Source organism: Eucyclogobius newberryi, unplaced genomic scaffold (genome assembly GCF_026437365.1).
Source record: "Eucyclogobius newberryi isolate DKJ021-1_F unplaced genomic scaffold, fEucNew1.0.hap1 SCAF_3, whole genome shotgun sequence".
Taxonomy (NCBI): domain Eukaryota; kingdom Metazoa; phylum Chordata; class Actinopteri; order Gobiiformes; family Gobiidae; genus Eucyclogobius; species Eucyclogobius newberryi.
This window is the reverse complement of record NW_027315945.1, coordinates 21,356,570-21,428,658: the sequence shown is the minus strand read 5'-3', so window position 1 is coordinate 21,428,658 and position 72,089 is coordinate 21,356,570. Positions and strand designations below refer to the sequence as shown.

The window sequence follows — 72,089 nt, the reverse complement described above, 5'->3', positions numbered from 1 at the left end:
GATCGATCCACATTGCTGTTATCAAAGGACAAAATGTAAACGTATCAACTTATGTTATACTGTAGTTTAATACCAAGTACCTGAAAAGCATAATATGTCTCCTTTAATAAAACGTTTCTTACTTTATCTTTTTGTGGCAGTGGCCCTCATAACCCCTGACAGCCTATGGCCTGTGACCTGGGCCTTTAAAAGGAGGCTTCCTCACCTGCGCTGGCCCTTCTCGCCTCTGACGTCACCCTCCACCTGGGAGCAATGCAAGCGGCACGAGAACCGGAGCATTCGTTCTGATCGCCCCAAAAACACCCCAAAGTTTAGGCTTAAAGCCAGCGATCACACCAGCGTGTTAACCAGGTTGGTTTGCGCATCGTGCGCTCACCAAACCCTGCTCAAACCTTGTATGACTCGTGCCGCACGCTCCCCAGGTTTAACGCCCCGGTAAGCTGTCTCTTCCATAGATTTCTATTGTAATCAAACTCGCTCTAATTTAGCACTGTTTGTAGTGCGTGACGTCACGTGCAGGCTTTGTGCGCCGGGATTCCTCCCAGCCGCGGCGCGCATAGTGCACAGATTCGAGCACCGGTATGTATCTCTTTTCCTCTCTCCCTCGCTTGTTGCGCACGGTTCTGGACATCCATCTGAGAGTTAATTTCCCAAACTATTGTACCTTTATAGGATTGGTAACCCCGCGGGTCTCTCCTCCGACCCCAAACCCAGAACTTCCCTCCAAGTGCCCTTGGTGGGTTTGGGCACGTTCGCACCGGCCCCATTCTACACTGTAACATACCAACGTTTGGAGTTTTTGAGTGTCGGCTCTGGCCCCCAGCTGGACTGTGGGACTGTACCGGGTCTCAGGCCTGCTGCTAAGGACCAGCGCCACCTCCTGGTAGGGTAATTGGGCTAAGGGACTTTTACTTTTGTTATTTCGGTGAATTGTTTAAATGTGTCTACTGTTTTAGAGGTGTGAATGTGTGAATGAGAGTAGTAGTAGTTTTATTATTAAAAATACAAATGTTTTATTTATTCTGTCTTTAGATTTAATAAATTGTGAACTGTTTTCCTATATCTGAGTCTCCTGGTCCACTCAAAGAATTTGCGCTTGCCTTACTTGTGTATGTGTCCCTGGCACCAATCCAGGGTGGCGTTGTTGGAAACTAATACAGTCAATAATTATTCATTTAACCCATAAATTGGAATTCATGTGGAAGACATCCACCTAAACATCATATCCCTATCGTAGCCACGACATTTTCAAAATATTTTCAATGATGCCTGTGTGTCTATTTTTATCTATGAGGGGTAAAGTCTTTGCTTTAACCTCAAATGTACTAGAGACATAAATTGCATACACTTTTTGTTCCTAAAAAGTTCTACAAGACATCTCATTTTCATGACATTGCATCTAACAGTTTCCATAAAGCGGTGCAAGTGAGCACATCAGTCAGGCATATGGAGTGACAGTCAGTGCAACTTATACTTTTTCTTTGGCCTGACTTGATCTCAAATAACTAGGCTGGAAGCAATGAGGTGATGCCTTCAGGTGCCACTCCTCTGTACACATAACCTGTAGAAGGCGTCATTGCCCTGCTCTCTCCTGGATATGTCTCTGTCTCACCCTGACACCTACCTCTCATTAATTCAGCCTTGTCACACGGAGACACGTTGGCATGTCTTGCCGCGTGGTGGCAGCTTGCCCTGACTGACAGTGTCTGCTGCAGGGAGATCTTCTGCTGCCAACAGTTTTGTAAAGTAACCAGGAGAGATAGGAGGGGTCAGCCACACAGACTGACGTAAATAGCTTGCATTTATAATTAATGGCTTTTGAATGAATAATCTTATGTGTGTGGATGTGCTGTGTGCTAATCCAGTCAGGATATACATGGAGGTCGACATGTGCCAGCCCCAGGCCCAGATAAATAGAGGCACTGTGTATACAATAATCAAAATATAAAAATGGGCAACTGTACTATTGGTGTCTGAAAGATAAACACAAGAAAACTCAAAGAAATAATAATATAAAGTTTTGAAAGTAAAAGAGTATTTTTCCAAATATGACCACCACCTCTACTATTGGCAAATATTACCAAATGTACTAAAACAGGGCATTACTTTTGCTGGCTTTTGGCCTGACTCAATCTTTAGCAGTTCATTTGAAGATGTTTGTTTCAGATGTAACTTAGAAAATTTAACAAACTTGTTGCACTGGCCAATATGTCAAAGGCAAAAAAATCTTATAAAATGTCTTGTTTAAAGCTGTCAAAATATCTGGAAGAAAGGTCTCCTTTCCATTATGCCCATTTTCAGCATTAAGTGTAATATCCACCAATGAAAATATCAACTAAGAACACTAATATGTTTTGTATCACTTGGATTGTCCATAGAGAAGGCAAACTGACAATTATTTTTAGGTATGCTTGTTCTTTTAAATATGCACTTTCTTTATTCTGTGACCTGCACATTTGGGGAGTAGAATTGGACTGGCTCCAGTATGAAATGTTGGGACAGTGAATGCAAGTCAGAAGAATAAAAATGTTGTTTGTGGACAGAAGTTGTGCCAAAGAAGCCTATCGCTAGAGGGCTCGGAGCTCAAGACCGACATGAGCATACGGCACACAAACGTCAAAAAACACATCGTTTTTTTGATCCTCTGTGCATCAGTCAAAGAGAAGAAGAAATAATTGGCTGTTTAGAAGCACAAAAAAGAAAGTTGTCCTTTGTTGTGAATCTGCATAAGAGTGACTACCATACATTATCATGAATAATACATCCATATCTCTATAGCTGCGGGAGGTAGGGATTAGATAAAGCGCCATAAATAAGCTTCAAAGGCTGCCGGTTGCCATTTTGTTACACCTCGCCATAGAAGTCGCTCCCTTTAATCACAACCTTAGCCTCCGCTCGCTCGTGGGGCCCTTTTGTTGCGACTGTGCTGCAGTTGCTATTAGTCCAGGGCGTCCCTGTCTGCACACACATATTCATTTACCTAATTAACAAGGAACTCACACTGGGAGTCAAATGAAAGCTAGCGAAGGGGTACACACACAACAAAGCCTGGAGAGGAACAGTAGCTTCCTACAGATGCCCACCACTGGAGGCACCACAGTGAGCCCATGGACACGACTGTGTTCTGACTAGTCTAATGTGCTTAGAATAGAGAGTAAATAACATGACAAATAGGATGACCATAGCTGGTTGTTTTGGTCAATCATCTGTCTCTCAGTTTGAAATAAGTTGGCTCAAAGAAGTTTTAGTTTTTTGTTTACAGTTTTATCCGGTGCATGTCTATGAAAAGTGTAGAGGTTATCAGCACTCTGGCCTAAAGCATACGCCAGGGCCCAGGTCCAGTTAGGAAACCAAGATTTTGGACCTGCAGAGGCCCTTTTGTGCTAAGTGGCCCCAGTGGATGAATGGAGAAGTGCAGATAAAAATGAACCCCATGGAGACGTTGGAATATATCCTAACCTTGCCATGCTTTTAGGTAAACTATTTTGTTAACTCAATGCTAATGTTCCTAATACAGCATCTGTGAGTCTCATTCTGCAACAGATTTTTACTATTTGTGATGGTCCATCTCTGCAACTTTGCAACAATTATGCCAGTATTAATTCAGTAGAAAACCACATAAATCCTTATCCGTAGTCATCCTGAACTACATTGAAAGACCAAAAATTGACTATTAATAAGTAAGCAAACATTAGTAAAGCACAAAGTATTTGCTAAATGAGCTTGTGGGCATTATCGCTAAAACACCATAAAGCTTTGAAAATAGCTTTCCATATTTGAAATGATCTTTTACCATTTATCTGTAATTTTACAGAAGATAGCATCAATACGCAATAGCATTCTCAATTAAGATGTTAATTTTAGTGACATTTCTAAACTTGAGTTAAAATCTTCCTGACAGTTGGTGAGGCGGCTTAAGAGCGTATCTGTGCTGGTATCTCTGTGTTCTTTGTTCCCGCTCCTTGGAGGGGCTGGACTCACAATTCCAGTCGGACATCTTTAGCTCTGATTAGGTTTAATTAACACAGTCAGATAGATGCTTCATATCTGCTCTTATCTAGGCCTTGGACTGTCAGGTTATTTTCACAGCTTATCGCACATCTGCAGCCTAATAAAATGGTCATCCTTTTTATGTGAGGAGTTCGACTGTTATAATATTCTCTAAAATGGCAGTAATTAACGATGTTGGCGAGCACAGGTTGGCCTCACTTAATTAATTCAACATTTTCTTTGTGGATTTTCCTAAAAAGCTTTTCTAACTAATGTAAGTGTTGTGAAAGACAAACTTGTATATATGTTTTGTGGTGCTTTTTTTTTTTTTTTTTTTTTTTATGCACCGTTCGAAACCCTCAAGGTGCAGAACAGATTAAAAACAGTTCATTAAAAACATTAAAAGGATACAGTGGCTAATAATACAGGGTTAAGAGTTTGGTCGCAGATAACTATGATGGAACAGATGAGTTTTTTTGATGGGATTTAAACAAGGGAAGAGAATCCATGGCACGAACGTCTGCTGGAAGATCGTTCCAGAGATTGGGCGCAGAGCGACCAAAGGCCCTGCCCATGGAGTACACATGGCGGTGTGCAGAGGCGGAGCGCAGTGAGGAGGGAGTATATGGGTGGAGCAGATCTAAGAGGTGGGGCAGTGCGAGATTATGAAGGGCTTTGTGAGTAGGAGTATTTTGAAGTTGAAGTGAAGATGGACGGGGAGCCAGTGGCGGTCTCTGAGAATGGGGGTGATGTGTTCTGTGGAGGAGGTTCTGGTGAGGATGTTGGCAGCAGAGTTCGGAAGTAGTTGAAGTTTGTAATGAGCTTTTTGGGGTAAGGCCGTAGTTATTTTATTACTTGGTTTACAGATTTTTTAATGAAATATATTGCATAGGCGGGCGAAATATAAACAGAATTTCAATTTCAAAAGATGTTTTCTTCCGGGTTTGCCCAAAACGCACCACAGGAGGAGAGGGGGGGGAGACGCGGCGCGCAGGAGCGTGTTTTAGACAGACAGAACTGACGCTTAAGTGTGCACCCTCCCCCACCCACCCACCCAGTCACGGCAAAACGCGCTGAAGAAAATGTGGTAAACGGGTTTAAAATGTGTATTTGCGATATAAAGGCGCGCAGCAGACAGAGAGACGGGTGTGCGCGCTCTCCCCGGGACCGCGCAGGGACAGAGCAGCTCGGAGCAGCCTCGTCAGACTTCCGCAGGAGTTTGGCGAGAAATTGCTTCACGCGCTCTTATCTTTTGACTTAATACTGCTTTTTACATTTAATTTAATGCTATTTTGCATTGTCGGCGGTACTTTATAATTTTTTTTATAAAAATAAATTGTATTTATATTGTAGAAATCAATCATCTAAGTGCGGCGGATCCGTAAACCAAGTAATAAAATAACTAAGGCCTAAGTCGAAGAGAAGAACAGTTACAAAAGTCAATACGGAATGTGAGGAGAGCATGGATGAGGATGGCAGTGGTGAGGCGAGTAAGAGAGGGACGGAGACTGTTGATACTGGGGGTGGAAGTAGTCAGACAGGGTAATGTTGTTGGTAACAACTATTTCTTAGACGACATAAAAGGGGAATTGCAGGTTGGAGATTGGTCGGACGTTATTTGGTTTGGAGGGATTTGATCAAGGTTTTTTGAGACTGGTTGTTTTGAATGATTGTGGGACATTGCCTGTAGAAAGTGAAGTGAAGGATGCGGGTGAGAAGAGACATGAGGTTAGGACAATCAGGCTTTGACAAGGGAAGTTGGCAGAGGGTCAAGTTGACAGGTGGATGCTTTTGAGGTGCAGATGATGGTAGAAAGTAGTAATGGTTACAAGGAGAGTTTAAGACAAAATGAATACCGCTAGTGTTGATTTCCTTATTGAAGAAAATCATTAAACTATTGCAAAGTGCAGGTGAGTACATGTGCAGTGGGAGAGCATCCAGGAGGCTATGGAGAGTACTGGGAGCCCGGGAGGTAATTTCTTCGGTGTAGATTATTGATGTGTATTGGGCGGATTCAGCAGCAAAAATTGCCTCCTTATTGCGGAATAAGTGGGAGAAAACATGTCTTTGTGAAATGTAAATCCAGATGTTCTTTGGAGGCATTCCAGGCGGCAATGAGCTTTAAGTTCACGGAGAGTATACCAGGGAGAAGAGGAGGTGAAGTTCACAGTCTGTTTTGATGGTGCCTGTTTAATTATAAATATGATGATTATGCTTTATGAAAGCAATTATTGTATGTAAAGAGAAAAGTTTGATAGCAAAAGAAGAAAATATATTAGTCAAGGCATGTTTATAGCATAAAATTAGTACTTAAAAAAAACTCAAAGTGCTTTATAATGTGGGAGTAGGTTCTCTCCTTCACAGTGGTTCTCCCCGAGGTTTCTACTTTTCCCCCACTGGATTTTGTAGTTTTTCCTTGTCGAGAAGGAGGGTCTGACGGGGGATGCTGGGACAGTTACCCATGCATCCAGCCACCCATCTTCTTCCGCTTTTCCGGGGCCGGGTTGTGGGCATTGTAGTCTAAGCAGGGACTCACAAACTTCCCCCTCCCCCAGACACTTCCTCCCACTCCGATGTCGCGACCTCATCGCTGCAGACGCTGCACCGATCCGCCTGTCAATCTCAATTTCCATTGTTCCCAAACTCTTGAACAAGACCCTGAGATACTTGAACTCTTCCTCTTGGGGCAAGGACTCCCCACCACCTGGAGAGGGCAAGCCACCTTTTTCCATTTGAGAACCATAACCACTGATTTGGAGGTGCTGATTCTCATCCCAGCCGCTTCACACTCGGTGTGTGTGTGTGTGTGTGTGTGTGTGTGTGTGTGTGTGTGTGTGTGTGTGTGTGTGTGTGTGTGTGTGTGTGTGTGTGTGTGTGTGTGTGTGTGTGTGTGTGTGTGTGTGTGTGTGTGTGTGTGTGTGTGTGTGTGTGTGTGTGTGTGTGTGTGTGTGTGTGTGTGTGTGTGTGTGTGTGTGTGTGTGTGTGTGTGTGTGTGTGTGTGTGTGTGTGTGTGTGTGTGTGTGTGTGTGTGTGTGTGTGTGTGTGTGTGTGTGTGTGTGTGTGTGTGTGTGTGTGTGTGTGTGTGTGTGTGTGTGTGTGTGTGTGTGTGTGTGTGTGTGTGTGTGTGTGTGTGTGTGTGTGTGTGTGTGTGTGTGTGTGTGTGTGTGTGTGTGTGTGTGTGTGTGTGTGTGTGTGTGTGTGTGTGTGTGTGTGTGTGTGTGTGTGTGTGTGTGTGTGTGTGTGTGTGTGTGTGTGTGTGTGTGTGTGTGTGTGTGTGTGTGTGTGTGTGTGTGTGTGTGTGTGTGTGTGTGTGTGTGTGTGTGTGTGTCATAAAAACATTTGTCATATCATCTGAATTTATTTAAAAGGCTACACGGCAACATGTTTGTGATCCTGGTGCACTCACAACAGCGCAGATTAATTATAGCAGCCAATTATCACTTGAGGAGAGTCAGTTGGCAGCTCAACATCTCTCTCCTCAGTACTCCCTCAAAATCGGCCGCCCATCAGCCTCCAGCAAATTAGATGAGCCAGAAAACATATCACCACCCAAATGCACAGTGACAACAAATCTGGGATCATGGCCGTAAACTCTATTCTCAAAAGAATAAAGCAGAATGAAGGATGTAGTCTAGTCTAGAAATATGTTACAAAGTGAATTTACATGAGGAGAAGATATTAAAGTTTGATCAGAAACTAACCAGCAGCCAGTATACTTTTTGGTCTCATGGCCTGGATAAATGAAATGCTTTGTGCAGGACATATAAAACCAATGAAAACATTGACATGCGAATACTATACCAGATTAAGTTGTGAATATTTTGTCAAACAATACTGATTTCAAAGCTTATTGAAGATCGAGGGGACAGGGAAAGAGGACATGGAAGCAGTGAAAGAGGACCCCAGGAAGATGGCGGCCAGTTTGGTGACAGCTAATGGGGAGCCAAATAAATAAACAAATAAACATTAAAGGGGGAGCTTGTCTAGCTTGTTCCTAGCGCTCACAAACCTTTTGGCCCATGGTTAATAACATGTATTCATTTTCGGGGTTTTGGCCCCAAGTCACTGGGATAGGCTCCAGCCACCTGCAACCCTTAACGGGAACAAGCGGTAGAAAATTAATTGATTATTTAATTCACGGGAGGAGCTCAGAGTAGAGCCGCTGCTCCTCCACATCGAGAGGCGCCAGCTGAGGTGGCTCGGGCATCTATTCCGGATGTCTCTCGGCTGGCCTGGGAACGCCTCGGGATCCCCCCGGAGGAGTTGGAGGAAGTGTCTTGGGAGAGGAAGATGGATGGATGGACTAATGGATTCGGGGCATGCACAGCCGAGGATCACCAAAGTGCAATCAGAGCACTGCTTTTGGCCCAATCTTGTGGCTTTACAAAGGAATAAAATACTCTGTTATTAGATGGAGACAGTGCACAGCGGTCTGATTAAACAAAACGATGAGTGCCCTGGCTTTAAGTTTGTATACAATATAAGGAGTACTGGCATTGATAGTCTTATTGGCAAGAACTCCTAAAAAGGACACAAGAGAAGCTGAAACTAATCCAATTGCGGAGACTTCTGTGAAGGAGAATGAGTACAAAGAAATCTAAGGGTCTAAGGGCCACACTCTGGAAGACACAGACAGAGAAGCACATAGTAAAGGTTGAAGGGCATTTGATATAATGTTGATTTTGCTGAACTCCCATTCCCCCCTCACTAGCTCCATGACCTCCCATGACTCGGGTGGTCTCCGTTTCCATGACGACTGGCAAAACAAGTGTCGTGCTGCTATGTTTTTTCCCCTGTCTGAGTGAGTAAAATGAATGTGGCCCCGGGATCAACACGGAGCCATATTGGCAAAAAATCAATATTTTTTCCTCTCTGTCCTGCATCGGTCCACTAAGCTGTAACATATCAATCCATACGCGTGCACACTTTACACTGATCTTGCTTGTGCGAGTTGTGTGAAAGAGAGAGAAAAAGCGAACAAGCCTGGCCAATGCGTTTGAACCAGTGCATTAAAACAATCTTTGCTTTTGATACGAAGGAGCAAGCTGACAGAACACAGATGAGATGTCAGTCCAAGATGGAGGGGTTTTGTTGTGTTGTTTTTGCTTTCTTTAAATCCTGTTTCTCATTACTGTGCTGAGCCTCAAGCGGTAAGGAGAGAAAAAGCAGGCAGAGCAACTGTGCTTGAGCCCAGGGGCCCCCAGGAGCCACGGGGGGTCCCTGCTTTGATGGAGGCCTGAGCATCATTAGAACAGATAGCATGATGGGGTCAGAAACACACTGCTACCGCCACACTGCATCAGCAGAGTTACTCATAGCATCGACAAAGAAAGATGAAGCCGACCAGAGTGTTCTATGAGACTCATGTATCTATGGGATGGAGGGTTAGGAAAATAGCTCACAAATAGTTTTGACTGGTGAATTTGCAGCGTCGATAGCAGGGGTGGGCAATTATTTTCCTCCGAGGGCTATATTCAAATTCAGGCAAGTAGCGGAGGGCCGGCCCGCGATCATTGGTGTGAAAAAACAAAATCTAAAAAATTAAATATCAAATAAAATATCACTTTTCTGTCAAATAGGCTATTGAATCTATTATTTAATTCATTTCACATATTTATTAAGGATACAAGTGCAGACAGATGCATATATGGTCTAGATTAAATAAAGCCTTCTACAGTAGTTTAAATACAGTTTTTCCCCACACAAAACAGGGTTAAAACAAGTCCAAAAGTGGGATAAATGGCCTCAGTTTGACAAGAATGCAGAAATTAATTATGTAACCTACCGCCGCTCATTTTGGAAGTTAAGTGTTCATGAAAAAAATAATATGAGCTAGCAGTTCCTTTATGGGTGTCATAAAAATTATACCGTTGTACTTAAATCCTTTAATAAAGTGGATGAGAACATTTAGGCAGACTGGCATATGTTAATAAGGCTGGGAGGAGAGTGCTGTCCAAACACCTCAGAGGAGGAACTGTCCCGTGCTCAAACCTCCACTCCAAAAAGGTCAACCATATTTTTATAATAGCAGCCCGATGGCCAACCACAAATCTGTCCTCTCCATATAGACCACCACCAATGAGGCTCCGTGAAATATCAAGTCTAATACCTGCACCAGGCACTGTTACGACACCTTTTATAGAAGCGAGAACAGACAGAGGATTATAGTACTTTATGGTTTATAGGCCAGACAAGGTGTAATGTAAGGACTAATTTAATGTGTGAATGTATTTGGTCCCTTCAAAAAAATACAAATAAAATAAAGTTAACAACACCAGAGAACAGTGAAGTGTAAACAATTATTTTTAAAGGAATGTTGTATTATTAATATACATGTATGTACTACATGAATAACACATGAACAAAATACACCATATTAATCACTGACTTATTTTAAAAATATGTGCGTTTTCCAATTGACATATGACTAATTATATTAAATCTTTTGATCTGTAGTCCACACTGTGTTGTTGGGGTCAAACAAAGCGAGGCATCTTGCGAGTTGATGTATGATAAAAGGCACTGAACTTTTCCGCTTGGTCTGACCCAGTGTATTCCCCCTGTTTGTCTAAAAGTGAATGTTGGCTGATGTCAGATGTTGGGTTTCTGAAGGCTGCTTGTGTGTGCTCTCTCGGTGATGAGCCCCTGCCTCTGACATGGTGCTGCTCTGTTAAGGTCAGGCCCTACAGAATGTCAGGGATGATGACACGCGCTGAAAGGTTTCATCTAATCCCTCCATTTCCCTCTTCCTCCTCTGTGTCCACCCCTCCTCCTCCTCCATCTGCGGCCCACTCACTCACGGGACAAGACAGACATATACCGGCCTTCACCACGGCTCTGCATCAAAAACACACACTCTCCAATACTGCTCGGTCTGTACATCTAAACGGAGACCTGTCCCTCTGGTCTGAAGACAATCAGCATGTGCCTGGGGCCCCGTCTATGGACTGGTCTTTGCAAGTACACTTCAGAGCTTCAGGTGGACATTTACCTCACTCTGTTAAGGACAGTTTGTGCTCGAATAAACTTGAATGTACCATAAATACATAATTAATATCTTTACCCTCTTAAACAAGCTGTGAAGTGTTGAATCAGAGTGTTTCCCATGATTCAACTAATCAAATAGTGCATGGTAAAAAAAGTATTTTATAACGGTAAACTATCCACTACACAATCATCTTCAACCAGTACATGATGTATTTGTGTCTTTGGGCAAGACATTTCACCACGTTGCCCAAATATGACTATGGCAACCACGTCTGCCAGTCCCAGTGCAGCTGTGGCTTACCACCAACAACTGTGGGCAGTGAGTAATACATGATCAACTATCTTTGACTGCACAAGAGGAAACATTCGATTGGAATTCAAGCTCTGCGCTAAAGGATAGGCAAATCATATTTTTTTTCATAATACCCTCAGAAAGTTATGCCATTATTCAACTCCAAAGGCGAGATTGTTGTCAGTGGAAAGGGAGTTTGTGGAGCCAATCCTTAACAAATGCTCAAGAGTTAAATAGGCCCCTGCCTCTATCAGGGATTATGATATCATATTTTTGTTTTCTTGGTGATGATAAAATGATAGTAATTTGTTTGTTTGTTGATATTTCCTTTAGTTTTTTTCCCTAGGCTTTTTGAGTCAAATGAAAATGGATTGCTTTTCAGGTCTGTTGTAAATTAAAGACAATACTGTTTGAAAACTGCTGACATATCTGCCATTATTTATTGCTACATTTATTGAATTCGACCAAATGTCAACAGCTATTTAAGTCAAATTTAGTTATTCTTTTAAAAGCTATTAGCACTATTACATCCAGAGGTGACCTTCAGTGTGCATGGAGGGAGAAGGAGAGGGACAGAGTTTCACACAGTTTGTAGCTGTCACTGAAGCGCTGAAAAAACCCATCCTAACAACTCTGAAAGGGGTTTGAAAGCAAATCTAATTCTGTTATTTCTAAATAGTGTCATTAATTCAATTAAGCGTCCATGAAAAGAAAGTTATTTACACCTTTATGAGATTACCTAGACTTAATTTCCTGGGGTTTTGAATAATTGACAAACAGCATGTACATACTTAACTAAGCCTCATATTATGCGCACAGTTGAACATGTCATCAGTTAATCTTAATGCATTTTACTCCTGCATTTTCCTTCATTCTTCTTCCTCTACCCGCACTTGGCTGCACCACACTTAACACTTATTAAATTAGCAGTCATCCAGTGATCAAACAACAAACCCTCTCCATCTCGCCAGCTGAATGACGGTAGAGGTCTCCTCAGCATCTGCTCGTGCCGAGTCTGCTCCAGAAACCCTGCTAATTATCATACAACAAGAACGGCAAGGCATTTTGTGTGAAGGCAGCACAATTTGTTTTAAGAAGAGAAACAATGCTGGCTTCAAGATGCTCGGCTTCCCATGCACCTTCTCAGACTGTCATTTATCCTCTCACCTCTGCGGATTGGGTCGTGAACACCAGAAGAATGGCAGCAATGGAGAGAGAGACAGAGACACAGAGAGAGAGAGAGAGAAGGGGGAATGAAGGATTATATAAAGAATTCGCTGCTCTTGATGGTAACTGGTTGAGATTAGTGCCTTAGGGGTACAGCAGTGGCTCTGATTTTGATAGTGCGCCCCCAGCTAAACGCTGAAGGCCGCCTTGCCTAGAGGAGTGTGCCTTCACCCACAGGCAGTCAGGGATTGTTTTCTTACCAACATCTCCGCCTCCTCCTCCACCCCACCGACACCTGTCATCTCCAATGTCAAAACTCCGTACTGAGAGGAAAAGACAACGCAAAGAATAAACAAAAGAAACATGCTTTTTTTAAAGGCACACTCTGCATACAGATACACAGAGGTGAGGCCTGGGTTTCACCTGGAGCAGCCACACTCAAATCCAATATAACCTTTCTACAAACAAGGCGCTGTGCTGGACTGTATGTAAAATAAAAATGTTTCAGATGAATATTATTTCTGAACGCAATTGGGCTCATGCAGTTGTGTGCCGACTCTCACTGACATCAAAGTGATCAACAAAGCTGACTTACTGTCAGTAAGTCGACTTCAAAGGTCAAAATAATCAATAAAATATGTCCATATGTATACTTAATCTTAATAATAATAATAATCAGAAAGTTCAGTCAGAAAGCAAAATAATCAAATATATATTGCATTGAGACATACACAGAGAACTTTAAGTGAAACTACCAAAATGCTTTGTACTAGGGCCCAAAATGATGTGCCACACCCTGAATGGACACCATTGTCTCATATATTGTATTGTGTGTAATCGCATTCCGTCTTTGTAAACAGCAGAAAAGTAAACCACTGTTTAGAGTCTTTTATACTTTTGATGAGGTCACACCGTGTGGGAAAACATGGTGTCCTCCGCAGCCAAAGCCCAGGGATCTTGGCGTGAAGCACCTCCTGTCATGTGAAGAGTTAAGCAGGAGTGTGAGATGATGTGACACTCGCGGCCCTGCCAAGAGCGTGTTGTTTTGGCCAATGGGGGGCAGAGGACACCAGCGGAGAGTAATGGCCACTACACGCATCAGCCCCACAGCGATTAAAAACAGAGCACGATGCCATGTTTCATCTGCACCTTTTCCCTCTTTTAATTCTGTTTGTTTGTTTGTTTGTCGACCTTGGTCATGTCAGCTAACCTTCCTTCATCCAGGATCCAGGGGGGGGCAGAGGGGGCGACAACGACGTTTCATGCACAATGAGAACAAACACCACATACTTTCACCTCAAAGAAATTTACTCTAAGAAAAAAATGTCACGGATGTCCAGCCCGCTCTGCCAAAGAAGTGTCAGGTTGTCGTGACAACTTGAGCAACTGCAACGGTGCGTTGTGTGACCCCCAGCCGGCCATGGGGGGTTTGAGCCAGGATCCTGACAGGTGTCATATACCTCCTCCATGGGCACCTTCTGTTTCCCGTTCACCTTTCTCCATCCTGCAGCGTTAGGGCTCCTGTCTTGTCAAAGAACACACACACGCACATGCACACGCACACGCACATGCCATCATATAATATAAACATATACCAAGGAGAAAGACAGAGGAGAGACGTGCACTTGACCGATGGGGCTTTTCACTTTACACCATCGAGGAGTGGAAGTCTGACAATTGGAACCCAAACAAGGTGAAGCAGATCTTTATCAAGTGTTTATAAAACTATACATTTTAGAAATTGAGGTGAATATTACACTTATGTAATATAATTATAGCCAATATTATAGCCTTAGGGGAATGGTTTAGGCCATGTTGCCGTACTCAGTATCATGTCTGTTTCCCTTTCTGACCCTTTCTGTAACCCATGTAGAAGACTATACAGAGAGGTGCTTACCACTCCTGACACTTAAGGAGGTGGTGGGTTTGATTCGTAAGCATCATTTTTGAACCTTATTTAAAAAATGCCATGCTCCAAGCCTGACAACTATATTCGCCTCTCACTTCCAAACTATTTACCAAAGGATTTCTTTGTGCACAGTTGGTATTTTACTGTGAACACAATTTGACTCCAAACCTGTTTGCACAGATTCTCCCTATCATCCTTCAGCCAATAGTTTGACAGAAACACTTCAACAAAATGAGATTCCCTCTCGTTACATTGTCTTATACACTTACATCAACAGTGTCACCAGCCCACTCCGCCAATAACAAGAGGAACAAACCAAAAGCCTGAACATATTAGATTTCCATAACTCCTCTTAGGGATAGTGTATCATCTGCTCTCTTAGATGGAAATGTGTGGACTAAATCTGATCATGGTGCGAGATAATGTTCACTTCTCACTCCAGAAACACAGACTTATGTAGGAAACGGAGAGGATCCTGTGACTAACACATCAATCACACTGACGTTGTGCTGGAGTGATGGATATTCTAATTTCCCTTTTATATACAGGTGCACAGGATGGATGAATGACGATTAATGGACGGGCAAGGTTGTTTCCACAAAACAAAAGCGTTATAGAACAGCCTCAAGCGCAGACGCAGGGTAGGGAGGTATCTTCTCACATTTTCAACATGATGCCTCACAATTGTGACTTGATTTGCCTGTAAACAACTGTTGACAACGTATACGTCCTGCGGTGACAGAGGTGTCGCTAACGCAACAATAGTGTAGCCTCTGTGGGGACCGCATTCACGTCTTTGACAGCCCCCCGTACCCTCACCTCATTTTCACACAACCTGTTTCTCACTTTTGTAATTATTTCTAAACTTTACACAACATGAAGTTGCTTACACTGTTAATTATTGAAAATGCTGTCTCTGAGACAACTATTCTGAAACTGTGTAAACTCTGACCATTGCCAAATTCAAATGTTTAACAAATGTAAGTGTGACAAATGCAAAACAGGAAATAAGCAATAGACAACAAGGAGCAGTGGACTTAAGCAGGCTTTGATAGACATTTTGTTTTTTGTCAAAATTTATCTCACCATACTTAAATCAGATTAAAAAAACAGCTGCTTTTCATACACCTGTAAAAGAGAAGCCAGACTTGGACACTAGTCAAACAGGCTCATAATGGTGCAGACACGTTACCATTAGACGAAATCCTTACATTACTCCACACTCCTGTTCCTCTGAAGCTCCTTCTTTATTGTGACGCTGTTAATACACAGAAGAACTTAATAGAACTTATAGTGGGTGAGATCTCTCTGTCCTTCTCTCTGCACCTCTCCCTCCTTGTCCTCAAAGCCATCTGTCATGTGATGTTTATGGGCCCTTTTGCTTTTGTGTCCTGATGACCACTGTCACAGAGAGCTCCCCATTACCGTTGTGGGCTGATGAACGATGTTAGCCGGACGCGCCGCTGACACCTCTGTTGTCCTTGGCCGCAGTAAAGGATGAGGACGTGTGGACTGCGGGGACACCAGCTCAGGACCTGTCCATCATCCCGTCCACATGAAAACATATTTTGTCCCCCTGACTCCCAGCGCTGTCTTTCCTGCGTTTCAGCTTCCTCTTTATCCAACCAATGGAAATATGTCTCTGGTCAGCGCAGCGTTGATGTTGTCATTAATCCTGTGCTGCTGAATGCTGCCCTTGCCTTTCACCTGAGTGTATATCTACATCTCAACAGACACAGTCAGGGACCCTCGCTCCCCCCGGAGGCCACGCCAGGAGCCCCAAAGGCGATGTACAGAGAATAAGATGATGCTTCCAGTGATTGTGTCTGCCCCTACAGCTTCATCTATTTATTGCTTTTCTATTTATAACATTTTTGTACATTCTATGCTTATTCTATATGCAATCACCCCAGGCTTTGGATGGGACCAATTGTACACTGGAATATGATCCCTTAAATTTGGTTCACTGTTCAGTTTAGAGAGTAATCTGACCAACACAGTCAACATGTAAGTGGATGCCATTTTACAAATAGAGGGACAAATGGACTATTTAAAATGATCACTGTTTAGGCTTTTTCACTGTTTTTCAACCTTTGTATGTAGCAAATATTGTTCGTGCCACAGCCTGGTTCTATAAATATGGCAAGGGTGATTGTTTAGCTTTCGTTTAAAGTACAAAGGTTTGCTGAGGAAACTCCGAAATAGTAAATTATTCAGTTGTGTGTGAATGTTTTAACTCACACTATAGTGTTCCCTGACACTGGTTGAAAATCAAGGGTCTAGTCAGATCATGTCTCATGTGCAGTCTACAGTACCACTCATTCATTTTCTACTGCTTGTTCCCTTTCGGGGTCGCGCGTGACTGGAGCCTATCCCAGTGACTTTGGGCCTTAGGCGGGGTACAACCTGGACAGTGGCCAACTCGTCGCAGCACTACTACTATAGTACTACTAGTACTACTAAATAGAATAAAACACGAAAAGATGTTTCTATGTTCAAAAATACACAATTGGAAAATAATGGCAAAAAAAAAAAAAAATATTCACGCAGCTCTTAGCTGGATTTGTAACCGTTACATTACTTGAATTATATTTTGTCTCATGTGATTTAATAGTTTAATATTTGCTGAATGTCACATGGGCATTTTTTTTTCTATAGCTTGGCATAAATTAACTCCTATTGTGTTCTATTAGAGTTCGGGTCCACAGCGCTCACTACATTCATTCTCTTTTGTTTGGTAAAATGCTGGCACATTCAGTAATTATGATATAGTGACAATGAGGCATTTTACCCATTGCCATTTTCTCTGTGATGTGATTTGAAGCCAAAAACCGGAAGTGTGGAACCAGACATGTCACATGACTTGTGTCTGCTGCTTGTCTAATTAGCGTCTGCATCAAATTAGCTGTCAATTACATGTCCTATTAGTGACTGTGGTTAAGAAGCACATTAAATCATTACCTCAAAGTAAAGTTTCAGTCAATAGCCAAACACTAATGTCTTTTTTCCTTCTCCGTTTTATACAGCAAATTGTGCTCCTCTCACTGTGCAGTAGGCTAATTGCCATTTTAATTAGGTTTACACCAGATGCCCGTCCACAGACAACCTTGTGTCTGAATCTTTATTTTTAATGTCCTCTCCACTGTCATACAGCGTTGTAATGACAGCCAGATTGAGGCAGGGATTTGACGACCTTACCCAGTGTTGCACCAGTAACCATATTAAAATGTATTGTGTGAAAGAAAAACAAGATTGTGGCGTGAAAAACATCTGAAACGATAATAGGCTGACAATAGTGTATCATAATGGGACCAATCTGGACAAAATAAAACCTCATTTATTCCGCTCGGCCTTGGTCTCTCTCCTCCCTATAAACGTCTTTACTGGCTGCTCCGGCTGCTGATGAATTCTTAAGCAGATCACACTGATAATTGTATTTCATAACTGTCAGTTGTACGAAAGCTGCCAGTGTGCCCAGGAGCTATTTGTGTCTCGCTGTGTCCTCCACTCCACTGTCCTCCCCACCACCACCACCACCACCACTACTACCATCACCCTCCCTTTTCCCTCAGACTGACCCCCTCGCACAATCATGGAGGACGTGCCCATACTTACTGTCCCCGGCCTTCGAATTACTCAAACAGAGCGACACGTTTATGGATGACACCTTTATTACAATTAATCAGTTGGAACTTGATTAAGAAAGTTATTCCTCCCCTTCATTGGAGGCTTTTACACAAGAGGCACGGCTGCATATTGTAATTTATGTCCCACTGAGCTGTTGCGCCGGTGACGGACAGAAAAGCTGACAGATTGCCAGCCACACAGAGACACATGTGGACAGGTGCGCGAGCCAGCCCCTCCTCTCTTCCTTCTTCCTCCTGTATCCCAAACATGGACACAAACATCCTATCATTCTGTCACGCACAACTCATAGCAAAAGAGTTTTTATTACGCCGCTTTAATTGGCTTGCTATTCTCCTTGTCTCCTCGCTCGCATTTAACGCACACACATCGCAAATGAAGCCATCTCCTTACCTTTACTCACAGTTGCCGGGTCTGCTGTGGCTAATTAGTTGAGTGGGGTTTTAGGTTTGGTAATTAGGCGGAGGTAGGACTGACGGGGGCTCGGGGAGTTGGGGAGTTGAGAGGGTCTGAATGACTTATACAGGGGGGAGAGAGAGAGAGAGACAGGGAGAGACACACACACAGAGAGAGAGTGGACTGTCTGAATGCTGGCAGCACTGAGAAGCCAGCCAGTGTCCCTTAGGTGCCTAGAGCGACCACACTATGAAGAAGGTGATGTCTTTGTTAAGTGCCACATGTTCCAGCGAGGGGAAAAGAGGAGTTTAGAGGAGAAAAGAGGCCTTGGAGATTTTTTTGGGACTTGAATGTCAACAAATGAAAACTGTAAAGTTGTACTGGAAATGAAATGGAAAGCAGACAATTTGTTGTGTCAATCATACAAATCACAGAGTGGGCAAATGGCGTCTTTGTTGTTAACCGTCGTCGATTTGCAGACCTGGAAAACAGCAACAGTCTAGAAAATAACAAGCATTAAAAGTATTACCTCAGACAGCTTCACAAAGTTACCTTTATCTCTTCTTCGCAAAAGGGGAATGCCATGAACAAAGAAATATGTGGAAATGTACAAAAGTTATACAATTTAGCAAACAAGCAAATACAAATATCAGGCACTCACTTGGTTACAGAAAACAGCCTTTATTTTATGATATAAAGGCTTTTCATACTCTTTTCTAACAAAGTGTGTGCCTGATATTTGTCGTTTTCTAAATGAACTGTACCGAGTTAATGTAGACAAGAAGAAACAAATGACATAAAACCAAAACTATAAAGCCAAACTTATCTTCAGTCTACTACAATAGTCACAGAATGGTTGGTCTGTGTTTTCAGAGTGATGCTAAATTAGCTCTCTTGCCATATATATATATATTGAAAAGTATTCAAAATGTTACCTAAAAAACGGAGGCTGAAACTAATCAATATCTCACAATGACAAACAATAAATAAATTGTAGCGCATAAAGTAAGTATTCATTTTTGAGTTCCCTTGAAACATTTTTTAAGTTTGATTTACAGAATCCCATAACGCAAAACTCAACGATCAAGATCTACATCAAAAAACCTTTTCCTGACCTGTACTGAAATATTCCCATCTAAAATTTGAATTTGACGCTGAAATTATATACATTCTAAAGTAACAGACTTTACTTCCTACAGCTTCATTAATGATCCTGTGTATAGAGCAAAAATGACCGTAATCCTGTCCTAAAACAAGACCCTCACATCCTCAAATAAAGAGCGTTTTTGCAGTTGTATTGTCACAAGTGAGACCCCTCTATTTCTTGTATCTTGTTTACGCTCCACAGTTAGTCATCTTGTGTGAGTTGCCAGTTAGCAGCGGCAGCATCCTCCTCCTGCAACACAATCCAATTAAATAAAGAGTGTTGTCTCTCCAGGTTCCTGTGTTCTCTAATTGGGGCTGTGACTGCTCACTAATCAGCGCAGGTACAGGTAGGCCCAGGAGGACGCCAACATGAGGCCTCTTCTGTTAATTGCAGAGATGCTAAATCTGGATGGTGCACTAAGATGAGGCGCACACACACGCACACACACACACACACGCTCATCAACTTTCTCACCTTTTTGGGGCAGGCGTGTGAGAGCTTGCATTGACTTCTTAATAGAAAGACAAACAACTGCGTCAAGTGTGACTCTGACTCGTCTGTCTGTGTATTCACCATCGAACCAACTATTCTCCAGTGTTTAAAATGTGGAAATGCATTGGTTAAATATGTTTTTTTTTTATTTAGATCCTCGGCCTACAGAATGTGTTACTGAAAAATATACTTAACTTAAAAAATAATGAATATATGCTGTAAATATAAAGAGTGATTTTCTTTCTAATGTATCAACCGCGAGTATTTCTTCCTTCTATTTTTTGCGTGTCTGTATACTAAATTTTCATTCGGACTCCCAAAAATGCAATTAATTTTATGCAGCTGAAAAATACACTTTTCCTCGAGTCCAGTCTATAGATGAGGAAACATCTTTTTACTGCATGTCAGTGGGTCAGATTTTGAGTTAGTAATTATCATTAGCAGCAAGCCAATATTCTAATGCACTCCTGTTAATGTATTATTCATTTGAAGTAACTTTCTTGTTTATTTAATGAATCTTACTGCGCAAACAAAATATGTTTGAAGTATAGTTGGCCGTGAATGATCTTTAGCAGAGAATATTTATGCAGCAACAGGCCAAAAGTGTGCACCGTATTATCCCAATGACCACTGCATGAAGAGGACTGAGCGTGGCACCTTTCTGCTGTGGATATAAAGCGGTCCTAACCTGGTGTGTTCCTGATTTCCTGCACCGTCTGGAGAGTGGAGCAGCTTTGCATGCTGGGGTCACACCTGTAATGCATTTCACACTGGGTTATATTGTGAGTGGCCACCTGGATGAGGAAATAACATGTTCAAAGCGCATGGAGCCCACTGCCCTCCCTGCCAGGTACGTATGAACAGGTGTTTCTCAGGACAACACACACGTCGTCACATTACAGCCTCCATGTGCCATTGTTAAAACTGAATTAAATATGTACAGTTTAAACTACGTGCATGTATGGAAATGTTGTGAAATTAAATTCGAAAGAGAAGGCAATGCAAACATCTTTACAATATAAATATAGCATATATATTTTATTTTGTTCTGTTTATTGAGTCATAAAAAAAAAATGCAGCTAATAGTGTAATAATATCAAATTACAACTATATGTTCATCAGAAATCTAACTGCTTTGAGGTTTTGCATTTCAGACTTTCTAAAGCCAGATCCCATACAAATAATAGAAATGCAAGATGTCAGAGGCCATTTCGTACAACATTCACTAGAAGTGTTTTTTTCTGTATTTGTGGTGTGGAGAGAAGTAATGGCATTTTCCAGTCCAACTTCTCTTTAGCCAAACTTAATTTTTCTATATTATGTGCGGCTCCAGGGCATAGGAATGAAAAGATTGATTGTGTGAATGCCGTTTTTGTCAGCCACAAACAGGCAATGAAATACCAAGCACACCTGCAGTCACTGAATTCATTTTTGACAAGCACATACCAATGTAAGCCCCTTTTAGAAAAACAATGAAGTGTATCATCAAATAGTTATGGGAGATAAAGTGCTGGAGAGTGGTAAAAGCAAGCATGTAGTGGCAGTGGGTCTCACATACTTTTAGATGTGTAGGTGGGCCGAAATATTTTAGCAGAAATTAGAGTGGCTACTGCTTCTGACAGTAATCTGAATATTTATAGGGATCTAGTTTACACGCACAGAGAAATAGTTAATAGATACTAAGATTAAATGAAAAAACATGGACCACAAAGAATGTGAAATTATTCTCAGCATTTATTTATGTAAACTTATATTGAATTAATCATACAAAAATATATCCTAAATATATCCAGAGGGTGATTAAGTAAAGCAACACTTCAGAATAACTCACCATATGTTCATAAAATATAAACATACAATTAATCTAACCTTCATGCCAAAAAAGGATTAACACTGATGGTCAAACCAATTTAAAAAAATATTAAAACATTTATTCTCCATCTTAATGCATTTCATGGATTTAACACCTGCAAATTAACTAATGAATCGTCTTAAACTGGTGTTTAACTTGAACATTTAAAGCTATAATTTGTCTAATATATTGATCTCCTTCAAGTATGATTTGTGCAGTGCATTAACAGTGTAATAAATCAGAGTTTACTATTGCTCAGCGCGGCAGGTGCTAGCTCCACCACCACCTTGCCCAGGTTCTTTCCAGCATACATGTAGTCCACAGCTCGAAACACGGACTCCAGTCCTGAGAACCTCCCCTCCTCCTCCAAATCCCCACAGTCCACCTCACTCACCAGCTGCCCTTTGGCCATCATCTGCATCATTTTAGCCAGCGCCGCTCCATAGTCACTTAAAAAATGTGGCAGGAAGAACCCACGCATGCTAGCAGACTTCTGCAGGAGCTTGACCGGCAGTGTAGCTCCTTTGAAGGCTGGGATCCCTGATGCAGACTGGTACCCTGAGATGAAGCCAATCACTATGAGTCTCCCCTTTTGGGCCAAACAATTCACCGCCAGCTCTAAGGTATTGCCACCCACAGATTCATACACCACATCTATGCCTTTTGGGTACTCTTTCCTCAGCACCTCTCCCAGGTTTTCCATTTTGTAGTTGATCGGTCTATCACAACCAATGGATTTGAGGAAGCCAGCTTTCTCATTAGAGGAACAAGTTCCGATCACATGGCAGCCGGCCTGCTTGGCAAACTGCACTGCAAACTGTCCTGTTCCTCCAGCAGCCGCTGTGACCAATACTGTTTCACCTTTGGTCAGATCTCCCAGACGTTTCAGTGCAATGTAAGCGGTAGCACCACTGACCAGCAAAGTGAGGAACTCTGGTTTGACTAAGGGGACACGTATGCTCTCCTTGGCTGGCACTACCGTGTACTCTGCAAATGCCCCGTTGCGGAAGTAGGCCACAGTGTCCCCGATGGTGTACTCTGAGCTGGCTCTTAGGCCAAGGCCGATGACCTCGCCGATCCCTTCAAAACCAGCATCAAAAGGAGGCTTCACTGTGGGGTCATAGCGTCCAGCAGAGTAATTTATGTCAGAGGCGTTGATTCCCACAAAACTGAAACACATAATATAAAACAGGGTGTGATTTTATTATTGCAGTAAAGTAGTTTGAGTCAGACAAACTGTGCTCATTCATTAAAGTAAGACATATCATTTTCAAGATTAGGGGGGTCAGGACTTGATTTGTCTCCTCTCCACCCGTCTGTATGGTACAAAACCTCAGGTTTGTTTTGGCAATGATTGGGCTCTCTCCTGAAAAGAACAGTTGTGCTCTGACAGGGAAAGGCTTGTATCACAAAACACATTCCATGATGTCATGATTCATTTTCTTTAGACACCCACAACAAACTGCACTTTAAAAATCTTAGATAGTTCCTCGGCTCCAAAAGCCAGACGACTTGTTTTTATCTTACTTTGGTTACAGAAACAAATATGTGAGAAAGGAATGCATAAATAAATCATTTACTGTCTTTTGGAGCGGCGGCATGCTGTGTCTCATTACTGTGCCCACCACACATTACTTTGAGCTCATACTAAATGCTTTTGTGAGTTACACATATGAAATCAGAACATTACTGAACCATCTCATTTGACTCTTTATGTAAACAGGTTTCACTAACAGTGAGACTATTTTATCTTCAAAGGTTTACATGTTCAAAACTAAACGCACCGCACTGCACTCCTTTAGCATTTTACTTTGCAAAACAGAGTACATACAAAGTAATACTATTATTAGTAATACTAATATACAATATGTATTTACTGTGTACAGAGTTTATAATTTGAGATTATTTTACAATTACATTCATCTATTGCATTAACTTTATTCCAGCTAAATTGCAGAATAGCAGAATGGGTCTTTCTACAAAATAAAGACTAAACGTAACAGCCTGCACTATAATAAAATGTTTGGGTCAATATGGACCATTTACGTTTTAATTGTATTTACTAAATATGTTTGATGTTTAGTTATTTAGCAACATTTTCCTCCCGTGGCCACTGAGATGCTGTTAAATCACGCGGCTGCGGAGGAGAAACCCGCAGCTCCAGGACGAGCTCCCTTGCACCTCCTGCTCCTCCTGCTCCTCCTGCTCCTCCTGCTCCTCCTGCGCCTCCTGCACCTCCTGCGCCTCCTGCGCCTCCTGCTCCTCCTGCGCCTCCTGCGCCTCCTGCTCCTCCTGCGCCTCCTGCACCTCCTGCTCCTCCTGCTCCTCCTGCACCTCCTGCTCCTCCTGCGCCTCCTGCTCCTCCTGCACGTCCTGCGCCTCCTGCGCCTCCTGCTCCTCCTGCGCCTCCTGCACCTCCTGCGCCTCCTGCGCCTCCTGCTCCTCCTGCTCCTCCTGCGCCTCCTGCTCCTCCTGCACCTCCTGCACCTCCTGCACCTTCTGGCCGTGGAGCTTGCTCTGTTCCTGGAGCTCCTTCAGCTCGTGGTGGTGCTGCCCCTTCTTCTCCATCATCTCCATGTCCGCGTGCGCCCTTTTCTGTTCGCAGGTTGGTGACGTAGAGACAAGAGAGAGGGAGGGAGAGACGGAGAGAGAGATGCCGAGATGGATTGATAGACAAATGCAGCGAGGGCGGAACTTGGAATTACTGAAGAACGCTGATCCCTCGCATATTTTGCCACCTTGTGATGATGACCGCAGGTACAACTGGACATGGCTAACACGAGGTAAGCGGGCTCCTTTTTACAACTTCCAAACAGCACCATGACACACGCACACGCACACGCACACACACACACACGTCATTTGGAGAAGGGCAACTTACCGATTTCTAACGAGCAGCTCCTCGTTCCCCGGTGTCGGAACAGCCACGGTTTGTAGGGCAACCGCCTCCCGGAAACGCGGACTGAGCTCCGTCACCACGAGCTTCTTCATAGCCCCGGGAATAGCGGTCCCCGTGTAATCCATGAAGTGCGCGGAGTAGGACATGTCTATGATGCGGCGTCGCGGCGCGTCACCTCCTCCGACCGACGGTGTCCCTTCCCCTGCTCGTCGCGCGCCGCACAAGCGCAGCAGCCGCGCGCCGCTTCCCCGCGAGAGCAGCGCGGACGTGGACATGGCAAAGTTCACGGCCAACTCGACTTTACAGCCGCCGGTCGGTCGCGCAATAAGCCCGTCACGCCGTGATAGCCCGCGCTGCTTGTCGGGGCGGGTTTTTAACACTCACAGGCGGGACCAGGCCGAAGCCGCGCTCACGGACCCCGCGCGAGTCAAACGCGTCTTTTAGAGGCGCCGCAAAAGCACGAGAAGGAGGCAAAAAGCGCGTTGTATTTAGCATGAATGTGGCTATGGACGTGTAGCCTGTAGCTCTGTGACAGACGCACGCGCTCCACTTTGCCCCGCGGAGTCCCTCCCCTTCCCGGACACGGCGCTCACTTCCTCCTCAGGTCAAACAAATCAATCCTCATCCTGCAACAACAACAACAACAACCACCTTTACTCTGGCTTTTTATTACTTTTGCTTAAACGTGCAGGGCAGAACACGGCACGAGCGCAGTTAGTTACGCCCGCCAGACTGACAGAAGTAACGTTCACTTTTTAGTTGAGAGTTTTTGCCTTTGTCACTTGATATTTCTCACGTAATACCGGGTTTACTCTTGTATTCCTACACAATAAAAGCCCCCACATGTGCGCCTCGAGACGTGATCGTCGCTGACATCTAAGTTAAGCCTCGCGTCGCACGTGCTTGTTGCTGCGGACTGTTTGTAACTTTTATCTGGCGTTAAGTTCCATGTGGATCATTTCCTTTTGTGGGATTTTTGTAAAGCGTTGGGAGCGAGAGAGAGAGAGAGAGAGAGAGGAAGTATGGAGAGGGGGAAAACAAGACAATTAAAAAGATTGACAGGTAGGCTCCTCTGTCAGGGGTGACGCTCGTGGAGAGGGAGGAGTAAAAATGTAGCAGGAAAAGCCACTCGATGCGTCTGTCTATCAGTTGAGGCTGTCTGAAACGGCTCCTGGATCCGCCGCCGTTTCCATTTTCCCCTTTTTTTTGTTTGTAGGCGAAAGACCTCTCGGATAGTCACGAGTCGCGCGCGCGTGTGTGTTCATTCTTTTAAAAACCCGCGACGCATTATTCTCGTGGAGATCCCGTTTTTTGAAACAGAAGTATTTTTGAGTCCGTGTCGCGGTTGTTGGCAAAAGCCTGGATGCGCCTGCGTCTTGTTTGTTCCCCCCTCCTTCCCTCGCCGCTCTCCCTCTCTCCAAGTGATCTCCACCGCATCAAGCGACCACCCCTTCTCCAAAAAAGAAAACTGCCCGTGATGTACAATGAGATGAGCGACTCGTAAAAACGTGAGTAATAGAAGAGATCCGCGCGCGCTGTGTGTGTTTTGTGTTGGTGCTTTCACGTCGGGAGCGGGTGGACGTGCGACGGCGGCGGCGGGGAGGGAGGGAAAGTGTGTCCGGAGCGGTGCGCACAAATCTGGGCTGAGGTGGCGTGGTGGCCGCGGCACATCGGGACTGACACTAACCTTTCTAACGCTTGTCTGTCTCGTCTCCTCTTCCCCCCCCCTCTCTCTCTCTCTCTCTCTTGCAGGGCTGTGGCGGAGGAAAAGAAAGAAACGCGAGGATAAGTTACTTGTCACAAGTGTGCGCTGCACTCACTCGGGACTTATTCTTTCCAGAGTTCATTTATTTCGAGTTTGCGAGAAGAAAAAGAAAAAGGCAAACAAACTCCCCGACTGCCCCCTGACACGAAGCGAGGATTTTTGAGTGCTTTTACCCCTTTTTTAAGTCTGCAATGATGCACAAAGAGGAAGACGAGCTTTGATGGACATGAAGGTGTCATAAGAAGCAGCCTCGACCCACATCTCGCGCTCCCTCAAAACTCAGCCCACAAAAAAAAAAAAGACAAAGCAAAAAAAAGAAGAAGAAAAAGACATTCAATTCATTCACTTCAAAGAGCGGGATGTTTTTTCTTAACTGAGAGACTTTGATCGTGTCTTTTTTTCCTGCATGAGAAGCATCGTGGAAAGTGACGGTCACTATGCCGAGGAGAAAGCAGCAAGAGCCGCGGCGATCAGCAGGTAAAGCCCGCCACACACACACACACCGCACACACTGACCACACTGACCACTGGAGCATTTACCTCTCACTTCAGAGCGCACTCGCGATCACAACTTTCTATTTATAATTACACAAAGCACATTTTTATCACGTTTACACTGTGCGTCGTTCACCCCTGAAGTTGAGTTAAAACTACATAATTATGCAGCCTTATCAGCACTGCAAAACTCTCAGGATATTTTTTTTTTCCTACATGCACTTCCAAAGTAAAACTAAACAACGTGTTATGTAGATAAAAGACTTTAGCTTTTTGGAGGTTCAAGAGTGAGTAATGATGAATAATTGACTTAGAGAGCAAGGGGGAGAAAACTTGAAGAAGACGGGTTTTTTTTCCTTCTTTTCTCTATTCTATTAAAGGATTGCCATTCTCGATTTGATGCGTGATTGATCGTGCCTCATGTGGTATTCTTTGATCTATTCATCCGTAATAAACATCAATAAATCCTTCCTAAAAGACACCCAAGTCTGGTGGGTTTAGCTTTTTGGCCAAACACAAATAGTCTGTGTCTTCAAAGGTCTTCAAAGGTAACAACAAGTTTGATAGGCATAAAACACAGACTGTTCCAAAGTATTTGTATCGATGCATATTCTCAACAGGCGGTGCAGTCTATTCGAACAGCCTTTTATTTTTTTTTAGGTTCTGTTTGTATCTAAATTCTGCCCACATTCCGTGTAAGAATCAGTTCAGTAATGAAATCAATATCCACTGCTGGAGGCTAGTATAATATTAGCTATGTGACCAACTGATAAAACCAGGTGTTGGCAGACGACCGACAACTTTGACTTGTAGTGGTTTGGATTTGGACTCCCCCTTCTTCCTCTCGTCTCCCTGCAGCCTTTAAACAAATGTAAATGAGTGACAGGGGTTTCTACCTCTGTGCTAATGAGCCCAGGCCTTTGAAGTTAGGCATTAACAACTGGAGTGAACAAAAGACAGTAACAGAATTTTAAAGAGATTTTGAAATATGAGGTGCAAAGCGGGTCGAACAGGAGGGCCAGTCGACGAAGACTTTGAACTCAGCAGGTTTTATCATTTTAAACAGGGCACTGCTCAAAGATGATGGTGGTTTGAACTGATGAGGAGGATCAGATGGAGTGTGTACGACGGGGAGCATTCAACTAGTCTTTCCGTGTCTTTGCGCCTTCACTCTTTTAGTCAGGTCAAACGGCAAAAAAAAAGGAAAGGGAAAAAAAAAGATAAATAATAAAGGCATTAGTTTTCGTGCTTGTTAACGTTTATGTACATTCACATTTGGGGGGTATGTAAGCGGTAAAAGTCATTCAAAGTGGGCCTCGCGTTGCTCCTTTAAGATGCTTCGAAACTCTGTGTACACACAAGGGAAGCGCCATGTTTTCTCTGTTCACTTAATCAAAATAGCAAGACGGTTATGAAACTACTTTAGCAGTGATAAAGATGTACGAAAATACAGTCTGCACACAGAAGAAAGTGACTAATGTGGTTGAATTTAGTATTTGCATATTATAAACCATGACATAGATTTGACCCCTCCTTCGCTTATACTCTCTCTCACACACTCACACACACACTCACACACACGCGCGCACACACACGCCATTGATCCATCACAATGTCCCCTGCGTGTCATCATGGCTTGTAACGGTCAATCGCAGTTTGGCAGACAGGGTGTATCCAGTTTTCAGTGATTGTAACATCGAGGGTCGAGATAAGCCCTTGACAATGGTCCTGCTGTAACACACAAGTAACACAATAAAACACACTCTTGAATTGGAGGTGAGGCGCTCGTGCTCCTCTGGGACCTGCTGCTGACCTGTGGCTTCCTCTCTGTGTGAGGCCAGCGTTCACAGCGGGATGTTAGCTTTGGTATTGTACTCGATTTTTATTAAATGCTCGTTTTTATTACGTTATTTGAACTTTTTGCTATTGGAGGCCTGTAGGTTAAATTAAATCCCTGATAGACTAATGAAATGCTCTTGTTTATTTTTTGTATACATCTGCAGTATTTCTTTTTAAATAACTTTCAAGGAGGAAAAAAAAAGTCTTAACAAAATTAATATGTTTTAAATAAATTATGTTTAACCAATTTTAATAAACAAATGCGCTTACTTTTTTCCAGAAATTATTAACTACACAGTTATTTTTGATCAATAGTCCAAACTATACATTTCATTTTATTGCATTAAATTATTTGCATATTGTACACTTAAGGAGCCTTGCATTTAAAAAGTCAAAGGTGAAAGTATCCACAGTTAAAAATGACAGAACTGTGTCTTTTATGTAAAACGTCACATAGAAGTAAGACAAGAAAAGACGAGCAGATAAGAGAGTGGTCTGTATTTCTTTGATGGTTAATTATAAGGCGATGGTATGTGTGTGCTTATGGAGTCCGGATGGAGAGAGGGGCGAGGTTGCTTCCCGTTGGCTTCATTAGAGAGAGCCCTAATTATCTGTGGAGCTGATGGATTTGTGACAGGCCCTAACGATTAATGCTGACAAATTCAGTAAGGTGTCAAGTCCGCAGCTGCCTTGATGTAATCAAGTTGATATTATACAGTCCCCATAGCCTCTAGTGCAGCACCAACTCAATTTGCCTGTGCAGGTGACAAATGGACTTTGCTACCTGACTAATCACATCAGGAGACAATGCCAGTTAATGACCTCGCTTGAGCCCCCGCCGCCCTCTCTCATACCATTCTTATAACCTTGTATTAAACCAGTCTAATTCCTAAGCTATATCACAATCCCCCTCTTTTTTTCCTTTTGCTAATTTTCCGCTGCGCTCATTCATTTGTACTTAAATCCTTCTAATTACCGTCCTTACTTTATGTGTCAAGATAGCGGAGCATTTTCATAAAGTTCTCCGCAATTTTACAGCTGCGTTGAGAAGGTACATTTCCACTGTTGTAAAAGATGTATTTTTTTTTATTAAGACGTAACTCAGGCCGGATCTCAACTGAGCAATCCAAAGTTCTACCACGATCCATTTTTTAACAGCGCTGACGTCCTGTTGAAGTTTTTACACTTTTGCATGTGTTACTGAGCGGCCTGTAAATCACGGCTGCATTAAAACTCAGCGGAGACGTACTTTGGCTGAACGTTTTGCTGCCTACTTGCTGAAGGCCTCTCGTTTCTTCCAATCCGGAGCGTCACGGTGCCCAGGGATTAATGATTTTGCATGCCCAAGATGGCTATGATTACACTGCAACCTTTGTGCCTGCACTAAATGTGTGATATTCTCCTCTCAAAATAATCAGCGTAAGATTTATACGTCCTACATTTCAGCCCTCGTACATATGTCTACACTGGCACTCTCCGTAACTGCCTGTAGGTGTGTGTTTTTTTTTTTTTTTTTACTTTGCCAGGTTTCGAATGCCACACTATTTTCAGAGAATGAGACAACCTTTTTTGTGCAAATAGAGTGGCCATAAAGTGAAAGTTCAAACAACTTAACGACACTGTTGATTCTGAGAAATGAGTCGTATGTTTATCGAAAGACAGAAAGTGTGTGTTAAGCTGAGGGCTAAAGAAACAGCGCGGGCAATGGGAGCTTGTGTGCGACCAGAGCGGTGTTAGTTTCCTGGAATGAAAAACTTGTAATGGTAACCGCGCCAAGTTAGTCATCCTCTTTAGCAGGGCTCGACTTCAGAGTGGTCCCCTGTTCCTTTTTAGCTCCAAAACACACCCCTCCCACCAGCAGCAGGAGTGTTTCTGTCATACCTGTTCTCTTAAACCAATCCGAACAGTTATCAGACACCTATTGATCCGACGGCCCCCGACCGCGCACTGGTGTCTTTACTGTATGTTGGCGGCGCATTACCCCGGCGTACATGTGCTTTTGAGCGGTCAGCCCGTGCTCGAGGTTGCGCTAATTGCAGCGGCCGTGTCGTTAGCAGGTGGCATCGATCGGCTCGTTGATAGTCACTTTTGCTCCAGCGCCTCCCACCGAAACGAACAGTTAAATTTACATGTGGGATTTGAGGTAGCGAAAGGTCAAACATGCTCCGCTTGTACTCACCAGCGCCCTGTGTGTATTATGCAAAGATAATAATTACACTTCTATTAACGTTGGAGTCACAAGATCTAAAATTATTTTGGCTGGTTGAACAGTCAACAGTGTTATTGTATCAAAATGAGGATATCAGTGCGTTTACCTGTGTTTGATAAGCTCTCTCTGTCCACACACATATTCCACATCAGAGAGCTTACATCCCATCTCGTCTCTTTCTGTTTCTTTCTGGGGCATTCTCCACAAAAGCTGCCCTCGGGCCAGTTTGCTCCATCACTAGTGTACTGTTGGCCTCTGCACAGTCGCACACACTCGCACACACTCGCACACACTCGCACACACTCGCACACACTCGCACACACTCGCACACACACTCGCACACACACTCGCATACACACTTGCACACACACTTGCACGCACTCGCATGCTGCAGCGTAAACACAGACAGACAAACACACACCTACACCTAATGCTTAAATGCAGCCAGCATGTCTCTGTGGGAGGTCATAATGGAGGTGGCTGAGGATGATGGGAAATCATATCATTAAAGCTGCCAGATGTGCTTTGTTGCCTTTCTTACAGCACATAAAAACAGCAGCAAGTCATGGGATCCACAAAGAGAATTGAGTCTGAGAAAATCAGGTCTGAAAACAGATAGAAGCAGCCCCCTGGGACCGGGCTGACAAGCAGTCTCACTACTGACTGCCATAGAAAAACAATTTATCCAAATAAAGAATTTTTGTTTCCATTTTCCAATGCCGCTGCAGCATAAAAAGCAATATTTTTTGAAAGTTATGTGAAATCAGAATTGGTCTCAAAGCATTGATAAACACTGAGCTGATAGTGTTATCAGTGCCTCATGTTATGTGTGCTTAATTACTATGTAATATTTGTGTTGTGCACACTAATTCTATTTAGTTAAGGCTCCGCACTGGGTATGTAACACATTACAGCTCATTAATACAAATCTGTTGAAATGATAGTTTTTTTCTTTTTTCTCTGACAAAATTTGACATATGAGCAAGATAAGAGGGGAAACATCCAAGAGAAATAGTCGAGAAACATTTAAAGGAAGAAAATGACACGTTAAATTCTTTTAAGTAAAGCATTACATTTACGGCAGATACATTTGCGCTTCTGATCAGTGCAGCTCCTTCTCAAGTGGCTACAAGAAGTCTGTTAGAACCTAACTCAACTTGTTACTTCTATCAATAAAAGATGAGCAATTACAGAATATTTTGTCTAATAAGTATTTGAATTCCTCAGCGCAGGAAGAAAAAACATGTAGCTTACCCACTCATTACATCAGTTAGCAGGGGGAGTGAGAGGCAGCGCTTTGATGCTAACAAACAAACAAGACAAACGAGATGGGCCCACTACAGAAAAGCGCAGCTCCGTCCAGGGACACCCAGCCTGCCTCTCCGCCCCTCTGCATCTTAGGCTTCACATCATCTTTTTTGTATTTCATTTTTTAAACTGGTGTTTTTTATTTCCCTGCTTTACATGTTGCTCATTTTTATCTCCCATTTCCCACTCAGGTTTATTTATCATAAGCATAGTGTTTTCTCACTCAAACATAAGAGTACAAGCAAGAGACTAAATATAAGTATTACAATACACTTAAAATCGATATGCAGTACGTTTTGGCAGTTTAAATAGAAAACTTGTGACATTATTAATATAGCGTATTGACGTATTTTGTGAAGGATAACATTTCTTGAGATCACTGTGGCAATTTTGATGGAGTAATGTTGAAAAGTATGTACAATATTTCATGCTTTTTTTAGATTTGTGGAATTTCAGCCAGTCACTATAATTTGTAATCATCTGTATAAATTAATCAGAAATTAAACGATTAACTATTACTCGATGGCATCTGGAGAGGCAGCGGTGGGGTTTGCGTGGTGAGTGGGCAGTGGGCAGCTTTTAGGACGGGTATTAGGCCTGACAGATGAACAGGACGACGCACACATTTTCCTGCAACAGCTGCGACTGTCGCCATTATCCTGACAGGTGTCAATTAAGAATTACTGCCCGGCCGGCCGAGTCCCCCCAACCTCGTAACCCCGCCTGCCATCCCACTGCACACACACGTACACTGACTCACACGCACCGTTTGAACACTAACCCAGGCCCGCTCCAGCTGTCTGATGGAGAGAAATAACACATTAGCCACATTAGCTCTAGTTACTGTTGTTTTCGTGGATTGCAGGTTTGTTCATTTGTTCTCGTTGTACGAACTGTTTACTTGGTAATGGTGTTTTTGTTGAAATGATTCAAATTCTGAAATATTTATGATTTTGGTGGATTTCTCGACTGGCCTTCCCGCTGCAATAGGTTAGGTCACTTTATTTGTTGAATTTTGTTGAATGACGCAATTTAAGATGAGTCAATCCAACTGATCCAACAATTTATTACTCCTTCGTAAAATATAGTGATTACAATCATAACGACAGTCAATTTACCAGTAATTATTTGACTTTGACTTTTGCAGGAACATTGAATTTACAGAATCTTGTTCGCACTAACGTTCTACATAACCACAAAGATCTTGTCTCCGTGCCATTCAATTACATCTGTACATCTTGTGCATCAGTGTGCAGTGAGTTCACCTCTAAATGCTAGTTTCTTACATCCTCGGTCACTAACTGCTGGCTAAAATAGGGCCTCTTTTATTCCGCATTGTAAAGAGGAGGAGATGAGGTCAATGAGTGAGAAAATGAACAGTTGCCATTGCCCATCTTGAAGGCTTGCATCCAGTAAACCCCACTGGCTAACGGACACTTTTTAGACCTTAGCCAAAAACACAAGACAATTAAGTCGTGTTTTGAGTAAATTAGTGCTTTTTCAATAACTCTCAGTGACTGATTTGATTTGCTCTTTCAGACCCAGTACTCTTATATCTCATACGGATAGAAAATCTACTAAAACATATTTTCACTGAAAGGAGTTAGCATCAAATTTTTATATGTAATTTATATATAATAATTTCAGTATTAAAAATGTAAACTTCTTAAAGCACACATCCTCTAAACTGTTTAGTGCAGTAGCATACATTTAACATTCAGTAAAAGCCTTTTGAAAAGATTTTGTGTTTGAGTACATTCTATAACATGTTATTAAGCCTTACATATCGTCCCCAAATTCAAACTTATTACATTCTCGTGTGGCTGGCTGTTGACACAGTGTAGTTATTACTTTGCTTGTGTAATAAATGCAGTTTTGGTTGCTGCTGCAGAATAAACATGAGACGCTTCTATCGGTGGAAGACGTGAAAAAGGCAACATGAGCTGAAGTGTAGAGAGACTGCCTGTTAGACACAGTTGGATTTGCATGTTCACTGGGGAGTTAGAGTTTTGGATTTCCACCCTGGAAATCATTTGCCACAGAAAATGAGTGGAGAAGATAATATCACTCTTATTTTGTTACTTTATTTGCATATCTCTTGTTTTAAATAAGGCAACCCCTGGAGTAAAATTCAGTTTGTTTTTCACCACATTATTATTATTTTTTCTCTTCACCTCTCTCCCTCTAACTCATTTTTTATTCCCTTCTTTCTTGAGGCGTACCTCTCCTGTTCAGTCTCACACTGGCACTGTACACCGCTCTAAGCAATATCAAACCTGCAAATATTTTTTCCATCCACATGCAAATCGCTCTTATCATTGCCGCTTTGCCCCCCCCACCCTCTTCGCCTTAGCCACCCCGAACGGTTATGTGTAATCAAAGTAAACGGCGGCTAGAGCTAAAAGGGAAGCGCTCTTTGTGGAGATGGATGGAGGGATTAAATATTAACCGGATGCAGCTGACTTAAGGCGAGTGTTTTACATAGCTGCTCCCACCGCGGATGAGGCGCATTGATCCTCTGGCCCTGGCGCCTCCGCTTGTTTGGCTGCCTGCCGCTAATTTTTCACCATCATCTCACTCTAAGCCAGACCTTTACAACTGAGAGCAATAGGAGAGTCGTGAAACCATTCAGCGCGGCACAACGCTCCCACCCTGCGATCCCACTCTCCCCCCGATCCCTCTCTCTTAACTGGGGGCAGGTGAGATGGATGATAGCAATTTGAAATTTTGTTTGTGCGTGTGATCATGGAGATTGTTTTTGGTATTACCATGGTGTAACAATTCCAGTGATTAATTGCGGGGAATAGTTTGTGAATGAAAGGGACCAGGGGAGAAGGGAGCGAGTTGAAGAGGCTGCAGGTTGATCGCCTTCCTGCGTCCTGCCTGGTGAATGTGCTGTTTATCAGCTGACCTTGAGCTCAACACTGGCTCCCTCTCACTTCTGCGCTGACCGACAACTCTCTCCCAGGGTCCTGCCACCGCACACTGGCCCTCTTGTCATATCACTGCCTTCATTTCCTCATGCCGCTTTCTTCCGCCCCTCCCGCTGTGATTAAAAGAGCAAATTAAACCACTCAAACTAACTTGGGCCAAAAAGGAGACTAAACAAAAACAAGATGGCCACAGTGGCTGCTCTATATATACTAGATGGACATTAGCCGTGTATGTATTTATGTATTCACTGTGTTTGTTTTCTACTTGTGTACGGCCGTATCTTGTGGGTCACAGTGGCAGCTTGTTAACCGGGGTCCCGTTCCTCCCCCTCCTTCTCCTTTTACTGAACACATTCAGATATGCACTCTCACATATGCACTGTTGTTGCTGCATTGTGGAGGCCTTTTGGCATTTACAAAAGCCTCGCAGGTCGGTACCCTGAAGTCGTCAGACTGGGCCATCGCTCATCACTCAACACTAATGATGCCCCTCCACCCCTGAACACAACACACTCCCACCCAGCATGGCCAAAGTGCACATGTGACGGGGTCGTGGGCAGGTCGTGACCCCCAGGTGGCTGGAGTGAGGTGGAGTGTTCCTGTGCCATACAATGTTTCTTTTCTGATCCTTTTGTCTGCCAAACAGCCCTTTTCATCCTGTCTATTTATCAAACTAATGTCGACTTGTTACACCAGATGTTTTGGATAATGATATAATGAAGTGCGCATTTTCAGGCCCTCTTATAATTTTTCAAATGTAAAGTTGCAAGAACATTTGATGTATGGTGTATGCATTATGCGGCTTATTGTTATTCATATTCAGTAGTTAAGTACATTTTAAAAGTCTAAAGTTTTATGAGCGACTTAATTGAATAACTATGATAAATCTTTGTCTGGTGTCATCAATACCATAGCGACATATTTTGTGGGAAAACAATGCAATATGTGGGAATCTTGCACTAATTTAACTGCAAATATTTGTATTTAATCTATTTAACTAACTTGACTAATCTTTGCATGTCTCAGAGTTTCTCACAGCGTGATGAGAATGAGTACATGGACATCTTGATAACGGTTCATTTCCCACATATTGCTCAGCATTAACAAGTATCCTCTTTTCTCAGAAGCGTTTTCCCCTCAGTCTGTGGCTCTTTTGCTCTTCTTTAGTCAAAGTAGCCCTGGTCCCCATAGCAACACTAGTGAACTCTTTACTCATTAGTGTGTGCGCGCAGTCTCCTGAAATCCTACCCTTTATTTCCGACTTTAGATCGTCAACATTTCAATCTTCTTTTCATTTTTCACAGTTATCGTAGTTTACAGTTTTGTCTATTGAAAATAAGTGCATTTTCCCTGTCATAGAAGCTTAAATGTATTGTGTCCATGTGCTAAGATTGAGAGGCGACACTGGGGAAGGTCCTGTCGTCACGCTTGACTCACGGCGTTATATTCTTCTCTTTTTTTGCTGGCTGTTAAATCTACACAGCACTGATAACAGGTCAGCCGTTGAGAGAGCGAGGGAAGGAGGGAGGGGGTGAAAGGAGGTAGAAATGGTGTAGGAACGAGGGAGGAGAGCGAGGAAGCAAAAGAACAAGTACATGATTATAGAGACCGTCAGAAAGTGCATGAAGTGAAAAAAAATAGGCCTTGTGTTTGCTGGCTCACCCGAAGCGTGGGCGGCGCATGCAGTTGAGGGGTCAGTAAAATGCCGTGATAGGCTAATCTGCTCGAAAGGGAGGGTTTAGGCAAGCCCCTAGGGCCTTATCATTGGCTGGGCTCATTTGCCCTGTGAAATAAAATATGCCTTTTATAGATTGATGGTGGTTGTACTTAGAAAACTGAATATTTATCTACCTGATTTTACTTGTACTGTAGAGTATGCATGTGTGGCTTAGTTTCCCTATATTCATCCCAGTTCCTTTGGGATTGTGTACAAGGTTTTTTCCATAACCAGACATTTGGATGACAGATGACCCTATGGGAGACACCATCCTGCCCGACCGGAATCACACCCCCACCCTCCTTCACCTGACCTCCTCGTGCGTACTAAAGAGCCCCGCTTTGTTTACTTCCTCGCCTTTTCTCCATAAATCTTTGACTCCGGTTTCTAGTGGCATTGGCCTCTTTTTCCTCAGGTTACAGCGCTGTACATGATCATAATAGCTGTGTCATAAGTTGTATGTGGTACGACTCAGCTCCGCGTGTGGGGGGGAGCTGGGAACGTACTGGACAAAGGAGACATAAAGCAAACGCTAGGGGAGAGTCGGGCAACTTCAGCAGGATATTGTCCTCGCCCTAGGAGGAGGACTAAACTAGAATTGTACACAAACCAGGACTAATCCAAATCGTAAAGTTACATTCATTTTGTTCTAGTATATTTTGATTTAAGGCCTGAGATACTTTTTGGTTGTGTACATTTCTTTCAGAATGGTGGGGGCAGGGAGGTGGGAAGTTTTTGGACCAAAGGAAACCTAAATCCTCATATAAAAAGGCCATGCACTCAGCCAGGGCCAAGGGAGAGCGAGAGGGAGGAAGACGGGGCGAGAGAGTGAGAGAGGGAAGGGAAAAAAGTAGATTTCCTTTTGGAGCAGGGCCATACATCACAGGGCCTCCCAGCTGCAGTGTCACCGGCTGACAGAATGACATGTGTCATTTATCAAAGGGGCCAGGCGGGGGCCTTGGGAAACGTGCACCACAAAGCCTGAGAGAGTTCATTCCAGCGCTCAGCCCGCCCTCCGTCCCACTGCTGTGAGCCCGCCCCTACGCTCTCTCTCCTCCTCCTTTTCTCTCCTCGAACGTCCCCCTCACCTCCCCAACCACCGCCTCCACCCTCTCACTCCAGTCTGTGCCAAAAAGAGCCCTGTAATGTTTTCTGTCTTCCCTGTAGTTACACTCAGCTGCACCAGTGTTTGTACCTGTGAGCTGGTAGATTCAACCTTTCGAAAAGTTTCATCTTTGCTGAGCTGCGTTAACTTGTCAACAATTTGATTTTCTGATTAGTCGAGTGGTCAAACATTTATTTATATTGTACATTGAGACTTAAATGAATGTTCAACCAAACAAAGGTTGAAATAAGATGTTTGAAGGCTTTTAAATTGAGAAGTGTATAAATTATATTATATATTGAAGGACACACGGCAAAGTTACAACTTCTTAAAACTAGAAAAGTACACTTAACAAAAATATTCTTTAAATAAATGCAGTAAGTGAATCAGGAATTCTTTGAATAAGCTTCAATACTTACTTAATATATAATCATATATAATCATACTTATTTAGTGTTTATTTATTAGAAATGTCTTAAAACAAGATGAGGCCAATTGTTTTGTCTTGGTGAATAAATCTGTGCATTGTAGGCTTATAGAACTTGGCCATTACCGGTATTTACATACATCATGTCTTTTAATCAATTTTCTATATTTATTTGTGCAGCTGTTATTACATCAGTGTTGATCTGCATTTGCCCTTATTATTACAGTTACATTTTATAAACCACATCATAAATCATTTGCATTCAGCTGATTACATTTCCTGAAGTACAAACACTCTCCATACCTGATACTTGGGGTTACACCTTTGAACTCTGGGGCCCCTTTAAGAACACATTATGTTGCCTGTACATAGGAATGCTTCTTGTAACGTGTATGTCAGCTACAATAGTGAACTGTGTCAGTCGAAGCCTGGCGTGTGTGTCTACTCTTTTGCAGCGCACCCGTCCTGGCTTCCCCTCATCCATCACACACTCACCTTTCATCCTGAGCCCCTAATACCCCCATCATCAGCCTGCGCCGGGTTAACTCTATCACGGCCACTTCCACATTCAATAAACTATGTCACCTGAAAGCTCCGGTTTTCTCTCACTAGGGCCAGATTAGACTTTAAGTGAGGTCAAATTCTTAAACCGTAATCTGATTGCGGTGTTTAGAAGCTGCAAAATTGGCCAATGCAGTATTTTAAATTTGTCCAAGGAAGGCTGTGCAAGTAATTCAATTTTAATTGTGATTATAAATATTGCTTCAATCAATATAAAAAAAAAACAAGATTTAATTGTCTTTATATTGTTTTCGGAACTCGAGTGAAGCCACTGTGGCTTTTAAAACATGAATCACAAAACATTACATCTCTACCTATACTCTATACCAGTACAAATAAGAAATATTATTTTCAAATTATTATTATTAAGCAGCTTCTGTCAAAGGTGTCTATTTTATATATTAGAAAAATCAAATATGAGAACGTAGTAGAGCCCTAAAACGGTATCTTTGCTTTTTAAGAATTTACTGCTCACTTATGGCTAGCTAATAGCAGACTAAATGCTATGACTTGGCATGTCATGGAGCCAAAAGAGCAGCTAGAAAACTCCTCTGTGTCAAAGTGTGTTAAATTATTAAAAGTGTAACTCGGGGCAGTGAGGCAGCAAGGAGGAGGTGGTGACGAGAGACTGGGCGAGTGAAGGAGGAGTGAAAAGCAGAAAAGGGAGATGTGGGTTACTCCCATGACAGTGTAGCGTTTCCTTGTTTTGTCTGCAGGGGTTAAAAGATATGGTACATCATTAAGAGCAAAATCAGGTGTCACTGAGGAAGGCCCTCTGCAACAGGTCAGGGATAGTTCACCCACTACCATCCCCCACCACTGTGTGCACAGGCAGAGCATGAGAGCGGAGTTTACTTTAGGTTTTTATATTTACTAATGCAAAGTAAGGCAACACTTAAAGTTCCAGCTCCAGTTCACTTGACTTGAGCACAAAACGGAATATACAAAGTACACCAATCAAGCTCAAGAGTCAGTGTTCTCTGATCGGCAATCATTACTTTAATCGAGAGGTCCACAGTCTGTCAGTGAAAGGAAGGGTTTGAACTTGTTTTTATTTTAAATGGCAATTATTAGATGTCTGTCTCATTCCAGAAATCAATATGACAGCCATTTCACTTGTTTTTATTAAGACCGAATACAGTTGAATCAAAAATTGGTGATACATGTATTCAACTATTCAACCATTTGCATTCTACTGTCTCAAGCAGACTGGGACACAGAACCACAATATAACATGTTGATGATCTAAACCTCTTCTTTTCCCTTTCATTAGGATTTTCCTCCTTACACTGATCCTAATCATCGTACTTTGCTTTCACTGTTAGTATCTAGTTTGGTGGAAGTCGATCAGAAAGACAGCTCCTTTTCATTTGTCTTCATAAGCCTCATTTATTTTTCTCTCCAGATGTGAGCTGACAGGCATCACTCAGCGACGCCTCTCCTCGCCCTTGAACCCCCCCCTCCCCATTACTTCTTGGTGGTCAGGACAAGCACCCCTCGCACACCCCTCCCCCCCACGCACTTCCAAGTCCACTGTCAGTATAACACAAGATGGATGTGTCTTTAAAGCTGAGATTGATTGTGGATATCAGAGTTATGGCGCCATTCATCACGGGCCTATATTATTCAGACCAGGAGGATCGAACCGGGAGGTGGGACTCTGCTGAGCCCTTGGGTGGGTCCTGCTGGGGGGTAGTGGGAATTTAATGGGTTGTAGATGAGAGTGCCATAGAATTATATGCTTGTGTTATACATTGGTATCTGTTCACATTGATCTTGGCGATATGATTCTCCTTCAGAGTCATTCGTCTCATGATTTACAGCTGTACTGGGGTCTTTCTCCACTTCTCCATTATTGTTGTATCTATTAGTGATGTTTAAAAGGCAAGTTGTAATAGGTTACAGTCAAATTAACAGGTTATTTTCATCTTTTTTTGTAATTTAAGACGCCCATAAAAACGGTTTTCTTTTGGCAAAGTTGTAAGTACAATCTGTATTTGAATAACTCTTCTACACTGGTTAAATAGACTCATCTTCTACTTTTTGGCCATACCTCTGGAGACTTCCAAGTATGTATCCCCTTTACTTCAGATCGCACACTCAAAACAACACGCCTCCTCCACCACAAACTTTGAGTTTATACTTTCTGATCTCATTATTCATCCTGCTTTAGCACCTCATTGTGGCCCGTAGACGTTGGAGTGCCATAGAGGTTTGGGAGGTGCGTCCCTACCCCAGGCCTCCCCACTCTGCTGAAAAGAGCCCTCATTGTGTGCCTTCTTTTATGGTGCTGTGTGAAAGACAGGGATGCACTCCACTCCAGTCAGTATTCAAATGCACGTGGTAAAGCCGGCAGCCGAGCAGGACACACACCACAGGTTGTAAACTCTTTGAAAAGCAGAGTACTGAAGACTCTCTCTCCCTCTTCTTTTCTTTTGCTCCTCTCTCAGTTTCTCCTGTCCACCTGTCTTCTGAAGTAACCTGAAACAACTTTCTTCTTCCATCACTAAGAAAAAGAACCTTTAAGTTTTTGCTTAAAAATATAAATCCTTCCACCATTATCAGAAGTCAAGTCATGCAGAAATGCAAAAATAAGAAGGTAATCACACTTTGTGCTGCCTTTGTCGTCACTCTGTGATGGAAATGGGTCTAAATATGAGATTAGAACCTGCCGCTGACTGATGCTATTAGGCAGATATGCCATAGACTTTACTATCTCCCATGAAGGATTAGTGCAAATTATGCTGGGAGACAGGCTTGATTTCTCTGCCTCTGCCTGGCTGGATGTGGGCATTTGAGGCACTCTAAGTTGACAGTGTCTGTCTCCGCTTAGTTCAATGAGACAGGTTGTGTGACAGCTGATGCCAGGCAGGGCTTAAAGTGTGTGTGTGTGGGTGTGTGTTTTTGTGTTGGATGGTGTTTGGTCTGTGTGTGTGAGCCAAAGTAGCAGAGTTATAAACTGACAGGCGAGTGCGTCAACGTCAACGACTTTTTTCAAGAAACAGGTTACCTTTTAAGTATGTGACAATTGGGAACAGTTAGTTTTAATCTCAGTGGCTGCAACTGGCTTTATTAAATAACTAGACTGTCCATGATGTCCAATTCATGCCGCTTTTGTAATAAAATGATGTCAGAAACATGCCTGAAAACAAAATATTTCTTTAAATATCTAACATTTTCTCCTTTTGGTTGTGCTTGAGGCGTTGTTTTGTGGCACAATTGATTGTGTAGTTTTAGTTTGAACTGTGATGTTGGTATTAACGGAGGAAGGTGGCTAAGCAGTTGTTCACCTCTCAGGAATGTTCGAGGGAACATGCAAATGCACCATTTTAGCCCTGCTGTCTCCACGCTGCGCCTGATTTAGGAGGCTGACATGTCCTTTAATGTTGGTTGTAAACTGGAGGGGAGGATTTATAGGCTCAAGCGTCGTTTCCCCCACTGTCTCTGTTATGTGGTTCTGGGACGACAATATAAGCAGCACTTACTACATTTAGATGTTTCCACATTGGTGCTTGGTAGGCTTTGTATCAAAGTTATGTGTCGTGGGTGTCATATGAGACATATACAAGGCATTCATCTAAAACTGTATTTCGACCTGAAAGTTTAAGCTCTTCTAAAATACAAGAAATATGTCACTTGTAGTGACTTGACAGAGTATTCTGTATTGATATGGATTTTTTTCACTGTAGAAAGAAGTTTAGAAATATTTCTGTTGTATAAAATTGAATGATGGTGTATAATTTTACAATTATATTTGAGTAGCAGAAGTGGGAGCCTCTACAGATCGGTCACCTCTAACGGCTGCTCCAAATCAGTCTCATCCCCTGCTCCGTTCACTTTGAGTGATCAGCCCGGTTTGCTTCTGCCAGCTCACCCCTTGATGTTCGTTTCTCTATTTATTTCCACGGCTGGTGCGTTTTTCCCCATATAAAGACAGTCTATGTCCGAGTGTGTCATGGCGTGATGGATTGCATAGCCGTCTTCTCTGAGAAGGAGAACCAGAGGATGGTGGAGAGGAAAGAGGAAAAGAGTGAGAGAAAAGCACAGAGGTACAACAGTGAAGGACATGGCAGCTTAGCGCTGGCCAAAAAGACTGTGCTGAACACCTGCTCCTGTCTCCAACGCCCCTTCAACCTCCTCATTACCTGTCAATCTATCACAAGGCAGCCAGATCAAATGTCTGCAGCAGCCAGGACTGGCACAGGGAGGGAGGGGCGGGTGAGGAGCAGAGAGGGAAAGAAGGACAGAAAACAGAGGGACAGATTGCACGTCTGGGGAAGCACAAAATGAAGTGGAAATAAATGTAGCAGCTGTGTGTGCATATACAAGATCTGTTGATAATTTGAAGTAAACTTTGTTCAGAGAGCAATTTGAAACTTACGTGGCTGTTTGAATTCGCCAAATTAAGATCTCAATATTTTATTATTTGCTTTGACTCAATATACTGTACCTTGTTACGGACTTGGCAGAAGTTTGATCCCAAACTTTAGTGCTGCCGTTAGCATTATTGTTCTCCTCTAAAGAGTGGCCATAATACCAGTGCTTACTGTGTGGTTTGTGATTGGCGCTTGTGTGTAAGACGTGAATCTCTGACAGCTGCAGGAGGCTGGGCTGCAGTCTCAGGTTACACTCACAATGGACTCAATGTCTGTCTCTCACATATTTATTGTCCTGCATGCATTTTGCCGTATTCACCTTTACAGTGTAATTTATAGATCTGTTAACTGATTACATTTCCAGGATAACTGCTAGGCCAATTGTATCCAGATATTAGCATGCTAGCCACACTCGGTGAAAGCAATAAACAACAGGTACATTTCCTCTCATCCAGGTGCATTAGCGCGCACACATGGCCAGCCCTAGTCGACTATTTCTGATCCCTTTCAGTCATCACAGTTTCTTTATTCCACGTTCTCGTAGCGTGTGAGCTGTGGTGATTTACAGTAATTATCAGGCATTGGGTCATCTATCAGGCTGGTCGTTGCTAGGAGATGGAAGCAGCTGCTGGTGTCTTGTCAGGGACAGTGCGTGTGTGTGTGTGTGTTTCAAGGGATTTGGGTATGGTTGTGTGTGTGTGTGTGTCTCTGAGTGTGTGTGTGTGTGTGTGTGTGTGTGTGTCTGTGTGTGTCTCTGTGTGTGTGTGTGTGTGTGTGTGTGTGTGCGTGTGTGTGTGTGCGCAGGTGAAGTGGCCCATCCTGATGTGAGGATTTAAAAGCGCAGGTGGCCCAGGAGAAAGAAGGAAGTGGAGCAGTCAGTGGATGGAGAAGGGGATTATGGGAAGGGGGGCTGTATGGGTGAGGGTGGGGTCAGAGGTTGAAAGAGAGTTTGTGCTTGAGAAGTGTGCGACTTGAAGGCACAGGTGTTTATATGGCCAACAGAGGACCAGCATGATAAATATATCCATGCTGATAGAAGTTGGATGAAGTCTGGCCTTGGGGGGAACTATGGGCTGCTATGTTGCAAGTGTGAAGTGAGAATGCTTATATTGAAAGAAGGAGATCCAATCTTTTTCCATCGACAAATGATTGACTCACAGATGGGTTGCTGGTTCAGATTCCTGCTGCTGGTTCAGATTCCTGCTGAGCTGCTGATTTTTCTTCTCGTTGTTGTAAACCCTTCAGTCTCAACCTATTGTGTTCAAGCAGTTTCAGATTACACATTCTACTCTGTGGGGGAGAAAATCTGGATACACACAGATGGGTCATAAATGATAGAGGTGCCAAACGTTCCAACAATCTTCAAGTACGCCTGCTAAAAAGGAACAATAGTAGTGGCAGCGCAGCAAACAACTTGAGAATATTTTATAAATGTATTAAAATGAAACTCAAATTTTTTTTATCAGACAAATGTCTCTAAAATGAATCACAAAAATATCACTTAATATCCTTATTTGAAAAACATTTTGTAGCATTTTTTACTCCAAAACCAAAAATCATGATATTATAAAAATGTCTTTATTGTCCACCTCTAATGCATCTATATTATACTTATTACCACAATTTGCTTTGACATAAATCAAAGAGAGGTCAATAATCGGCAAACTATAACGCAGATGTTGCGGATGCTGAGCTAACAGTAAATACACTCTCGCCCTTAACCATTTCAGTCTAATTAGCAGCAGTCAGCATTTGTCATTGCATTTAGGGGTGAAGATTAGGACCACCTCTCAATTAATCTGCAATCAGCCTGTTTGTTAATTAGCTAACCTGTTCTAAGTGGCCTTCAGAGCTCTTGTGTAATTAGCTAAGCTGCTGGGGAGCGAGTTTGTGTGTTGATATTGACCCGAACACACACATATATAAGCTATTGTACAATTGCATGTAACTGTGCTGTGCCAACGTTTCCAGTCACGGTCAGGAGGGACACGAGCGCTACACTTTCTCCAGCTGCATCTTTAAAAACAAACAGCATTGAACCCAGCGTGTGTTAGCTAGTATTTAAAGTCGCACTCACCTCCTCACATACTGTATGCATTTGCAGTTGGCGCACTCAGACAGATATACATATTTGCACGTAGTCATGCTCATACTATTACACTTTAAACTGATTGTTCTTCCCTTCACTCGGTGGGAAACCTGCGTCCCTCAAAAGTCTTCCTGGAAAAAGCAGAAAAAATAGACTCCCTGTGCACACACACTCTCTCTTTTGAACATTTCATCCTTTTCAAGTGCAACAACATCCCGACCAAAATGAACAGCGTCTCCATAGCTGTGTCGAAGCATTTTTTGCCTTGCTCACTTCAAAGCCATTTGTTTACTCGGCTGCCTCCTGACATTGTCTGTGGTAATTAAAGGAGTGCACTGAAATTTATGGTTTAATTATACAGGCCTTGTTATGCAGAGAGGCCAGGATGGGCTGATATGCTCAATAAAAATAAATAAATTCCATACGGCTTTATTGAACCTGTGTTTGTTCGGAGGGCGCACAATCGTTTCAGTCTCGCAGGTGTGTGCATTGTTTGCGTTTAACTGTATGCATGTGCGTGCGCGTGTGCTGTTTATTTATGTATTGCCTCGGAGGACGTACACAGCTGAGAGTGCAATGTGAGTGGGCGAGAATGAAATTAGAAAAAAGCCAGATGAATTGTGATCGATCGGTGCTGGTTCAGTGTATTGATCCCCCAGCATGTTAAAGCCTAGAGTACTCCATGAAGAACACTCATTCAGTCAGTGTAGCCCCCCTCCTCCTCGCCATGGTGCAACTATAACACATGCCTGGGTATGTTGTAACGTCTGCTTCTGTATAGTGACAGATTTATATGCAAATTCCACATTCATTATTGCACAGTATTCACGGATGCACAAAATCACAGTCATGTTGGATCAAATTAAAGACTAGCCAAGACGGTCAAAATCTCAACTAGACCATGCAGGACATAAGTGAGGATATCAAATCAAATGTATACACTATAAATGAAAGAAAAACAGTCCTATCAGCAACTTCACAGAACAATTTCCCGAAATCATTAATGATAAAATGGACAGAAATTATACTTTTCCATCACTTCTTCTCACTACTTGATTTACATGTAAACACAATAATGTTAACACTAATTGCTTGAGGTATGACCCATACTCGTATAAATCCCTAAAACATTGCAGTGCATTCAGTCTATGCCCCGTTTCCAGTTGCAGCGATCACACGCCTGGTTATACTGTATACTGTAAATGCGTGTGTTAAAAGCCCAGATGCACGTCCGGATTACATGAACTGGTTGTGTGGGTGCCCGCGAGTGTTTGGGTGCCGTGCGCAGCAATGGAGAACGATCTTGGCCGTGGCCCATGAGCTGCTCCTCCGAACCGATCTTTGAGTTGAGGTATAAATAGCGCTGGCTCTATAAATAAAACAGCAGCACCTTTCACACACGCTTGCTTTGCTAACATAAGCGGACGCACGTTAAAAGCTTGACATGTCTCTTGGAGTTGACACCTGCCCTTTACTCAATATCAAGGCATTATGACTAAGTTTTGTAAGTTTGTTCTTACTGTAAAAACAAGTCTGTGAACTGTATTTACAGGAAAACGTAACACTATGACCTTTGACCTTTGCACCAGTGTGATGAACTCCTCAAATCTTAAGATATGACAAACGTAGCACTATGTAGTTGACACAAAACCTAACAGATAGAATCATTACAATATCGGGATCAAGGTGCATCTTGTAAATAAGTACTGGTAACTCAAACTATTCTCATTCCAGCAAGGGCTAATGAGATGGTGTATTATTGTGCCAGTCCCAAGCAAAGATGAATGTATTCAGCATTATAGATATGCTGTAATCTCTGCACATTAGGAGGCTAAATGTTATCTTACAACCCTAGAAAGACACATCATATTTCCCATAACAAACGGTAAGCAGAATTGAATAGTGTTTGTTTTTGAGGTTTAAATATTGCCACAATTTTGCAGTGCATACGCAGCAGACAGACAATCATTAAATCACACAGCTGGTAAAGCGAAACCTGTGAAATGGGCTTTTTCTTTGACTTTATATAATCCTTTTGGCCCACTGTAATTTCACATGGCTTATGGTAAAAGTGTTTGCTTGGAGTTACTAGCGCAGACAATTGAGAAGGAGAACGCTTGCAGTTGGATTCACTGAATAATTTGTCAATATTACCAACTTTCAACGCTAATTTTGTTTGCACAGCACTTATTCCCATTCACACCACTTTTCGACATGAGCCCATTATGTATCCATGTGTCTGGAGAACAACATGTCCCATCCGCTGCTGTCTGCTGCTCTGCGAGAGCTGAGTGTTTTGAAATGGAGTGAAGGGGGGTTGAGAGATAAATTGGTACAGCGAGCTGGAATGCTGCAGCAGTTATTTAAGGCCTAGTAGGTGCTGCCTAGGCCATATGCTTCCATTATTCCACTTGGGAGGGGCCCATGTGGGCGTGTGAGCAAGCCTGGCGAAGGGGAGGAGGAAGAGGGGGTGATTGGGGAGAAGGAAAACGGATAAAGGTAGAATTATTTTAAGAGTAGACCTGGTTTCTTGGTTCAGGTGGAATCTGAAGAACAAGGAAAGAAGCAGAGGGATGAGATCAGAACACATTAGCTCCAAAAGTAAATGATTGCCTTCTCCTTCAGTATCCCAACTTTGCATAATTCATCTCCTCAAACCTTGACATCATATTGAGTATGTTTTATGAACTTGTATATTTCTGTTTTAGCCACCACATTTTCTGTACTATACTAAAATTGGGCAACTGTTTCTATTCAAATTGTTAGTTTGAAGTAGCAATGTCACAATATCAATTTTTTGTGAAATCCTTAATTTTATTTAATCTTAATACATTACTATTCTAATACGATGTGGCCAGCTTTTTAAAATCACATAAAAAGCAATATACATTTAGTTGTACTTTTTGTTGTAGTTTAGATTTAATTGAAATGACTTCTAAAATGTCACAATTATTAGTGTTTTGTTCTTATGCTCATTTATCGATCAACCAGAAAATCTTTACACCCTAGTCGAGGTACATTTTAGTGTATGGCCTAAAGTACAATATCTATGCTACTTTGTTTGTAGCTGTTTTATGTTTCTCATGGACTCTCTCTCTCTCTTTCTGTATAGTCTCTCTTCAGATTGAAGCCAGTGTTCCTGGGCATTGCTCTCATGTTAGCCGCTTCACGGATAGCACATCCCAGTATTCTCTGTGACACGCCGGCAGCTGCATTACCATAATTGGCTTTTCTACATGACGGGACAGAGGAAATAATAATGTCATTTTATTTACAGCCCTCTTGTCCCGGTCCAAGAGTATCACCCCCTCCTCTTCAGCGCCTCTCCCCTATCATCTCATCGCTCACGCCCCTCCCCTCTCCGTCCCGCTCTCCACAGTGGGAGCCGCGAAGGGGCCTGTCCCGTTCACTCTGCCATGGCGTGTAGGTCAACCGATAGCTTTTTGATCAGCTCCTGTCCAAAGCCATCAGGGTTGAGAGGTAATGTAATGGAGAGCAGGGTGACAAACTGAATCTGGGGAAGGAATAAGACTGCCAGTTTCCTATTAAGGTTCAGCTTAAACGCCCTCTGCCCTCCACCGCCCCTCTGCCACCGTGCTGAGATGTGAACCCGCTCCTGCACTGCCTAAATCACATGAGTGAAGGGGCCTGTGATTGGACATTAGTGCCGCAAATGACTGCCGTGATTGCCCCCTCTTCCCCAAACCCAGATCAAATAAATAAAAAATGTGTGTAAATAAATAGAAGGAAGGTTGCCGGGGTATTTGGGCCAATGGTGGCGGAGCTGACTGGTCTCATCCCCATCTTTTTACCCCCTTTCACTCTCGTTTCATTGCCCTGCTGCCTTTCTTATCTGGTTTGTTTGGCTTTGACAGCGGCCAAATGGTGAACCTCTGCGAGCCTGACAGAGTTTTATTGATTTAACAACCAACAGACTCAGAGTGTTGGAAAGGGAGAGGAAAGGTGGAGAAAGATAGCAAAGTTTTGAAAAGGAATGATATGTTTCTGCTCTTCTGCTTGCCAAAATGCTGACGTGTCCACTTGGTTGTATTTCATTTGGTATCATTTACAAAAATCATGTCATACACAAAGTCGAGCAGTGTGTGGGAGCGAATGTTTTTGAGATGATCTGCGCTTGTGTCAAGTGTGTTGTCCATGTGAGAGGCCCAGATGAGTGTTGTTCACCGCTCGCTTCCTCATGATGAACTTCAGCTCATCTTTGGAGCTCTGTTCAAACTCACTCAAATTAGGTATTTTAAGTTTATGTGGCATTACATTATTTTATAAACTGCCTGGTATCTATGAACTTTGATATTCCGTGTCTTGCCAAGACCATTATTTTGTACAGACGAGTGGTTTATGATAACTCAATTTCTCAAATGCCTCCCATCTGTATTTTAGTGTGCAGTGACGCCACTATACAGCACCTGTCTTTACATTAGCCCTAGTCGTTGTGTGGTCCATGTTGGTGATCTTGTGGAGCTGGTGGGGCCTTGATCGCTGCAGTATCTGACAGTAAGTCTGTGGCGTTATCCTGGCCACACTGCCGCCTGTCTCCTTGATGGCGGCACGTCCCCAAGCAAAAGTGACAGGCGCTTTGGCGCCCGTGCAGATGGCCCTGCTCACAGCCATCACCCACTCCGCAAACTAAACCGCCAGGGACGGCACGCTAGCCCTGCCCCTCACAACACCACCCCTTTGCTGCTGGTGTTACTCTGCATATGTGCAGCCTAAGGCACAAGGACCCTTCATATGGTCCATCTCATGATCAGGTGTCTGCTGTTGTTACAAATGTCTCATGATTTTAAAGCTTTTGTTTCAAATTACATATGTAGAGAGTGTTATTGTAGAAAACACATATTCACTGATGGTGTAGTGTTGTGCATCATGGAACTGGCTGTGATTCTTACAGATGTCTGCCTTTGCCAGTCTTTTGTGTGTGTGCTTTTGATATCTCAGTCTTTGTTGTTTCCATGACAACATGGCAGGACAGGCATTGATTGACAGGGATCGTCAAAGGGTTCCCTGGCGCCCTGCTCATAGCTCCAGACCCCTCCCTCTGCAGTCTGTCTTTTGTCACTCACACAGGCATATTTCTGATCTGGGTCTTCTCTTTCCTGCTGTCCGGGTGTCATTAAGCTATTCCAACTACTGTTTGTTTTGCTGTTTTTTTGGCTTTAACAGAGAAGAGTGACTCACTTAGGTAATTCCTACAGTATTTCTTCAGTGGTATTGTGCCTTGTCAAAATTGGATAGTTATATAGAATGCCCTGTATATTAAATGGATGATATGATATCGATAGCTTGCTCTTCGGGAAGTGGGTAGTGAGGGGGAAGGTACTCTAACAGAAAACACTCTGCCGTTGTGTTGTAGCGAGTACGGCACATAATGCTAATCTGCTGTGTTAGGGATTTTCAGGAGTTTTAGAAACTGTCTAGGTCTCAGTCTGTCAGTGGGATTGAAGCACAGCCAGGTTCTCCTGTAGTGCTCTCATTTCACTGAAATCCTGTCAGCCGTTCGGGGAGTATGTTGCTCATTTGGAGAAGGGTGTATCAGTAGCACACAGCGAACTGAAACTTATAGGCAATATTATGGTTGCCGGTTACAAGATTGTGCTGTAAGAGCAAACATGTATTAGTGCATAAAATACACACTTGGAGTAAGGCTGAGGGAAGTGAGTGTGCTGGCTTAGGTGTTTGCTGATGGGTACTTGGTAATATGGTACAGTTCCCCTCCACCATTCCAACTACCGTACTCTCAGGCAGTAGTAAATTCTGTCAGTGTGTGTGTGTGTATATATAATTATTATTATTATTATTATTATTATTATTATTATTGTTATTGTTATTGTTATTGTTATTGTTATTGTTATTGTTATTATTATTATTATTATTATTATTATTATTATTATTATTATTATTATTATTATTATTATTATTATTATTATTATTATTATTATTATTATTATTATTATTATTATTATTATTATTATTATTATTATTATTATTATTATTATTATTATTATTATTATTATTATTATTATTATTATTATTATTATTATTATTATTATTATTATTATTATTATTATTATTATTATTATTATTATTATTATTATTATTATTATTATTATTATTATTATTATTATTATTATTATTATTATTATTATTATTATTATTATTATTATTATTATTAGGCCCGAGCGCCACAAGCTGGCGAGAGGCCTATTAATCTCGTAAGGCCGTGCGAAGCACGGCTGCGAAAGTGCGCACGTAGCGCCCACTTCCAAACACTCACTAACGCACTCCTTCACTCACGCACGCCCCGTGCATACTAATTAATAGTAGGAAAATGGAACATTACCGTTGTAAACGGGCGAAGCCCGTGCAAAAGTGCGCACTAAACGAGCACTTTACATTGGGATGACGTTCGCGGTCGTCATCCCCATATAAAGCACTCATTTGCCCTAAGTAGCTCACGAATACGTTCCCCATCTCTTGCATGTTCCGTGCATATAAGCATGTAATGCAAAAATTTAACATTATTACTGTATAGAGGGCCAAAAACACAAAGTGGGCGGAGCCCACTCAAAATTAACGAAAGTACCCGTCAGTGACCAGGGACCCACACCATGAGGTAGGAAAGCGCGAGCGCTTTCCGAAAATGTATAGTTTATGATATTTGAAAAATGGGAAACATTGTTTTCGCATCGGAATATTATTCTTTTTTTCTTTCTTCTTTCTTTCTTTCTTTCTTTCTTCTCGGGACCAACCCCCCTATTTTTCACCCAGTGAACATTGACGAAAAGTCACAAAAATTTGCACACCTCTAAAAATCGTGCCTCTCTACATTCAGGCTATTTCCCTTTTCTAAAATAAAAAAATTGGCGCGTCAGCGCCCCCAAATGTACCAAAAATGCATTGAGAGATAGGAAATGACCCCAAAAAAATCTGATCGTAGAATCATGAAATTTGGCGCAGAGGTAGATGGTGACAAGAGAAGTAAAAAATATTATTACGGCAACGCCGTCCACCCAACCAAATGTCGGCCATATTGGTTCAAAAATGGCTAAGCAGGACTCGGGAGTTTTTCCAAACGTCGTACTTTTACGAACTCCTCCCAGGGCGTTGGCTCTAAAAAGCTGAAATTTGGTGAAAATGCTACTGAGGAGGGGGACATCAAAAGTTATTCAAATTACATTGATAACTGTCACGGTCTCTGTGCGGCGAAGCCGCAAACTTTAGCTAGAATTTCAGAAATCTCCCAAATTTAACATTTCTGCCGTTTGCGCAGATAAAGTCCGAATTGCGTCAAATTAGAATCAGTTGTTAAACTCTTTGCCCTAAACCTACTTGAAGTGAAATAAATTCATTTGGCGCCACAGCGCCCCCTACAGATTTTATATGGAGGTTAAATGTTTAGTTATGTTTAGCGTAATAAAAGGACAATTGGGGCGCGTAAGCGCCCCCTCCTCTTGCGGCGTGGCGGCGGTGTGGCGGCGGCGTGGCGAGGGCCGATCATTGCCGCTTGCGGCTATATTTATTATTATTATTATTATTATTATTATTATTATTATTATTATTATTATTATTATTATTATTATTATTTTATATATATATATATATATATATCATTATATATATATATATATATATATATCATTATATATCATTATATATATATCATTATATATATATATATATCATTATATATCAATATATATATATATATATATCATTATATATCAATATATATATATATATATATATATATATATATCAATATATATATATATATATATATATATATATATATATATATATATATATATATATATATCATTATATATCAATATATATCAATATATATATATATATATATTGATATATATATCAATATATATATATATATATATATTGATATATATATATATATTGATATATATATATATATATATTCATATATATATATCTATCTATCAATATATATATATATATATATATATATATATATATATATATATATATTGATATATATTGATATATATATATATATATATATTGATATATATATATATATATATATATTTATATATATATTTATATATATATTGATATATATATTGATATATATATATATATTGATATATATATTGATATATATATTGATATATATATATTGATATATATATATTGATATATATATTGATATATATATATATATATTGATATATATATTGATATATATATATATATATTGATATATATATATATTGATATATATATATATATATTGATATATATATATATCAGGTATTCCACTTAGATTATGATATGACAGGTTAGCGTTCCGTTTGAAGCTGACAGCACATCTGTTTCATCAGAAGACTGATACTGGCATCTAGGACACACATCTCACCATGCAGGAAGGAGATAAAGGAAGAAACCAGGGGGCTGTCTTTCCTGTCTCCCTCACCCCTCTATCCTCTGCTTCATTCCCCTTCCCAGACCCCCATCTCCACACCCAGCATATACCACCTCCTGCTCATTTTTTTCTTTCTCCCACCTGTTTTGTTTGTCTAGCCCCAATGAACTTCTGTCTTTTTTACTTACAGTATCTTTCAATACGCATTTACTTGTGTGTAACTTTTTTCATCATTACCTTTAATCAAGTGTGTTTTCTTTGAGTGTCTTTTTTTTAGAGTGGAATATTCAAAGGTGCTCGCAATCGTAAATGCACAAAAATGTCGCCTTTACATTTTTACCAACCCCACAATAACCAGCATCATAAGACCAAAGTGAAAACATCTTTTTCATCATGATAATCACAATCAGTTGACAAGATGAATGTCACACACCGTATGTGTAAGAGACAATAATGCTTGAAAAAGGGAACATAAAAAGGGGGAGTTCATCATACGAGCATGCAGCTGGCTAACAAGGCCAAACAGTCATTTCCTGGGGAACATGAAGCTTGTGGAGGAATAGGGAGTTGGGAAGGAAAAGGACAACTGTCAGAAGCTCAGTGATTTATTTTTCCCTTGGAGGCTTTTTTCAACACTGGCTTTCAGAGACACATGTGTGTAAGATAGACGCATGCATACATACCAAACACACACGTAAAAGCTTACATTTGCTATCAAGAGCATTCTGTGTTATTTTGATAGTGTCCCTGTTTCTGCACTGTAAATCTTTTATTTTATTGGGCTGACCCTTTTCTCCATTTGTCCGTGTCTTTGTGTTGCAGCATACATGCCAGAAGATGAGCTTAAGGCTCCCCCACATGACGAGGAGGAGCACCTGCAGGACGATGGCCTCTCATTGGACGGTCAGGACACGGAGTTTATGTGCAACGAAGAAGACGACGACTTAGATGGAGGCCAACTCCCAAGCTACAGAGACTCTCCCCTTAGCAACGGCACTAACCCTGATGCAGGATACGGCTCTCCGCTCAGCGATTCCAGTGACCGACTTGCAGATTTCAAGAGCACCTCTTCCCGGGATGGGCCGGACAGGGATGGCAATGCTCTGCGTCCCAACGGCAACAACGGGCTTTCCATCCAGGACAGTCTGGCAAAGATGAAGGCCGTCTATGCAAACCTTATTTCAGATGCTTCTTGGTCTAGCATCACATTGGACATCATGAAATCCAAATCCGCTGCTTCTGGTAGTGTCAACAGTGCCCTTACCGCTACTGCGACTGCCCCCGTGTCTCCGACTTCTCCTGCAAACAAGAGCAGTAGCACCAGTATAGTTAGCACTCAACACAATGGTAAAGGTTCAGGCTCTGCAATCAACCACACTATTAATTCCACTTGCACCACCAACGGCATAGCAGTGAGCACAGCTAGCACCCACAGTGCCCTCAACAGCAGTGGGGGCAGCGGTGGAACTGCCAGCAATGGTAGTGGTGTTGCGTATGACTGGCACCAAGCAGCACTGGCCAAATCTCTTCAGCAGACACCTTACCACCTTTTACCAGAGCCTAGCCTTTTCAGCACCGTGCAGCTCTATCGGCAAAACAACAAGCTCTATGGCTCTGTCTTTACTGGTGCAAGCAAGTTCCGTTGCAAAGACTGTAGTGCAGCTTATGACACACTAGTAGGCTTAACAGTCCACATGAATGAGACTGGCCACTATCGCGATGATAACAAGGACAAAGAAGAGGAGCACGGCAAGCGCTGGTCCAAACCCCGCAAGCGCTCTCTTATGGAGATGGAGGGGAAGGAGGATGCTCAAAAGGTACTCAAGTGCATGTACTGTGGCCACTCATTTGAGTCTCTGCAAGATCTCAGTGTTCATATGATCAAGACCAAGCATTACCAAAAAGTGCCTCTTAAAGAGCCAGTGCCAGCCTTGGCTACAAAACTGGTGTCCACTTCAGCTAAAAGGCGAGCTATACAAGACGCAATAGTGTCCCCCTGCTCCCCAGATTCTGTCCATGCTGCTAGTGGTGGCGGGAGCATATCCCTCGGCGATGCTGGGAAAGACTCAAAAGCCGCGGCCAACCCTTATGTCACACCAAACAACCGTTATGGTTACCAAAACGGAGCCAGCTACACATGGCAGTTCGAGGCCCGTAAGGCCCAAATACTTAAATGTATGGAGTGTGGGAGCTCCCATGATACGCTCCAACAGCTAACTGCACACATGATGGTGACAGGACACTTTTTGAAGGTCACAAATTCTGCTTCCAAAAAGGGCAAACAGCTCGTCTTTGACCCAATAGTGGAGGAAAAGATTCAGTCCATTCCTCTGCCGCCCACCACCACTCGACTCCCTGTTCCCTGCGGCATAAAATCCCAGCCAGTATCCCCTGCCCTGTCGTCTGCCTCCGAGGAAAAACGAGAAGGGCCAGAGGAGGAAAAGGTTGATGGAGACTTATTAGAGAGAAAGATAAAGGAAGAAAAAGATGATTCTGGAGAGAAATCAGAATCTGATACAACTTCTTATAAGTATCTCAGAGAGGAGGACTTGGAGGAATCACCTAAAGGAGGTTTAGATATACTTAAATCCCTTGAGAACACAGTATCTAGCGCCATTAGCAAAGCTCAGACGGGCGCGCCCACATGGGGAGGCTATCCCAGCATACATGCGGCCTATCAACTACAGGGTGCAATGAAAAGTTCTACTACTGTTCTACCCCCCACCATCCAAAGTATGCACATGCAGCCACTCTTTAACAGTAGTTTGCGAGGCCTGGTAAATGATCACAACTCAGTCATCCATTCACCTAGAAGCCCTTCTTCCCCTACCCCACTCAGGAGCAATGTCACTGCCATGGAAGAGCTGGTAGAGAAGGTGACAGGGAAAGCTGCCACTGTGAAGAAGGAGAAAGAGGAGAAAATTGTGAGCTTGGAGCGGTGCCGGCCTCCATCGTTAGTAAAATCTCCTTCCCCATCAATGAGAGAGCAAAGAGAGCAGTTGCCATCTCCAAATGACCTTTCAGTTGGTAAGCCATCTGGTGTGAGAAGTAGCAGCCCAGGCAGTGTAGATTCAGAGCTCATTTGCAAAAAGGAGCCCAAAGAGAGCCTTGTTGATAGTCACAGCACCCATTCAAAGAACGGCTCAGAGACATGCCAGTCCCCAGTTACTAATGGCAACAGTCTTGGGATTATCACTGACCACTCACCAGAAAGCCCTTTTGTTAACCCTCTTAGTGCACTCCAGTCAATCATGAACACACATCTGGGTAAGGCCTCCAAACCTGCGAGTCCCGCTGCAGACCCTCTCTCTATGCTTTACAAAATCAGCAACAGCATGATAGATAAGCCAGCATTCAACCCCAAATCTCAGGGCAAGCACGCTGAGCCCATTAGCCACTATCAGCTCTATGACAACAGTGATCAGCCAATTGATCTAAGTAAGAATAAGTCCACTAATAGTAGCAACAACAACAATAATGGTTGTGTGCTGCAGACAAACAATAGCGTGAATGGTAACAAGCCAATCATTTCTCGTTCTGAGTCTGTGTCCTCTCCTCTGAGAGAGAATGCCCTGATGGACATTTCAGATATGGTAAAGAACCTCACAGGGAGGTTAACTCCCAAATCCTCTACTCCCTCCTCCATCTCGGAGAAGTCGGATGCTGAGGGCAGTGCATTCGAGGACACTATGGAGGACCTGTCTCCTGTCCAGAAGAGGAAAGGGAGACAGTCCAACTGGAACCCGCAGCACCTGCTCATTCTGCAGGCTCAATTTGCCTCCAGCCTCAGAGAGACCCCCGAGGGCCGATATGCAATGACTGACCTGGGCCCTCAGGAAAGGGTCCACATCTGTAAGTTCACAGGCCTCTCTATGACCACCATTTCCCACTGGCTAGCTAATGTCAAGTATCAGTTGAGGCGGACTGGCAGCACCAAGTTCCTGAAGAACATGGACTCATGCCAGCCTGTATTTCTCTGTGGGGACTGTGCTTCTCAGTTCAGGACTCCTGCCTCCTACATTAACCACCTGGAGTCTCACCTGGGCTTCAGTATGAAGGACCTTTCCAAACTGTCATCTGAGCACCTTCGGGAGCAGCAGGCTGCCTCTAAGGTGATCACAGACAAACTGACATTCGGCACCCCACTCTCCCTGACCACAGCGGAGGACGAGGCCGGCTCCGTGTACCAGTGCAGACTTTGCAATCGGACATTTGTCAGCAAACATGCTGTCAAACTCCACCTCAGCAAGACCCATGGCAAATCTCCAGAGGACCACTTGGTCTTTGTCTCTGCTTTGGAGAAACTGGAAAAGCTGGACAAAATAGAGAAGATGCAGGTGTGAAGCTGAGGTTTAGACTAGCAGCTGTTGAACTGAATTTCATTGCACTAAAATGACATTTCAATTTCTGCACTGGGCCGAACTGAGCCACTAGAAAAAAAAATCTGTCTTACTATTTTTTGTTGTGATAACTGCCTGACTGGACCATGTCTTTTCACGTTTATTTGTTTTATTGTTTTGCCAAGCTTTTTTAAACTTATTTTGTAATATATTTATATGATATTTGTCGGATCTGTGCATGTGCTTAAGTGAATCAAGGTAAAACATGATCTTTGATCTTTTTTTTTCATTGCTAAAATACAACTACTGCTTCAATGGTGTCAAGTCAAGTGGCGAATGAAAGAAGGCAAGAACTGAGAATTGTATAATATTTGATATCCAATAAGAAGGTAAAATATATGTATACACCAAAAGAACGAAAGACTGAAGTAGCACCTTAGACGGCTCAAATTCAACTTGTAACATTTCTTCAAATGTGCATTTTCCAAACCAATTTAATTTTTTTCTTTTGTTTTCAAGTTCTTGATTTTCATGATGAATGGCTCGCTAATAGACTTGCCATTATAATAGACAAAACATCATGTAATCATTTGGAGTAAAAGAATACTTTACTGAAGTACTTCTGGTTGAATCGGTCAACATGAATGAACAGTTTGCAGGTTTGGTCAGAAACGTTTTCTTGTTGTAAACTCATCTTATAGAATTTTGCCAGTTATATGGTTTGTTACAAACTTCTCTGATTTGTGTCGCTCTATTCAAATGTAAAGAGGAGTCTGTTACATGTAAATGACCCCAGTGAAGCGTCAGTACTCATTGGACGTATCTTACCATTTGAAACGGCTCAACATTCTTTGTATCTTAAGGTGTGTGCATTCTCTAACTTTTATATCGTCATTTTGTATAAAACCCTGATTAAACATAAAAACAGATGATGTATATAGATATATGCTGTAGAGTTACAAAATGTCATTTTTTAAAGAAAATACAAATTTAACTTCTTTGGCTTGGTTTACAGAAATAATTTTAATTATACTTGCATCCGACTTGATGCATGATATGGTGTGGAAAAATAAATAAGCGATGCACAATGACTATACATTTCAATGTTTTATCAACAATGTTGTAAAAACATAAACACTTTTTAGAAACAATTTGTTTGTTTCAGTTCTTTCTCAATTGTAAAATAAACCCCAAAGCAGTTGTTAACAGTCATGTTTGTGCTTGTCATTCATTGGTCACAGTGGTGCTTAAACATGTTAAACTTAACACTTTCCGAGAGGAGACACTTCATCAAATACGAGGCACATACTTTGCAAGAAAATGTTATTTCTGTAGTTATAGATGGATTTCACACACAAATCAATAAAATGTCCATATACTATATTTTACTTGTCATTATTATTGCATTTAACTACTTTTTTGTAAAAACAAAAAATAATTCTTATTTTAAATTTACCTACGTAAATGAATAGATTTTCCACAATACTGCAGATGTATAAATGACATGCTCTTGACACTTATGAACATCAGAGGTAAAAACAAAATCCCCTTCCTTTTCACTTGGCCCTTGGTAACAGAATGGCTTTTATGTGCAATATTTTAAGAGAAGAAGCAGTCACTGTGTCATACATAAAACTGATGACTGAGCTGCATCATACTGCCACTGATTAATAAGATGATGAAGATGACAGGAGGGATAAGGCTGTGAGTGTTCTTATTGTACTGGGGGTAACCCATGCTCGGCTTGTGACTGGCCTTCGGAGGGCCCGCTCTCAAAGATCCAGTGTTACATTAACGACAGCACTGACTTCTGAGAACCCATAATAATACTGAGTCTCAAACTGAACAGAGGCTGGTCTTTTTCACATCACAGTTACTGTTTGGAAATGCAAATTGCTCTCTTGACTGAAGGATGGACAGGAAAACAGGACAACCTTTTTATTTATCCAAAACTTTCATTTCAATAGTAAAATCTTTGTCAGGCAATCTTTTGAATTCCAAACCAAAACTTTTTGAGGATCAATATTATCTGTGACTATAATGTTTTCCATAAAATACTTGTGCTGCCTGATGAGTGATGTATCAAAAAGGATTGTCAATAGATATATTTAATTTATAAATAAAATACATCATATTTGGTACTGGTTGATTAGAACTATTGCCTCTTTTATAGTGTTTGCTTAATGTAGACTATTAAGATAACCCATTGTCAAAAGTGAATATTACACTATGTCGTTTACGTTTTATTACAGCTTTATCACTGTTATCCCTGCCAACAGTGAGACACTATAACAAGTGCAAGTATTGCCACTGCACATTTGGCTTTGCTCTTTATGTGGACTTAAGCATAAGCCTACAATGGCCTACACGCATGTCACTTGAACAAACAGTAGTACCATTTATTGCAGGCCTACACAACACAGCTCAAAGCGATGCAGACATACATACTACTCTGTACGTTGACCTTTGCGTGACCCCACACACAGCACTCAGAAAGTTGTCTCTCTTCTCCCCCCCTCGCCCAGACAGCCCCGCAGGTAGAGTCTGCACCGGGACTATCTCTCATCTCGCCCTCACGTCTCAAGTTTCTGATGGGGTATTTACAGTGCCGGGCTTTGTGCGGAGGAAACCATGCTGCAGTGTTATGACTTCTCCTGCCTCACGTCCCCTGCGTCAGTCACACGCACAGACGCACGCACAAACAGACGCACAGACGCACGCACAAACAGACGCACAGACGCACGCGCTCGCTCCTATTAACCCGACTGTCTTTTTGTTGCAATTACACAGCTCCTCGCTCCGGCTGCACCTCGCTGTGTCGGTACATGGATCTGGTGACAAAGGAAAACACAGGCGCAGGGGCAGATTAGCCAGGCTCAGAATAATGCGCCTTTTTTCCTTTGCAACAAAAAATAAATAAAAAATGGGTGGGAAAAAAAGGAGCTGACGCCTGAGTCGGGTTATAAAACAAACACGGCAGATAAACAAGCAACATTTTGGAGCAGATAGTGTTCCGTGCACGGTGGAAATAGAAAAAAGCACCTTGTTGGTTTGAATACCCCACAGCTAAAGCTGTAATGTCGCTGCGCCGTCAGATCGCGGCTGCTGAGCGCGATAGAGGCTCCGCGCGGCTTTGTAAAAAGACGCGCGCACTGTTTTCCTGCGCGTATTCTATGTAAATTACACAAGATAATCGCCGCGCACGGCACAATGCTGGTTCCCGCGGTGCAAACGGAAACGGAGAGTAGATAAACGCAAGGCACGGGCGGATTTGCATAGACCCTTTTGTGTGGTTTTACGGCCGCGCGGTGGAACGTGAGCCACGAGGATCGGTGGGGATTTCCTCAAGGTTTTGTGCGCGTAAATCCCGCGTAAATGCCGCTTCCTCTCAGGGCTGCGACCCATTATGTGGCAGACAGAGGTGGGTGTGGGCGGCGGCAGGGGGCACACGTGGAATCACAGCATTACCTGGGCTCTTACAAACACAGAGACAGTCTGAACCTCTCTGAAGCTGTAATGGAGAGCAAGGGGGTGTCACAGTTTGCAGTGCAGGCCTCCAGTGTGAGACAACACCAGATACAGCTTCTCTTTTGAATTAAGATAAGATAAGATATTCCTTTATTGTTCCACATGGGGAAATTTCATTGATGCAACCCAGGTAGATACAGAGGTAGATACAGAAGAAAAGAATTTACCCTAGTCCTAAGTAAGGTAAGGTAACTTTAGTTGTAGGGTAGATTTGGTGGCAGGTAAAAAAGAGTAGGCTGCTCACACACACATGGACAACATGAATGACATGACAGAAAACGGACAGTGACATAACAGAGACGACTAGTGCTCCAGACATAGAGACACGGATAACAAGTATACAAACAGTTATTAGTGTCAGGATACAACAGAGAAAATACAGAGTAAAAGCCATCATAGATCTTTTTAAAAAGTCCAGAATAAATAAATAAATAGGTCCTGGTGTAAGTTTGTGAACTGTGACCACTTCAAGCTGCACCAATTAATTTTCTGTAGCAATGAATAGATATTGAGCCGATATGTTTATGTTTAGTGTATAGGATATTGGCCATAATTCTTCTACCTAAAGAACACACATAATGCTTTATTTGAACACAGAAGTGCAAAGAAGGCCCTGCACAAAACAAGGCTACACGCTGTGTGAAGTCAATTCAAATTGTATCATTTGGGGAAATTATCAAAATAGGTAAAAAAAAGCATATATTGGCATAATAATATTGGCCCAATCGATATATCTGGATTCTAAATAATTGGTATTATGGAAAAAAAAACATATTGGCCGATCTCTACTTGTGGTTGCTGGCCTGAAAGGTTCGGCGACTCCTCGTTAGAATACACGCACTTCCTTACATCTTGATTGCGTTTTCTGTTTAATATCACCTAAAGTTGACCAAAAATCACCTGCCATTCAAAGACATTTCCAAAGAGCTGGAGCATGTATAACCTTTGATTTCGCTTCACATTCCCAGAGCTTGATTACAAATGCATTTATTCTCAGTAGAGATGCACACACCTGTGGTCTAGCTCAAAGCGCTTTTGTTGCAGCGTGGCAGTGTTCCTGGTGATAGCAGCATGAAGATCATTGACACCCATGAAACAAAGGCAAAGCTCCCGCTGAGAACCTTGGCGTATGAAATGCACGCGCCCATAAAACCTCACAACTTTGTACACAACTCCAAGGTATGGTTTAATTCCCAACCAAAATACCTCAAAAGAAATGCACAATGTCTGAGGTGGAATCGCAAACAAACACAGCAGCCTTTGTGCAGGATTAGACTCTAAAGTCAGGTGAGTCTGTTTGCATCCTGATAAAATAATGTCTTGTTGTAGAAAACGTGAACGCTTTCAATATAGATGTGTACATTTTCACTGACCTGTTTTTGTGTAGCCTGTGGGAAATTAATGAATTAATAAAGCAGCTTTAAGCCTTTAGTCGTCCAACTGATGAATCTGTTGATGGTGTTTTAGTCGAGCACATTTTTGTATCAATTGACTCATTTTCTATTTCTAATTTAAGGATTTAAACGGGGACAACAACAGAATAGAGTAAGGTATTGTGTGAGTTGGCTGAATATCTGGGAGTGAGACGTGAGTATAATCCTTTTTACAAATACAAATATACTGTTTTTCTCAGTACTTTTCTGAATACTTGTCATGCACTGAACTTGTGCAGTTGTAGTTTTGAGAGTCGAGAGTTCAGTTTGGGCCAGACACTGTTCATGGTCCAATATTAGTTACTAGTTGTTAGAGCCTGAACGTGTCTTGAGTCAACCAGACATTTCATTATCGACCACAGTCCTAATATAAAGACAAGATTTACAGTCTTCTCTCCATTTGTAGAGAAGGAAATCTCTGTATAAAAGGAAAACACGAAGCCACTTGACCCAATTTTTCACCCTCACCAGGGACACACAAATTCCTCAAATCAAACCAGCTAATAATCTAAACCTCTTCTGTCCACCCAGTCGTGTTATTTGTGATGGACATGTGGCCTTTTCTATCACTTTTACTCTGAGAAGCGATGGGTTGTGCGAAAGGGAGTTGTCTGGGGAGAGTGATGGTGTTTGACGGCAGAAGATCATCTGGAAGTGTGGGCCTTTAGTTATGACGCTCCTGTGGATGTGCAGGTGGGAGCCGCCCGGCCCTTCATCCATCACACAAACGGACAAAACACAAAGCACAGGAAAGCTGCTCTATCTTCTCAGATGAAGGATGAGCTTTCTCAAAATAAGACGCCATGCCATATTGGTTTTGTTTGTAAGCTTTTTTTGAAGCACTGACTTGCTTGCTATGTAACCTTCTCTCATTACTTACTTATTATTAGACCAAATCTTTCTAGCAAGACAAATTACAGCTAGATTTCAATTTTTCCCCGACGTGCTTGTTTTGGATATACCGTCTAATCTATCTCTGTTTGTCAAATCATCTAGGGACATGTCTCCAGTTACAATAATATCCCCAATATGAAAGATTAATGATATCTCACCCATTATGCAGTGTATATGATTTAGTCATTGACCTCTCTAGGGTTTTTTTCAGAATATGAGAACTTGCATGTCCCTGTCATTTCCCATTTCGAATCAAAGGGGTCACCAGCAAAAATTTCTCAAAACCAATTTGTGTTTCAAAAAGACCCTTGAGGGATAGAGGCTGCTGGTGTTTTGTTTGATATGCACAAAGACACTTATCCCTTATCTATCTTTTCAGAAAGAGAGAGGAGGAGATGGAGGGTGAAGTGCTCCCAGAATCACTGCTGCTGCCACGGTGAGATATGATGCTGCTCGATTTTGATCATTGACATTTGCTTTTTCATGCATCCTGAAAAACAAGGCCTCTCTTCCATTAAGGAATTATTCAAATGACCTTCAACGGTGCATGTTTTCCTACAGTTTTGTTGTGGGAATAAGAGAACACATACTGACATCTCAATTACTTATGCAAGGCTCAGAGTAGGCCCAGTGGATGCAATCACCGTGTGTGCGATCCTCAGTCACTCCGAATCACGCCGGCTCCTGGACAGACACACATATTTCAGACAAGCACGGCCGGATTTGCATACAAAGACTTAAGACAAAAAATCCCATAAATAAAAAAATACACCGTCTTAGTGAAAAGGGGGAAGAGAAGGTAAAGATATAAATGAAGAGAGTGAGAGTAGATTGTTTGAAAATGTCTGCTTTGGGTTTGGTTCAAGTACGTATATTATATCAAGGTGACAGAGGGCTTCAATAAAATAGGCTCCTGACATGTAGACAGTTTGCTTTGCTGCATTTAATAGGGTATTGTATATGGTACAATGTTACACTCTAGGCGTTTATTTTTGATAGTCGGTACTGTAAAAATCTGTGGAATGTGGATATGGTTCTAAAATGACTTCCCTATAGGTTAAGGGTTAATAATTGTTATTGCTGTTCTTGTTCCATTAAGTGACCTGCACCTCGTATCGCTGTAAATATGTAAATATGCTGTATGAGTTAGAATCTGAATAGACGATGCTCCACTTAAACACGCGTTCACATTTTGTTAATATTGTAGAAAATACAGACCCAAATCTGCACAGGCCTTTGCCCGGTCCAGACCACAAAGCTGGGCCAAATCTCTTGTCCATCTTTTCTTCATTTAAAGGGATATTTTTCCCCCCTTTCCGGCCTTCTGGAGGTGACACTGTGTCGTATGGTTGGGTGGTAGGTTGGGGTGGTGTGTTGGGGTATTTGAGGGCATACATCGCATGAGAGGGTGGGGTAAGAGGTGGGGTGCATGGGAGGCTAACCCGGCGTCACGTCATTAGCGTAGCCGCGGCGGAGACGCAGGGGCACCCTGACACATGTCACGGACAGCCAGCCGAGGGCCCACGTATGAGGCTGACACACTGTGCATAATTTATCCTGTGACACGATCTGCATGCCGAGTTGTTGATCTGTTGTGTTTGGTTTGGACATGGGCGCAGTGGCAGAGAGACAGAGGGGGTGGGGGTTATTATGCAGGTATAGTGGGGCAGGAGGAGGAGAGATAGGGTGACGAGGTGGAAGAGTGTGTCGCACCAGAGCATGCTCTGAACAGGCCATGCATTTGTCATGTCCACTCAGAGGCAACATATACATAAACAAGAGCACCCCACACACTACAGGCTCATGCACACTGCAAACAAGCCAGTTCAGTCATGAGAAAAGAGCTGCAGTCTTGAGTGAAATATATCAAGGCCTCAGCTTATTTGAGGACAGTGCGTGACTGTGTTAGTATCCTAATCATCTAAACAATTGTCCCCATAAATGCCTACAACCATGACTACTCATATCAATCATAAGCATATTTTCTCATTCTGGGCCAAATATTAATTCATGTGTGCTTGTATCTCTGGTTTCTGAGAAGTTACATACATTTGTGTTGTGTTTTCAAAGTAAATGTAGTCCCTCCCTCCCTCCCTCTGTAGATGTATCGTATGTAAATATATGCACACTGATGAGCTGCATACAGTCCCAGTTATGTAGTGTTGACATTATATGGTATTTGTATTTGCTTACGTGCTTGGGCATACTGTATCTGTCTTCATTGGGATAGTGTTCATCAGCTCCTCTGGCCCCTCCCTGCCTGTCTCATTTACATGAATTATGCATATGACCAGTCTCGTTAGAACAGCCCCTCCCTCGTCACACTCCTAATCCCTACCGTTGCCGCGGTAACCAGATTAGACATGACGGTGAGATCGAGGAGGGCCCTCGGGGCCTGTTTCTGGACAGGCCTCATACAAACGCAGAATACATGAGAATGTGAGCTCCTATGGCCGTGTAGGTCACCTGTCCACTGGTATTACCCCACACCGGCGCTAGATGATGGGGATAATCATCTCTGTTCAGATCAGGCTCTGTCATGAACCCTGAGGCCAAACCCCAGCTAAACACACGGGAAAATACACAAAGTCGGCATGTGTTATCATGTAATACTTGTGTATCTATTTCATGTTTAGTTTGCAGAGTTCAGAAAACTAAACAGCCAAAATTACATCCGACCTTTTAAGGACCATAAACTACAGAATACTAGAGCTGTAGAATCCTTGATCGACTAAAAACCACAAAACTAAAAACCTCTGCATCAATTAATCAATTAAAAGAAACACTGGCAAAAGCTCTCAAACCTATTGAGTATCTCTATGATTTCACCATGTATTTGTAGCTAAACTGCAGATCAAAATCACAATTCACATAAAGATTGATAAGATTTGCGCTTGATGTTTTAATAGTAGGATTCTGTTGAAAATGTATCACATACGAGCATTAACATGAGAGAGAAGACGGCTGAACTAATACAACAATAATTTGCATTTCAGAACATGTTTGTCTGTCTAAACTAAAGGGATAGGTACTTTTAGACAGAATAAGACAGGATATTTTGTTGTTTGTAAAGGAATTGAACCATAAATATAGTCTGAAACCATTCAAACTGCTATTTCTATTCAATTGCGATATATTTTGCATCTTGACTTTCTCCTTTCTGCTGAATATAAATCCTTTAAAATCCCCCCTTAAATAATGAGTTGACTAATAAAATGTCTGATCGACCAAGACAGCATTGACCAATTAATTGACTAAACAACTAAAGGTCTGCAACCCCTCAGAATACTCCATAAACCAAGCAGAAAGAGACATTTCTTTGTGTGGCATGTGTGTACTGTACCTTTCTAATAACTATTGACACCACTCCTAGTTCAGGGTTTCCATGTTTTCTTTTCCATTTGTTCAGTGTTGATTGTAATTCCCTTGCAGTAGCAGTAAATTTCTGGAAAATGCATATAATCGTGACACCATCTTTACAAACACGCACACACACACACACACACACGCGCGCGCGCACACACACATGTTGTATAGGCAGTAAAATACTATAAACAGAAATTCAAAGATAATATCCTGAATGTAAGGCAACATTTACTCTTTTACAAAAGCGTATGATTTTTTTGTGACCTCAAGGCAGAAGCTTTTATGTTATCAATTGGTCTCTTGTGCAGATTGTGTGGAATTCTGAATATATTTGCTCAAGGCCTTTTCTAATACAAACTGGTCACTGCTAACAAAGATGTAGTTGTTTTGTGATAATGTGGCAGAGGCAAAACAAAGGTTGGCTTTTCTTTATCCCAAAAAACAATGTCTATTCAAAGGAGTTTTAACCACAGGCAGAATAATAGTAACTCACACAAGCCTAAATCAATATCTGTGCGTGTTCTTCTTACATCTATTACTTTAGTGAGTTTATGTTTCAGTCAGTATGGTACATAAGCTGTTCCATTTAGTATTACTATGACAAGAATGATGTAAAATCTTGAAAACGTCTGTGTACAGCATGTATCCTAACCCTGCCAGTCCACGCCCAAATGGTACAATGATTATAGGTCACCAGAGAACATGTTTATTTTACGTATAACCCTGTGATTATATGAAAATGACTTGCTGAATGACAAACAGATGGGTGGTCTTGATTCTAAATGTCATACCGAAAACAATAGTGATATCAGGAGTTTTTTGATGTTCCCCTCTGAATGGACTTTGGTATCACTTCCTAAACAGTGTCCAGATGACTACAAACACTATGATGGAACATCCCTGGACAAATGAGGGATTACACTGACTTATCACTTCCTTAAGATAAGATAAGATAAGATTCATTTCATGCTTTTATAGAGAATGTCCTGGATACTAATTTAAAATGCACTCAATTGAGTGTCTGATTCCAAATATAGACGAGTTAGTTCTGCAGACTTTTTTTGTTTTTCTTCCAAAATCATGTGGTCGCATTGTGAACAAGCTGAAGGCATGTATTAATTCTTATCTCAAAATATGGAAAGATGAGAGCTCCCATTTTGTATTTGTTGATAATGTAATTCTTGCCCTCGATCCGCTTTGTAAATATTAGTAACCTAGAACAATATGATTTTGTCTTGATACAATTTGTACCTCCTGGCGGAAGAACAGATTGAAACATACAAATAAAAAGTTAAGACAGTAATGATGAAGTTATGAAGAAGCTAGTTGCCATGGTGACTTTTTGCCCTGCAGAGGCTGTAAACTCTGCTTCCTGTTCATGAACCGATGTTGGAAGTGACACCATGTGACTGTGCATCCAACACATTTTGTGTACGGCTGTAGCCCCACCCAGCTCTCGACATGGCCCCCCAGCCCTGTGCCCCGCTCCTCCTTTGTTAAGCCAAGCTCACAGCACCATAGACACAGATGAAGGCGTGGAGAAAACACATGCCAAAAAGGCCCCCCTGCCACTCTCACTCTTGCACAGCGACAATGATAGGCTGTCATCACACAGCGATCAGCACTGTCACCCACAACACCGCACGCACCCCACACACACGTATACATGTGTACGCATGCGCTCGGATACACACAATACAAACACACACACAGGACCCACGGCTGTGAAAATCCGCACCAGCCTCGACAACACTGACAACCAAGTCACTGCTGTCACTTCAGTTATTTTTACACCGGGGCCTGACAACACATCAAAATCCCTCTCGCTGAGGGAACAACACCAGACCACTGCATCAAGCCCATTAAACGCCACGTGTCACATCAAATATCTAATTATCTGCTATTCAATATTCCCAATTTGGTTAGAAACGTTCCGTGTGCACCTTCGCAGTCATTTGCCACATTCCCCTGCATGTCGACTGCGGCTGTATAGAATTGTTACGTTTGACAGAGAGGTTGGGCTGTTTATTGAAGAATAACACCTTGTTGTTGGACTTTCCGCTGATAAAATCTGACCAGAGACAAAGAAGGCAACACAGTAGAATAGACAGCTCTTGTAGTCCAGGCCGGTAGGGGAAGAGTTAAGTTTCTTGGCTCTGGCGAGTGTCAGCGAGCAGAAGGCAACTGCGTGATGAGTCTGATTGGCGGCCTGTGGCAGTGAGATCAGTGGCAGAGCTGGGTGAGGGATGCCATCTTGGCCGCCTTGTGATGTGCAGTTTGTCGCCTGGGCTTCAGTGGGAAGGAAAACCTTGAAAATACTGCTGGCTGTCAGTCAGAGAGAAACATGGTGTAGTTCCAGGAAACCTTCAGCAGATACCTTTTTGTTGGCCGACTTTACCTTTACAAGCACATGGCCAAGCTGCTCACAGACAGGAGGTGAACGTGTAAATAAAACCAAATATGCTTTATGGTTCACAACAAGATAGTCCGTGTTAAAACATCCATCATATTAGTGTATTCCTTCAAAGGTTTGAGTTTAAAACATACATATTATGCTTTTTGTGTGATATATACTTAAAATCTATTTTATTTTGGACATTTGAAATCACATCAGTAATCTAAAACCACCATAGAAGAAACACATCCGCTGACATTCAGATGAAAACTGTGGTTCTGATGTCCGCCTGCTCCTTCACGTCACCATAAGACTATTGATAGCTACAGTGAGCAGTGATTTATTTATCTTTTATTTGTGCCAAAGTGGCTTTAGATGACACGGGTGAATCCTATGTGTAAAGAGAGTAAGGAAAGAGTTGTGGGCATGTATCGTGCAACGTCGTCTTGTCCGTGGGAGAATAAAGATTACCCAAACATGTCTGAATCAGTCTAAATACAGCTTCTGGTGATTAATCATAATAATAATAAAATAATATGTCCCCAATCTTTTTATGTAAACAGTTTTCTGATTGCACTATTTTTTTCTTCTAAATGCTAGAGGAGACTGTTTACTTCTATGATATGTTTCAACAAAGCCCAGCGTTCTAAGGTGTTATTTGTCTTGTTTAATGCCTTTGTCTTGAAAACTTAAACTGTGGTTTTGGCCGGATTGTGCTAATCAATGGAATCCATGGAATCCATAATATAGGGTTAGATTACTGTTGGATCAAGTGTCCATAATGATACAGTAATGGACCATTAAACAGATTATGAGACGCTACACCTTCTTCACCGATCCTGGGGCATGCAGATAATAATTTGATGCTACTGATAACCGACAACTTCTGCCTGACATAATTGTTAACATTTAGTCTAGAAAAGCATAGAACATCAGCCGCTGGAGCTCCTTATCCTCAACTGTCTAGCCCTATTTTCCCCATTAGCCCTGTCTGAGTGGGATTAAATAGTGTGTAAAAGGCTTCACTCTGGAGCACCCCCTATTTGTAAATTTAGCGACAAAACAGGCAAATTAAGCCTTTGCCCCGTGCCGCTTTGCTCTCGCTTCCCCCTCGTTCATTTTTTGCCTGAAGCGTTGAATGCTTCCTGGTTGGAGACAGAGAAAGGACAGTGGGGTCAGCGCTGCCTTTAGGCATGGGGACGCCACACAGCCACAGCAGCTATACTGTCAAGTCTCCCCACAACAGATACAAAAACACAGTGTTGGCTTCAATGACCAAGAACTAATGCTATAATGTTTAACACAAGCCCATAGACAAATCATAATCGAATCAAATGAGCAGTAACCCAGCACTTTTGACTCTGGATAATGGATCATTCACCGTTAAAGCTTGATACACACACATTTTAGAAGACAACTGCAAACTTAACAGAACTGAAACCCTGCTATGACGTTACAGAAAAGGGCCTTCAAATCTCAAAGTGAATGGGCATGAAAAGAATGGTTTTCAGTCTTTGTGTTTCATTCCCAGTAGCGCCAAGTAAATTTGTTTGATTCTGGTCATAGAACAATGCGTGTTTGCAATAAGAAGGACTTCATGCAGGGATGGTGACCCTTCCAAGTCACCCAGGCTCGGTCTGTTGGGGGACAAGAGCCATATCTCGGCAAATCAGTTTTCAGAGTGATAAGTACTGAACTGGTGAGATGCAAGGAATCTATAAGGAGAGGGTGATGGATAATGATGCACGTGAGAAGATGTTGGTGAGGGTGAATGTAAATGAACCAGTGACTGAGCAATGGGACAGTTTTTGTTTAGTTTGTGTTATTTTATTTTGTCTCTCTTTGTTTAGTAAATGAAAAAGGATGAAATGAACTGTGCCATGTTGCAAAGAACTGTATAAAGAACTGTACTTTTAACTTTGGTACCAACAACTGCACATTCTGAACGCTTGTCAATGCACAGGTGAAGACTGTTGTATAACTCTCTCACACAATCATTTCAAGCTTCCACCACTTCAACCTCAAGTACAGACTGTAAAAATATGATAGATTTTGTTTTGCACCGACAGATATATTGAGTTTCCAAAAACATACTGTAGACTGGCAACTCT

At 42.2% G+C, this 72,089-nt stretch overlaps 2 protein-coding genes across 3 annotated transcripts; one reads left to right on the top strand and one right to left on the bottom strand.

Moving 5' to 3' along the window:
- Positions 1 to 21,741: 21,741 nt before the first annotated feature.
- Positions 21,742 to 25,066, bottom strand: LOC140374163 (prostaglandin reductase 3-like). The gene is made up of 2 exons (XM_072460972.1): positions 24,759 to 25,066; positions 21,742 to 23,046 (listed from the first exon to the last, which is right to left on the bottom strand). Exons 1-2 carry the CDS (start codon positions 25,049 to 25,051, stop codon positions 22,116 to 22,118), a joined length of 1,224 nt encoding a protein of 407 aa, XP_072317073.1. The 5' UTR covers positions 25,052 to 25,066; the 3' UTR covers positions 21,742 to 22,115.
- Positions 24,413 to 59,574, top strand: LOC140374162 (teashirt homolog 1-B-like). 2 transcript variants are annotated; one of them, XM_072460970.1, is made up of 3 exons: positions 24,413 to 24,660; positions 26,529 to 27,018; positions 54,845 to 59,574. In XM_072460970.1, exons 2-3 carry the CDS (start codon positions 26,979 to 26,981, stop codon positions 58,363 to 58,365), a joined length of 3,561 nt encoding a protein of 1,186 aa, XP_072317071.1. In that variant the 5' UTR covers positions 24,413 to 24,660; positions 26,529 to 26,978; the 3' UTR covers positions 58,366 to 59,574. The 2 variants fall into 2 exon arrangements, with proteins under 2 accessions (XP_072317071.1, XP_072317072.1); XM_072460971.1 differs by lacking the exon at positions 24,413 to 24,660 and adding an exon at positions 26,198 to 26,284.
- Positions 59,575 to 72,089: the final 12,515 nt, after the last annotated feature.

Excerpts from the sequence above, each read along its gene's own strand:
- LOC140374162 (XM_072460970.1), top strand. The coding sequence starts at position 26,979 with ATGCCGAGGAGAAAGCAGCAAGAGCCGCGGCGATCAGCAG. Across the intron at positions 27,019-54,844 it reads AGAGCCGCGGCGATCAGCAG|CATACATGCCAGAAGATGAG; the intron begins GTAAAGCCCGCC and ends TTTGTGTTGCAG.
- LOC140374163 (XM_072460972.1), bottom strand. The coding sequence starts at position 25,051 with ATGTCCACGTCCGCGCTGCTCTCGCGGGGAAGCGGCGCGCGGCTGCTG. Across the intron at positions 23,047-24,758 it reads GAGCTGCTCGTTAGAAATCG|TTTTGTGGGAATCAACGCCT; the intron begins GTAAGTTGCCCT and ends TATGTGTTTCAG.